General features: G+C 37.9%; 5 protein-coding genes across 9 annotated transcripts; 1 reads left to right on the top strand and 4 right to left on the bottom strand.

Annotated features, from left to right (window-relative positions):
• Window positions 1-36,139: 36,139 nt before the first annotated feature.
• LOC104111895 (kiwellin-like) lies at window positions 36,140-37,033 on the bottom strand. Its single transcript, XM_009621695.4, has one exon. The coding sequence runs from the start codon at window positions 37,026-37,028 to the stop codon at window positions 36,354-36,356; it is 675 nt and encodes a 224-aa protein (XP_009619990.2). The 5' UTR covers window positions 37,029-37,033; the 3' UTR covers window positions 36,140-36,353.
• A 2,274-nt stretch (window positions 37,034-39,307) lies between these two features.
• LOC104111896 (glutaredoxin-C4) lies at window positions 39,308-47,371 on the bottom strand. The gene is made up of 4 exons (XM_009621696.4): window positions 47,116-47,371; window positions 40,643-40,716; window positions 39,859-39,957; window positions 39,308-39,775 (listed from the first exon to the last, which is right to left on the bottom strand). The coding sequence occupies exons 1-4, from the start codon at window positions 47,304-47,306 to the stop codon at window positions 39,702-39,704; spliced, it is 438 nt and encodes a 145-aa protein (XP_009619991.1). The 5' UTR covers window positions 47,307-47,371; the 3' UTR covers window positions 39,308-39,701.
• A 1,696-nt stretch (window positions 47,372-49,067) lies between these two features.
• Window positions 49,068-52,670, bottom strand: LOC104111897 (uncharacterized). 5 transcript variants are annotated; one of them, XM_009621698.4, is made up of 9 exons: window positions 52,375-52,669; window positions 52,103-52,170; window positions 51,518-51,645; window positions 51,211-51,391; window positions 51,013-51,059; window positions 50,829-50,898; window positions 49,959-50,701; window positions 49,822-49,878; window positions 49,068-49,505 (listed from the first exon to the last, which is right to left on the bottom strand). In XM_009621698.4, the coding sequence occupies exons 3-9, from the start codon at window positions 51,629-51,631 to the stop codon at window positions 49,326-49,328; spliced, it is 1,392 nt and encodes a 463-aa protein (XP_009619993.1). In that variant the 5' UTR covers window positions 51,632-51,645; window positions 52,103-52,170; window positions 52,375-52,669; the 3' UTR covers window positions 49,068-49,325. The 5 variants fall into 5 exon arrangements, with proteins under 5 accessions (XP_009619993.1, XP_009619994.1, XP_018631732.1 ...); XM_009621699.4 differs by having other exon boundaries at window positions 52,489-52,669; XM_018776216.3 differs by lacking the exon at window positions 52,103-52,170 and having other exon boundaries at window positions 52,489-52,670.
• A 1,759-nt stretch (window positions 52,671-54,429) lies between these two features.
• On the bottom strand, window positions 54,430-60,369 carry LOC104111899 (uncharacterized). The gene is made up of 10 exons (XM_009621700.4): window positions 60,106-60,369; window positions 59,781-59,831; window positions 59,207-59,323; window positions 57,794-58,276; window positions 56,574-57,025; window positions 55,971-56,070; window positions 55,795-55,860; window positions 55,609-55,698; window positions 55,365-55,484; window positions 54,430-54,923 (listed from the first exon to the last, which is right to left on the bottom strand). Exons 1-10 carry the CDS (start codon window positions 60,151-60,153, stop codon window positions 54,615-54,617), a joined length of 1,836 nt encoding a protein of 611 aa, XP_009619995.1. The 5' UTR covers window positions 60,154-60,369; the 3' UTR covers window positions 54,430-54,614.
• Window positions 60,370-67,879: 7,510 nt separating this feature from the next.
• LOC138902029 (uncharacterized) lies at window positions 67,880-68,248 on the top strand. The gene has a single exon (XM_070189835.1). It carries the CDS (start codon window positions 67,880-67,882, stop codon window positions 68,246-68,248), a length of 369 nt encoding a protein of 122 aa, XP_070045936.1.
• Window positions 68,249-72,089: the final 3,841 nt, after the last annotated feature.

Below are 72,089 nucleotides of genomic sequence, written 5' to 3'. Positions count from 1 at the left end.
AGTGTTAATGCACAAAGGGTGATGTCGTGCCATATTGTGAGTGTTAATGCACGAAGGGTAATGTCGTGCCATGACATGAGAGTAAAAGCATAAAGGGTGATGCCGTGCCGTTTCTATTAATTTTATGGTGAGATTGAGAGTAAAAGCACGAAGGGTGATGCCGTGCATTTTTCCTTACTGTATTCATTATTCCTGTTGATTCATGGTATATTGACTGCTCCGGTAATCATTCTGTTGTAGTTCTTTATCTATATTCCCCTTAGTATGTCTCCCCTCCCGACATTTCCTGTTTAGTTCTTCATTCATGTTATTTGCGTATACACTGTTAAATTGTACAGGTTGGTTGTAGGTGCCTTGCCTTAGCCTCGTCACTACTTCGTCGAGGTTAGGCTTGACACTTACCAGTACATGGGGTCGGTTGTATTGATGCTGCACTCTGCACTTTCTGTGCAGATTTCGATACCGGCTCAGGTTGATCGAGATTTGCTATTGGTCCGCTGTCCGGAGACTCAAGGTAGATTTGTCGGCGTTCACAGACCTTAAAGTCCCCGTCTATCTTTTTATGTCCTACTATTTTCTCTCATTTAGACAGTTGTATTTCTTTCAGACTATTACTTGTAGTAAATTCTAGAATGCTCGTGAATTGTGACTCCAGATCCGGGTGATAGTAATTAATACAGTTTTATGATATTTCACACTTATTATATTTCGTTTTAGTTAATTATTGTTATTTACTGAATGGAAATAAGGAATTGGTTTAATGATTCTCTAACGTTGGCTTGCCTGGCAAGTGGAATGTCAGGCATCATCATGATCCCGTCGATGGGAAATTTTGGGTCGTGACAGTGGCCTAGAATGCAGCTCACATAAAACTCCTCAACGGGTGTGCCTACGCGCCAGGATGATCACCAAGTGAACCTGTCAATTCCTGCACATTTAGTGCAGAAGTGCAGCATGGGTTCGTAAATCAACTCCTAACCCAAAGGAGTAGTGATGAGGGGTCGACATCGACACTTACTATAGGTCAAATAAAGCAATATAATATAACTTAAGCAGATATACAGCGTACGACAATAACCAGATAAATCTGTAAGGTGCATAATCTTCCAATTATTTCTTTTAAAGTATAAGTTTCACAATCTTGTATCCTGCCTTAATAGCTCAGAAATTATCAAATGCCATTATCAAATAAATAAGTAACACCGTATATTATGTCGGACATCAGCAGAAAGATAATCTCATGAATGTTCGGACTACCAGTGATATAACGCATTATTATGCCGAGGTAGTTCGGCCCGATCCAGAATAATGTGTACACTGCCGAGGGTCGAGCGGCATGAACTATAAATGCACCTATATACTACCGAGGCTTTCGGCCCACCCCACAAGAAAAGAAAAGAAAGTTCACCGAATTACAAGACATGTGCTTACAATACAACACATGAGCATAAAATGAATATAATTGTTACCCTTTTCTCAATTTACTTGCCCAAAATTTAAAGTGTCAAGGCTTGGCCTATTATACATATGTTTATTTCTAATTCAAATTTAATTATAACTTTAATTAGTTAAGCCAGCAGAATGAGTTCAGATAATTTAAATATTGCAGGATAAGATCCTAAGCCTACCCGGACATAACATGCTTTAGCTACGTACGGACTCTCGTCACCTCGTACGTACGTAGCACCCACAACTAGTTGCACATAACAATAATTATCACCTACGCGGTAGTTTCCCCCTCACAGAGTTAGACAGGAGACTTACCTCGCTCTGAAGTTCCATAACCAACTCCAACGCCACTCCAATACCTCAAACCGATGCCCGCCGGTCCAAAACTATTCATACAACGTGCAAACCAATCAAAAATATACTCTAATACCTATAGTTAATCAATTTAAACAATTCCCAACTCCGTTCGAAAAATCTAAAAAATCAACCCTCGGGCCCGCGTGCCCCGATTCCTAAAATGTTTCAAAGATAACTTTACCCATAGCACCACGAACTCAAATATAAGATTTATTCCAAATTTCATGTCCAATTTCGTGGTAAAAATCCAAAATACTAATTTCTAGGTTTCTTTCAAAATCTCACAGTTTTTACCAATTTTAATGCTTGAATCCATATAAAAACCATGTATTTAACTCACAATGTGAAGAAATCACTTACCCCATTATAGTTTATGAAGATGGCACTCCAAAAGTGCTCCAAAATCGGCTCCCATGGATGAAATGAGGAGACAATGGGCAAAATCCCTAAAAAACCTTCTGCCCAGGCGATTTTTCGCATCTGCGGTTCACTAGCCGCTTCTGCGGCACCGCTTTTGCGGAGTTCACACTTGTTGACCAACCGCTTCTGCGGTCTCAATCTCGCTTCTGCGGGTGCGCATCTGTGCAAGAGCGTTCGCTTGTGCGGGCCAGCCTCCCCACTCATTTTTGCTTCTGCGCCAAATGCACCGCATCTGCGGAAAGGGTCTCGCACCTGCAACCTCTGCCTGCTTCCTACTTGGCCGCTTCTGCGGTCTCCTTCTCGCTTATGCGGGCTCGCTTATGCGGGCTCGCATCTACGGTGCCCATTCCGCAGGTGCGATTACACCAGCAACTGCCAACTTCAGCAAAATCTTTAAGTTCAAAACTTGATTCGTTAACCACCCGAAATCCACTTGAGGCCTCCAGGACCTCAACCAAACATAACAACCCATCCTATAACACAATACGAACTTAGTCGAACCCTCAAATCACCTCAAACAACATCAAAACACGAATCGGACATAGATTCAAGCCTAATGAACTTTGGAACTTCCAATTTCTACAACCGACACCGAAACCTATCAAATCAAGTCTGATTGACCTCAAATTTTGCACACAGGTCATAATTGACATTACGGACCTACTCCCACTTTCGGAATTAGAATCCGACCCCGATATCAAAAAGTCTCCTCCCGGTTAAACTTTCCAAAAATCCTCCAAATTTCTCACTTTCGCCAATAGACGCAGAAATGACCTATGGACCTCCAAATCAACATCCGGACACGCTCCTAAGATCATAATCACCATAAGGAACTATTTTCAGGCTTGGAATCCCAAATGGATATCAATAACATCAAAAATCCACTCCAACCCCATACTTAGGAAAGTCTTAAACCTTCAAAATTCCAACCTTCCGTAATAAGCACCGAAATATTCCTGATCCACCCGATTCTCGACCCGAACATACCCCCAGGTACGAAATCATCATACGAACCTATTGGAACCTTCAAGTCCTGGTTCCGAGGTCGTTTACTCAAAAGTCACACCTTAGTCAATTCTTCCAACTTAAAGCTTCCGAAATTAGAATTTTCTTTCCAAATCAACTTCGAACTTCCCGAAATTCCATTCTGACCAAACTTACAAGTCATAACACCTAAAGTGAATCTACTCAAGGCCTCAAACCGCTGAACGACATGCTAGAGCTCAAAACGACCGGTCGAGTCATTACATTACCTCTCACTTAAACATACGTTCGTCCTCGAACGTGCTAAGAACTGCTTCGGAGTTGCCCAAAATCACTTTTTAACGCCTCGTGCACCTGCCCGTGCTGCCACAACCCAGTTGAACACATTAGCTCGAGCCAGACTAAAGATTCTCCCATTTTATTTAGTCAATAAGCCTTAAAACCAAATTCCAACCTCCGAATTTCTCTACAATGCCTGATTCTAACATACGGACACCGTATCAATTACTACACACTGCACCCACAGATGATCGTGCACTTGGGTTGGAATCACACCCAACACCGCATAATTCACATGACCAGAATAACATCCTCTGACAACAATAGCTGAAATGCCACGAATCGGATGCCCACAACACACATCATGATGCATATAAGTCATGTTCCAACTCTTGCAATACTTCCACGATGAAAGAGATGTGTAGAAATTCATAACCACCTGCCGATCAACAACCTGACAAGAACCATTACCTCATTCTAAACTAAATAACAATATCTACTCTTTGATATGACCTATATAAATCTGATTGCACTGAATTTCAGGTCCAATAGTCTCGTCTCACCCAGTATAAGCTACACAGGCAATAAGCCACCTCAAACACTGACCAAGATCTCGTATGATGCCAAAAATGCGCCAATAGGCTACAAACTCGAATGCGATAAATAAGGAAAAACAAACTCTGGAAAAGAACTATTCAGCCCGCGTAACGAATAAAACGGCCATCAAACACTATGAGCCCTTCTCAGAGGTAAGAAACAGGACACCCAAAAAAATATAAAGAATCATGCTTAACATCTCCTTGTTGCAGCGTGCAACCCGATACAATGTGACACTATTGCGGCATGTAACCCGATCCACACCACATACCCATGGCGGCGTACCACCCGATCCAAACAATATACCTGTGGCGGCGTGCCACCCGATCCAAACAACATACCTGTGGCGGCATGCCACCCAATCCGCACATAACAACCAAAAGAAGACACACATCAAGCCTTAACGCTTATACTCATGAAACGTCCGAATATCAACCACAAGCAAGCCAAGTGCATAATACAAATCTTGGGGAGACGGATAGCACCATACGCTACGAAACTCAAGCACAACTAAGGTGCGATATATGATCTGCATCTCGAGAGCCATCCTGCTCACATAACACCACATCTACGCGGGACCTCAACACATGTGCGAATAATCAAGTTGTCTCACAACCCACATGGCACAATAGAGTATTATATGAAATAGCTGATGAGGAAAATAACATCCAATGCCCGAAGACTCCTCCATAAGCAATGTTATGCTGAATGAACACACTCGGCCTGGTGTAGGGCACACATCCACATTTAGACCTTCTGACAGACCTCAAGCCAATTCTGATCATACTATACGGGGCTAATAACCTTTCAAGGATCCACAATAATCTCTTTCCATGACATATAAGAACATTCGTCAAATCCGGAACAAACTCACACAGTCCACAACCCAAGGAATAGAACGCCTCTCAGGCATAAACTCTCGCATTTGCGATATTACCATCACCTTCATACTTGGTTTCAATCCTTAACAATCAAGTGACTAACATGTCACACTTATACAAAATCTCCCTGTGGGGTACGCTCCTACAACCTTCCGCTCAGGTAGCAAAGTCCGGACATCCATACCACCAACCGTTCAAATTCTGTAAAGCGAATCAAAATTCGCAAGTCAATACACAAAGCCTCTTCCACAGAACACCATTCTCAGGTGACACTAAAGAAAATGCCAGCTTACTCTAAACATCTGAATTCACCCCTGCTCATCCGAGCTCGTGACATTCTATCAACATCGAACCGCAACCTTGACCTTCAACCTCTAGTTCCCATGCCATTCACTGCACCTATCATGTCGCCATGCGAGAATACCATAATTCATCATAACTCCTGAACTGTTAGTAGAAACAACACTTCATTGGCTAGAAATCCTTTCACTTAGCTCATTTCAGAAGAACCAGTGCAACACGCAGCTAAATTCCCAAACCGCAGAAAATACAAACCTCAAGTCGTGATCTAAACTGCCATGCTCTTCCTGAATCCATTTACACCACAAGGCCATTTGAATTGAATGCCTCCCAGATCAATCAAGTTATGGTGGCTACCAAGCTTGCACATACACCACAAATCACATGTATAACTTCACACGCCGAAGGAACTGATCATTGCCACAATCATGCTGATTCAACCATTACTAACCGAGTCAACTTCTTCCAGTTCACTCTTGACTTGCCTTAGAAATAATAGTAGCTCCATTCAAGAATCATAACGAAACTCAACAACACTCCTCCCGAGGGACCCACTTCACGAGATCCTCCCATCTCACTACCCATGAATCATCTCATACCTCCTTACGCACACAATAGCATCTCCAACTGGTGCACCTATTATGCAAGACCTTCCGCGCAAACGAAGCTATTTCTTTCTTTCCTCTAATACTGCATCTCGCACCCGATGATAACATAGAACACTCCAAGTCCCGTTCGTAATTCACTGCGAAAACTCGATCCTTAACCACATAACGGACCCGAAATCCTTAGGCACTGCACTTTAATTCTTGAACCCACTAGGACCACTATTGAGAGTCACCCACTCTGACTTGGCCCCGAATATAAGCCAAACTCTAGTGCGCTGCTAGCACATGAACACCCTATCAAAGAAGCACCCGACTGAATTCTTTTCCTTGTACATAACCCCCACACCTCCCCCCCACAAAAAGCATAAACTCTGAGTTTTTCCAAAAACCTGAACATGAATCAATAAGGCCAAATATAGCACACATTCCTCAAACCCTTTGCTCGAATTACCACTGATGTTTTCTTTTCTCAGTCATAATAGCCCACCAATACATCGATAACCAGAAAACCACACAAGCAGACAACCACGTGGCCCAATCATAGACGGTGGGGCTCCCCCACTTAGCTTGAAGCTACAATCACATAACCCCGGAACCCACCAAGATTCCTCCTTCCCAATTACCATGATCTCGCATAATTATCCCGCCAAATTTCTTGTAGTTTCTTATTAAACTTTTCATGAACATTCCGAATTATTAGCCATGATCGTCTGTTTGACGTTCCGTTGGATAGTAAGTAGAATTCTTCGTAGAAACTTCATCATCATCACACAACTGTTATCCTGCTCGCAGCAAATAACCCACCTGTGAACTTCCATGTCGACATCTTCCGATGACGCTGCACTGGGTGCAACTACCACGCATTCAGTAAACCTCCTGAGCCCATGCCCATCCACCAGCTCGTTCATTCCCTATTGATGTCAACTGAGAGTTAAACAATATCATCCAAACTCAAGTTCTATTGCATCCGAAACAATAATCAACTATTCACACCCATGTTCATTTCAAGCAAACTCCTTTCTGCCATATTCAATCTTTCTTTGTAGTGTAACTATCATTCCCAAATAAAATACATAGACCAAATCGCCTTCCATCACGATTCCCAAACTATTCTACACTTTTTCAAAGTACGTGGCCATCTTACCACAGAATCCAGGGGCTACTCTACCTCTCCCACTTCGGTCAAATCATCTCCTTTAATCAACTTCTCAACCTCCACTTCCCATACTTGACCTGCTAGTAATTCAACCACCGCAAGGCACCTCCCATATGTCCTTCCTCATTCTTCGTTACACAAATGTTGCATCAAATCAAAATCCATCTCTGTAGCACCTAAGATAATAAATTGCTACCAACTCTAAGCCTCCTGGAAGATCATCTTCCTTGAGCCATCATATTAGAAATACCAACTCGATCCTGAACCGTTGCACCCCTCTATTTCTGACAACCACCCTTTAGGCACCATTTCACAACACCCTGGCCCGAAGGCAAAAATCGAAGAAGATCATAACATCGGTGAACCATAATATGTTCAAACAAGTATGATGACACCACAACACAATAAAAATTCCTGCACACTCGAAAATGCCAAGTCTCGTTACCCCTTCAACCAAAAACCTGAACATCCACAGTCTGATTGTCTTTCCTTTGCTGGAATTAAATGATGAACCTCTAAACCATGCACTGAGAAATCCCCCTTTTGAGCCATTCACTGCCTCAACTCATAACCGAGCACCCTACCTTTACACCAACACTGTGTGATAACAACGCATGAACATCATGGCAATCCGTGCATAGTCTCTAAATCATAGAAAATATAGATACTGAGCTAGAACAAAAGAACATCCTTCTGCTATGCGATGATAATAGCCTGCCCGAACATGCAGGGAAAAGCATCCTGCACCACATCTGCAGTACCAATACAAATCCTCAATGTCTAGTTGACAACGAGCGCTTCGCATAACGTAAGATTGATTAAGAAGGAAATAAAGGCACAAGCCTCAATGGAATCAAAGAGCATGATGAGGAAATCAAGAAGGGAAGTGCTCCTAACAGCCCTGTAGCCTCTCGAACATAAGTACAGACGTCTCTGTACCGATCTGCAAGACTCTACTAGACTTGTTCATGACTCGTGAGACCTAAGTGAATCTAACGCTCTGATACCAAGCTGTCACGGTTCAAAATCCACTATAGGTCATGATGGCGCCTAACGCCACCGTCAGGCAAGCCAATGTTAATTCATCAATTTATTTGCTCATTTATTACTATCGAGATCATAATATCCATTACTTAAACAGTATAAAATAGAATTTGCAGGGGAAAAACAATTATAACTACGTGATCTACAATAATGATCAATCAACAGAAACCCTCAAAACCCGGTGTCATAAGTGCATGAGCAATTAATAAGGAATACAATATTAATACAACATTTGTCCCGAATATAATAAGACAGAATAAAATAAATAGTACAATGGAGACTCGGTGGACTGCGATGCGTGGCCTGGAATGCAACTCACATAAAGTCTCCTCAACGGGTACGCCTACGCGCCACGATGATCACCAAGTGAACCTGTCAGTTCTTGCACATTTAGTGCAGAAGTGCAACATGAGTTCGTGAATCAATGCGTACCCAATAAGTATCTAGCCTAACCCCAGAGGAGTAGTGACGAGGGGTCGACATCGACACTTACTATATGTCAAATAAAGCAAAATAATAAAACATAAGCAGATATACAGCGTACGGCAATAACCAGATAAATCTGTAAGGTGCATAATCTTCTAATTATTTCTTTTAAAGTATTAGTTTCTCAATCTTGTATCCTGCCATAATAGCTCAGAAGTTATCAAGTGCCATTATCAAATAAATAAGGAACACCGTATATTATGTTGGGCATCAGAAGAAAGATAATTTCGTGAATGTTCGGACTACCAGCGATATAACGCACGATTATGCTGAGGTCGCTCGGCCCGATCCAGAATAATGTGTACACTGCCGAGGGTCAAGCGGCACGAGCCATAGAACTTATATACTACCGAGGCATTCGGCCTGCTCCACAAGAAAAGGAAGGAAGTTCACCGAATTACGAGACATATGTTTACAATACAACACATGAGCATAAAATGAATATAATTGTTACCCTTTTCTCAATTTACTTTCCCAAAATTCAAAGTGTCAAGGCTTGGCCTATTATACATACATTTATTTCTAATTCAAATTCAATTATAACTTTAATTAGTTAAGCCAACAAAATGAGTTCAGATAATTTAAGTATCGCAGGATAAGATCTTAAGTCTATCCGAACATAACATACTTTAGCTACGTACGGACTCTCGTCACCTCGTACGTACGTAGCACCCACAACTAGTTGCACATAATAATAATTATCACCTAGGGGTAGTTTTCCCCGAGCAGAGTTAGACAAGAGACTTACCTCGCTTCGAAGTTCCATAACCGGCTCCAACGCCACTCTAATACCTCAAACATATGCCCGTCGGTCCAAAATTATTCAAACAACGTGCAAACCAATCAAAAATATACTCTAATACCCATAGTTAATCAATTTAAACAATTCCCAACTCCGCTCGAAAAATCTATAAAATCAACCCTCAGGCCCACGTGCCCGGATTCTGAAATATTTTTGAAGATAACTTTATCCATAGCACCACGAACTCAAATATAAAATTTATTCCAAAACCATGTCCAATTTCGTGGTAAAAATACAAAAATACCAATTTCTAGGTTTCTTTCAAAATCTCACAATTTCTACCAATTTTCATGCTTGAATCCATATAAAAACCATATATTTAACTCACAATATGAAGAAATCACTTAGCCCATTATAGTTGATGAAGATGGCACTCCAAAAGTGCTCCAAAATCGGCTCTCATGGACAAAATGAGAAGGAAATGGGCCAAATCCCGTTTTTAAAAGAACCTTCTGCCCAGACAATGTTTTGCATTTGCGGTTCACTAGCCGCTTCTACGCTACCGCTTCTTCTGAGTTCACACTTGACGACCAACTGTTTCTGTGGTTTCAACCTCGCTTCTGCGGGTGTGCATCTGCGCAAGAGCGTCTGCTTCTACGGACCAGCCTCCCCACTCATTCCCGCTTCTGCGCCAAATGCACCGCATCTGCGAATACGCAGGTGTGGAAAGGGCCTCGCACCTGGAACCTTTGCATGCTTCCTACTTGTCCGCCTCTGCGGGCTCGCATCTGCAGTTCCCACTCCGCAGGTGCGATTACACTAGCAGCTTCCAACTTCAGCAAATTCTTTAAGTTCAAAACTTGGTCCGTTAACCACCCGAAATCCACCCGAGGCCTCCGGGACCTCAACCGAACATACCAACCTTTACTATAACCCAATTCGAACTTAGTTGAACCCTCAAATCATCTCAAACAACATCAAAACACAAATCGCACGTAGATTCAAGCCAAATGAACTTTAGAACTTCCAATTTCTACAACCGACGCCGAAACCTATCAAATCAAGTCTGATTGACCTCAAATTTTGCACAGAGGTCATAATTGACATTACAGACCTATTCCCACTTTTGGAATCGGAATCCGATCTCGATATCAAAAAGTCTCTTCCCGGTCAAACTTCCCAAAAATCCACCAAATTTCTCACTTTCGCCAATAGATGCTGAAATGACCTATGGACCTCCAAATCAATATCCGGACATGCTCCCAAGATCAGAATCACCATACGGAACTATTCCCAGGCTCGAAATTCCTAACAGACATCGATAACATCAAAAATTCACTCCAACCCCATACTTAGGAAATTCTTAAACCTTTAAAATGCCAACCTTCCGTAATAAGCACTGAAATATTCTCGAGCCACTCGATTCTCGACCCGAACATACGGCTAAGTCCAAAATTATCATACGAACCTATTGGAACCTTCAAATCCCGGTTCTGAGGTCGTTTACTCAAAAGTCACACCTTAGTCATTTCTTCCAACGTAAAGCTTCCAAAATTAGAATTTTTATTCCAAATTAACTCTGAACTGAACGACGCACTAGATCTCAAAATGACCGGTCGGGTCGTTACATCTATACATATATAAATTAAATCAATATAATCTAATTTTATATTTCTTCATTAGTAGGTAAAACTCATAAAATATTTGTTTAGATGTTTCGAATAGGTGGAGTTACAACAACTAAATTTCAACAAAAAATTATAAAGATATATTATAGGTTGTGATGGTGCCCAACGTCGTCGCTAGGCAAGACAACGGTGAACTAGCCATGTATTTATTCTATTTAATAATTACAAAGTACTTGATTTTTATTTATGAAGTAAATGAGAAGTGGAAATTTTAATAAAGTAAAGCGTAAACTAATAAAAGAGCAAATATGATGAAATAAATACTCAAAAACCATAAAGTGTCTACTAGCATGTTCCCAAGACCTGGTGTCACAAGTATATAAGCAACTAGTAGAATATACAAAACACATATGCTACTGTCTGAAATAGGATAGACAGAAAGTAAATACAAAAGAGAGACGGTGGGTGCTGCAGAACGGACTCAGAGAGAAGCTCACCACTATACCTCAAGATAACGGGGGTGCACGCCTGAATGGACACCAGATGCACCTACCTCAAATCCTATACAATTAATGTAGAAGTGTAGCGTGAGTACATAAATGACATGTACCTCGTAAGTATCCAGTATAACTTCAAAAAAAAGTGACGAGGGTCAACATCGACATTTACTACGGGGCAATAATAAAATATAGAAATAGGCATGGAGTACAAGAATAATAATAACAACACAATAACTAGCAATGAATAATTGGTTCTTTAAATAATAGTAAATTTAAAAGTCTCCATTTGACACATGCTAACTCCAACAATTTCAGGCTATTAAATAAATTGTAACCTCTCAAGTCGTAAAATAATATAAAGTGAAATCAGACTCCGAGTTTTATCAAGCACGATTTATGCCAAGGTCGTACGGCCCGACCCACAATACTGTGTACACTGCTGAGGGTCGAACGGCACTAACCATAGATGCATCTATTATACTGCTGAGGCGAACGGCCTGCTCCCATGAGAGTAGAGAAGTTTACCTCGCTCGCGTATGTACTTGCGACGCAAGAGGACATGGGTTTCTCAAAATTATTATGTATTTCTTCAATTCTTCCCAAAATTAAGAAATCTAAATTGAAAATTTGAAACTTTAAAATCCCTAGTCTTAGCTCTATTCAAGGCAATTAATATGCACAATGAACACAATAGTACCATTAAAGCATGATGTGGATCTAAGACTACCCGGACATATCATGAAATATAGCAACACACGGACTCTCATCACCTAGTGTGTACGTAGCTCCACACACAAGTAATGCACAACAAGCTACACCTAAGGGGATGAGTTCCCTCTTACAAGATTATGCAAGAGACTTACCTCGTTCTCAAGCTCACTTCCTGTAACGACCCGACTGGTCGTTTTGCTTTCTAGATTCTCGTTCCCCTAAATAAAACTCTTCGTTTGTGCTTTTACTATTTTATGACTTGCAGGGATGGTTAGTTCGGGTTTGGAAGGGTTCGGGTTGAAATCGGAACACTTAGTTCCTTAATATTGGCTTAAAAGGGGTTAGTTTGACTTGAGTCAACATTTTGAGTAAATGACCCCGGAATCAAGATTTGAAGGTTCCAATAGATTCGTATGATGATTTTGGACTTGGGAGTACGTTCAGATCGGGTTTTAGATGACCCAGGAGTGTTTCGGCTCTTAATATTGAAAGTTGTCACATTGAATGATTTTCAAGTTCTTTAAATTTGGTTTGGAGTAGGTTTTGGTGTTATCGAGGTCCATTTGGGAGTTTGATCCCTGGAATAGTTTCGTAAGGTGATTTAAGACTTGCACGCAAAATTTGGTGTCATTCAAAATAGTTTAAGTATGATTCGGTGCGTTCGGAGCAAGTTTGAAGAACTTGAAGTTCATAAGTTGATTTGATTTGATTTGGAGTGTAATCCTTAGTTTTGATGCTATTTCACGTGTTCTGAGGGTTCGAGCGAGTCTGTTTTATGATTTGAACTAGTTGGTATGTTTGGACGAGGCCTCGGGGGGCTCGGATGCCATCTGGACGATGCGCGGATCTCGTTTGGACTTGGAAGATATTCTGAAGCAGCAGGGCTTCAGATGCGTTCACACATGCGAAGAAATGTTTGCAGGTGCAGCACCATAGAAGCGGCTGATTAGCCGTAGGTGCGGATCCAGTCTGCATGGGCTGAGTCCACAGGTGCGGACAAGGGGGCGCAGGTGCGCGACCGCAGAAGCGGCCTTGATCTAGAGGGGATGTGTCATAGGTGCGAGGGCTTGACCGCATCTACGAGCCCAGAGATACAAAAAGGGCACCGCAGAAGTGGAAGTAGGCTGGCTGGGAAGGGGCCTCATCTACGATGCATATGCCGCAGATGCGGAGCCGCAGAAGCGGAAATCGCTGGAGGTAGAAGGGTTCATTTAAGTTGGGACTTAGGCCATTTTTGACTCATTTCTTTCATCTCTTGGGATTTTTTTAAGCTTCTTGGAGAGGGGTTTTCACCTAGCTATTGAAAGTAAGTAATTTCTATCCAATGTAAGTTAAATACATAGATTATAGGTAGAGTTTAATATGTAAAATTGTGAAAATTATGGGTTTAGTTGAAAAACCTAGGTTTTGATAAAAATGGGATTTAACCATGAAAATGATTATGCAATTGGGTGAAATTGATATATTTTAGTTCGCGAGGTCATGGGTAACAATTATCTTAAAAATAATTCTGAAATTCGGGCACGTGGGCCCGGGGCGAGAATTTTAGGAATCTTCCAAATTGGGTTGGGTAATTACTCCAATAGTTAAATTATGAACTTTTGAGTATATATTGATTTATTTATATAATATTTGACTAGTTTCGGGTTGTTTGGCACCAAGTTGAGGACTTAGAGCGTATTTATCGACCGGAAGTGAGATTAAGAACGAGGTAAGTCTCTTGCCTAACCTTGTAAGAGGGATCTCATCCCTTTAGAGATAAACTAAACATGAATTAGGGACTAAGTGATTTGAGAATGGTCGATATCATAAGAATTTCAGATTTTATTCCGGAGATAATAGAATGGACAACAGAAGAAGATTCATGAGAAATTCAGAGAATGGTCATTCAGGAAGACGCTTCCCTAAAGCAAGCAATGTGAGCAAAGTTAAGCTTAAGGGACTGTATGTGCCAGTTATATTAAGTGTCACCCTTGCGAGTAAGGAAATTTGTTATCCTTGGTACAGAAGGATTACCGCGAGGCGAGTAAGGATCATCGATGATATGAAAAGACGCCAAAGATGAAGAGGTAAAACATCTATACGTAGATCATCGTAGCACTAAATCTTAGTGCTCCCCTAAGGGGGGAATATGGTGTGATGTGGCATTAAGTCAGAATTAAGTGGTTCTAGTAACTATGGAATGGTAAAGGAAGAATGCGATAAAAATGAGAAAGGAATGATATTGCACTTATCCAAATCCTACAAATATGCTACGATTCCAGAATATTATACAAGCATGAAGGAAGTAAGGGTTCCTTCCTGGGATGTTATTGATAAATAAAGAGCCAGTGCGAGAGGTAAGTTAAGACATAGGAAATAACCCAAAAAAGATTACATGGAATATTGATATGAGAAAGGGCCAACGAGTAGCTAGTAGTTGATCCAGGAAGAGCCCAGTTATGGCTAAACAAGAGGACACAGACAAATCAATAGATTGTGCAAGATGAACATAATGAACCCCAACATGGGGAATTTAGTCTCACAGATATGACATCGTGAATCCTTGAGAAATATTCAGATAGGATTTGGGGTAGTTAAAGGTACCGTATGAGTATTACGGAAATAAAATAATGCCATCGTGAAGACTGTCAAAATATCAAGTTTATAAGCAACCCTACAAGCATAAAGGCGTGGAAGTAAGTAACCACTGACAATTATAGGCAAGGAAGGACATCAAAAGGTCCGTCGAATATACAATGTAATAAGCTCACAGCTTTACAAGAGTCAGAGTATCCTCCCTAAGTACTACGATGAAAGACTAGCTGAGGAAATAAGGAAGAAGGCTTCAACCTAAGCACGGTGACCTAAAGAGGAAATGATCTTGTAACAACAGTCTCACAACAACATTGTATGCACCCCATAAGAAAAGGGCACCTATCGTGGCTAATGAAGGGGAAAAATTAAATCAAAAGGTGATATTCAAGATCATATGGGTTGTATGGAATTCCAATATATGTGGGCACTAAGATAAGCCAAGTATTCATGCAACAAGTGGCAGAACGACCATGAAAAGTAATTGCTTACATTTAAAGAAAGTTGAGAAGGAACGAAAGGAAATATTTGATCAATGATCCAGAGTTAGTTACGTTATGAATGCACTTAAGATTTTGGAGTATTATCCATGCATCATATCTATTAACAATCATACAGCCGTAAAAGACTCCGGTGTAAGTTAAAAGAAAGAATTGAGCTCAGGTCATAAACAAATGATTGAATTGTTAGAAGATTATGTCATGGATATTCCATAGCGTCCATGAAAGGCTATAGTAATAACAAACACCATGAGCCGTAGATCGGAAGATAGCTTAAGCCTACACAAAGGCTGGTCAGAAGGAAGAGGAAAGTAAAGAGTTACATCAACGAAGCAAATCAGGAGTCTGATTATTGGACCCAGAAAATTTTAGACATCATGATTAAGAGCATTGAAGAATCACTCTTAATATCAGAGGTACAAGAGAGATAGTACAACAACCATATTCTATAATGGCTCTACGACAAAGCCAGTTAGAAGAGTACCGGCCTCATAAAAAGTCAGTATGAAGCTCTCACCGGATTGTGTATGCACCAAAGGTACAAGTATTATAATAGAGCTTCAAGCTGTGGATGTGAATTATACTTGTGTGGAAGGGAGGTAGAGATGTAATGCGAGATTTTAAGGTAAGTAAGGTAAAGGTGAACAACATACGAGATACTCAAAGTAGAAGGTTGTGAATAGTCCGTACTTCAGATAGAAGGCCAGAAACGCTGAGACTCAGTATCCAGAAATAATAACGGCATCGTCAATGGCATATTTTCTGGCCTATAGTTTCTATGTATCAAGAGGTCTATTTAAAAGAATAAAGAAGAGTTAGAAATGATGTGATATCTCGCTTGATGTTCCAGGATGACATAAGGAAATCTACGATGCAAGTAAGTTGAAGGAAGGTTGCGAGTAGTATAAATAGATATGTGTAGGTCGCAAGCTAAAGTATGGTAAAGCGACAAGGTTTTAGGAAGACAAGAGTAAGGATAAGAAAGGGCGAGTGAGAAGGTGACGAGAATGGATAAGTCCTCGGGATTAAGCCCATGAAAACAAGAGAGCTGATGGTTTCTCTAAGTTATAGAAAGCTCAGTATAGCCTGAATAAACTCAAAAGAGTAATAAGGGTGAAATTGTGATAGATAAAGGATAACGTTTGGACCTTCGATTGAGTAATGATTTGAAGAAAAAAAAGGGGATTTCACGGATGGCACATGATTAAAATACCCACGTAAGGTGAATCACATTGGGATGCTTTGAAATATGGTTATGGATGTATGGTATCGCCCCAAGGTGGATCAGAAAAATCGCTTCAAATATTCCTCGATGCAACGTAAGCCCTAGTGGCAATGTATTACGTAAGAGGTTTCAAGTTATCAGTAGTAGATTGTAGATCAACATTGAGGTGAATGAACAATAGATAGATAAAAGTTACAAAGTATGAGATGAGATTAGACCATCATTCTTACGATGAATGGAAACGAGAGTAACCTGGAGTTTGGTAGCAGACCTCAGTAACGATAAATCAAAGTAAGAGTTATGGTAGTAAAGTCATGCGGATAGATAAACGGATCTATGAAATAAGATAGAGCAATATTTGTAAGTTCAACAAAGTATCGAGCAAAGAACTTCAGTATACCTATAGATCCCAGAGAGACATCTTATCAAGCTCTGTATATGCTTACGGTAGCCTCTCCGGCTCAGTTATCTATGATAGTATGATACCAAAAGATACGTTATGTTGGTACTCAGTTGAGTAAGGTATCGGGTGCCCGTCACGTCCCATCGGTTTGGGTCGTGAGATTCTCCCTCCTCGTCTTTATCTCGTAGTGTTTGGACTAAATCGGCAGACAGAACGGTGGGATCAGTGTTCGACTTTTGAGCCCTGTTTTGCCTGGGCTTTGGGGTATCTGGAGGCGAGGCCCTTCTCCTTTTTTTTGTCTTTGGTCGGCTTCGGGACCTCCCCTTCCCCGTGGGGAGGTGGCCTCATGACGACATTATCTCCAAGACCTGTATGAGAAGAAATCAAGTTAAAAAGAAGTATTTCACAGGAAAGTATCAAACACGGACAGGGGAACTTACCATGATTTTTGGCCTCCCATCGACCCTTGGCCAAATCGCGCCACGAGCGCTCAGTATACGATGAGGTTAAAACCAGTTGTCGAACCCAACCTGCAAGGTCCAGGACTGCACCAGGAAACCAGGGGGAAGTTGTACCATAAAGAATAATATAGATGAGAAGAGGTAAAGGAAACATAACAAGTAATCAAACGTTATCGTTGAGGTTCTACTTACTCTTCATGTTCCATTCTTCGGGGAATGGCATCTTCTCGGCGGGGATTAAGTCGGAGGTCTTGACTCGGACAAACCGGCCCATCCATCCTTGGTCCTTGTCCTCATCTATGCTCGAGAACAACACCTTCGTGGCCCGGCGCTGAAGCCTTATCAGTCCGCCCCGATAAAGACGGGGGTTATATAGCCTAATGAGATGATCGAGGGTGAAAGACACCCCCTTGACCTTGTTCGAGAAGAATCTGAGCAAAATGACAATGCGCCAAAAAGAGGGGTAGATTTGGCCTAGGGTTACCCGGTATTAGCGGCAGAAGTCGATTATGACAGGATCGACGGAACCCAGTGTGAAACGGTAAGTATACACACTTAAGAACCCTTTCACATGAGTGGTGATGTCCTCTTCGGGGGTAGGAATCACCACCTCTTTATTCTCCCAATGGCAGTCTTTTTTCACCTGATCGAGATTGCCTTCGGATATCGAACAGATGTATCTAGACATGGGCTCGCATCGGCCAGGAATCGAAGATGGCTTTTCGACTTTAAAGTCGGAAGTAAGTTCACATGGCCAAGGGATGCACTCTTCGATACGTGGCTCCACCGGTGTTTTGTCACCGGCCGGCCGTGATGAGGAAGCATTTTCCTCTTGAGGAACGGTCTTTGATGTTTTTGCTATTGCTATATGAGGTTTAAGGAAGAAGACGGCGGAATTTGTATTTTAATAAGAGATTCGCAAAACGGAAACCGGCAAAGTTGATGAACTTGAAAAGAATAGAAGAGCTTTTGAAGATTAGAAGAAGTTTGAAAGTAAAGTTTGAGAAGATTATGAAGGTGGTCTATTTATAATAGCCACTTTGATGGTTTGAAAGTACCGGTGGCCGACCATCAACTGGCGTAAATTAATGATCTTGGGAACTGTACAGACATGACACTTCAATCGCTTTTGTCGCTTACGTCACGATGTTGACGTCATAATTGATCAAGGTATTAAATCGAAGTCTCAAATTCGTTTTTTCTCGTTACACTCCAAAAAATGAAAGGACTATCTGTATACGGTCGAAATCGGACATACCCGATTTCGTTGGTAGGGGAGTTGCCCCGAGGGTAACCTCATAATAGATCGGGCTCGAACTCGAAGATAGAACATCAAACTTGGAGATCGAAGTGTTCATTGAGATCAAGGCCAACAACAATCGAGATCAAGTATGACTGACGTCGAGTAAGGCGTAATAACGAAATGGCGAGATATCAGTAACCGGTCGAAGATCACGACGAAAATCCCGGAACAGATCAAATTAAAGCGGTTATTAGTGCCAATCATGGGATCTACTTCCATTATTAGAGTTTTACCTTATTTAGGATTCCTCTATTATATAAACAGGGATCCCATTCACTTGTAGAAAGAAAACAATCATCATTCACTGATAAGAATATACATATACGTTGTTTTCTTTTATTTGCTTACTGTTCATCATTGTTCATCGCTGTTTGTTCCATCCTCTATTGTTCTTATTAACTAACCTCGAGACTATCTCGAATCAAGGTCGAGACATTATTTGCAGACCAGTTTGATTTATTTTATTGTCCAATTTATCTATTTAATTCGTTGTTTATCAATTGGTACTGGGTTAAATTATATATCCTTAAAACCACAATATAAGTTTAATTGTTACTCAATTTTTAGGGTAAACAGTTTTATTAGTTACAAATTCTTTTGCGCTATTTATTAATTCCACTTTACCCCTTAACCTTTAAGAGTTGATACCTCGTGCACTTTTTTGAATTGGAACGGTAAACTCCTTAGAGTTAGGAAACAATACTTCCTTCACATTTTGAGAGGGAATGAATCCCCTTTGACCCAAAAGTCAACCAAAAAAAAACTCTTACCTGAATTTACAAATGTCATTATTATCCCTTGACGAAGAGAAACTTTAAATATTACAACAATATGATTAATTTCTTCCTTCAAAGAGAAGCATCTTCAAAGAATTCTCATTTTACACTAATAGCATAAACTTGGAATACACTAATACTTAGTACAAAGAATTATAACAAAATAATTATTTTTTCATCCAAAAATAAATATCTTTAAGAATATGAATTATTACACTAATAACTATTACATGGTTGTCCAGGTTAAACTTTCTTTAAAATCTAGTTTTCATTCAAGAATATTTTCCTTTGGCTTTTGCTCCCTGAAGGTAAACAAATCTATTTGTGCTCTTTATGAGTATATTCATATTTCATATGGATATTATTTGATTTTATGGTATTTTGTTAGGATATGAGAAGAAGTGGTAACGATGGCAACGCATTATACAATGCCCACAAATCGTACAGGCAGGGGAAAATGAATAGGTAAAGAAATACTTAAATCTAGGTTGTGGTAGAGAAGCAACTAGCATGAATGTGTTGCAAATAATAGAGGAAGGCAGAGCAACTACTGTGATTATTACTAATGATATACTTTTTGAGTAGAAGTAATAGAAACTTAATTTAGTGTCGAATCCTCGGGCACACTAAAATGAATGTTAGTCGTGTTATCAAACCATTAACTTCAATTAGAGTTTCTCCATTAATCAAAATGGGATAAGATATTTAACCCTTAATATCCCTCTCACGTAGTACGAAACTTTCACCACCATTCTCTCGCTGCAGGTTAGAGGTCGCATAATACAACAACGTGCTGCAGTTCTAAATGTGAGGATTAGTGATGAAGACTCTGCTAATGGAGATATATATATGGGGAGAAATTGTAGGAAAAGTAATTTCTATATATGTACTGGGATTTTATTTTTGTTAGTCGTGATTTTCGGTTAATGGTGTTTTTGGTACAAAGGAAAATATTTTTCAATTTTTTCATGTTTGGTTGACTTAAATATTTTGAAAAATATTTTTCTCCTGAACTCATTTTCCTCCAATTAGAGAAAAATATTTTCCCTATCATGAAAAGAAGTGAAAATATTTTCCAAACTCTTTTTCAACCTTTTCCGTCCTATTCTCTATCTCCACCAACCCAACCCACCCCGAAAACACCCCTACCCCCACCCCAAACTCGCCCACCATCCACCCTAAATAGAATTATTATTAAGGGTGTATTTGGTATAACGAAAAATATTTTTCGTGGAAAATATTTTCTTGTAAAACAAGTAGTAATCTTACTCATTTTTCGGTGTTTGGTACGCAAATTAAGGAAAATAACTTCTAAAGAGTATTCATAAATTATAATTTAGATACAATAAACATGAAGTCATAAACTTTCGAACCAACAACTTTTCGAACCCACAAATTTCATAAACTTCTTAACCGCTAAACTTTCGAACTCGTAAACTCTATAATTTCTAAACCCGCAAACTTTCAAACACATAAACCTCTGAACTCATAACTTTAGACTCGTAAAATTTTAAACCTGTAAACTGAAAAATAAAAAAATCAGAACTAAAAATATAAAAAATAAAAAAAAATAATGGGGGGGGGGGGGGGTCAGAAAAACGAAAAAAAAACAGGAAATTAAAAATACAAAAAAATAATTTTTTTGGGTCGGTGGTGGCGTAGAAAAACGAAAAAAAATAGAAAATTAAAATTGGAGGGGGTTGGGGTTAGATGTGAAGGTTGGTGGAGTTTTTGGAAAATATTTTCGTAACTTTTTTTAGGGAAATCATTTTCCTCCAAACACACCCTAAGAGTACATTCTTTTCATGTTGCAATTAGAATACTTTTTTTTTCCAACAAAATAAATATATTCTTTTCATGATGTATAAAAATTATTTTCTTTCATTTTAACAAAATGAGTACTTTTTTTATGATATAGAAAAAATATTTTCTTTCATTTAACAAACTAAGTATTTTCTTTTCCTGAAATAGAAAAAGTATTTTTTTCCCCAACAAAACGAGTACTTTCTTTTCATGATGTAAAAAATATATTTTCTTTTATTTAAACAAAATGAATACTTTCTTTTCATGATGTAGAAAAAGTATTTTCTTTCATTTTAACAAACTAAGTATTTTCTTTTCATGATATAGAAAAAATATGTTCTTCCATTCAACAAAACGAGTAATTTCTTTTCGCGTTGTAGAAAGAATACTTTCTTTTTCAACAAAATAAAGTATTTTCGTTTCAGTTATCAAGCTCAAATTTCAACGATGTTTGTCACGACCCAAAATCCATTAAGGTCGTGATGGCGCCGGACACCGCTGTCAGGCAAGCCAACAATACAAACTTCACTTAATTGCACATTTTAGTATTTTTGAAATCAAAATTTCTTCAATGAAATAATAAAGATAAAACTCATAGGGTAAATGATAAATATTTTTAGCAACACAATTCACAACTATTACCAAAACCCGGTGTCACAAGTGCATTGAGCATTTACTAGAGAATTAAAAATAAAATACAACATCTGTCCAGAATACAAATTAGACAGGAAAATATAATAACTCTGAAGGAAACTCTGTTAGTTGCGGATCGTAATATAGAATACAGCTCACTTATGTCCCCACAATTATTAACCACACCTCTGCGCCACAAGGCCGTTATACATATATGTACATGCACAATAAAATGTGCAGCAAGTGCAGTATGAGTACGAAAACAACGTGTACCCAGTAAGTATCAAGCCTAATCTTGAAGTGGTAGAGATGAGATGGCCGACTTTGACACTCACTATGGGTCAATAATAATAATTGAAATACAACTAGGATATTTAAATCAGCATGATTTACAGAATTTAAAATAATTTATTTAATCAGCGAAAATAATCAAATTCCTTCAAATGCAACAATTCTCTATATATTAATTAAATTCCTTCAATTCAAATAAATTTTCCAATTTATCAATTAAATATCATTTACAGGAATAACAAGTAATTCTTTAACAAGCAAGAATAATAATTCATTAAATTCTAAGGATTTTTTAATTAAATATTATTTACAGGAATAACAATTAATTCTTTAACAAGCAAGAATAATAATTCATTAAATTCTATGGATTTTTCAATTTATCAATTAGCTTCACAAGGTGAAATAAACTATTAAGGTATCGTGTAATTATTATTATTAAGCACGATTTTTGCCGAGGACGTACGGCCCGATCTAGAGTGTCGTGTACACTGCCGAGGGACGTGCGGCGCGATCCATAAATGTATCTATCCTGCCGAGGCGTTCGGCCCGTTCCACAAGAAAGGAGGACATTTTTTTATGTGCCTCCGGAAGGAGAGTATATTTATTATAAGATAAATTCGAGAGGAAGAATAATTTCTTTTAATAATTAATTAATTTAAACAGAAAATCAAACATATGAGATTTCCATCCTTTAATATCTTTATCTAACAATTCACAATATATTCATACATATAAATTAATATTAATTAAACAAAAAATTATAATTTACACAAGTAGTTCATGCTTTGAGTCCTAAACTACCCGGACTTTAGCATTAATAGTAGCTACGCACGGACTCTCTTCACCTCGTGCGTACGTAGCCCCCTCAATTAGCAACAATTATTCAATTTAATCCCTATGAGGTAATTTTCTCCTCACAAGATTAGACAAGAGACTTACCTCGTCTCAAAGTCCACTTTCCGATTACCACGTCGCGTTGATTTCTCGATTCAACGCCAAAAATCCAAAACTATCCAAATATTATACAAAATAATTAATATATGCAAAATGATTCAAAATTTATCTATTAAATAAATTACCTTATCCAAAATGGTAAAATTCCTAAAATTCATCCCGGGCCCACATGCTCGGATTCTAAAAATATTTGGATAAAAACGTTACCCATAATCTCAAGAACTTAAATATATAATTTTTACCCCATTCCATAACTATTTTCGTGGTTAAAATCTCATTTTTATAAAAATCTAGGTTTTTCATATAAATCTTTGATTTTTAAGATTTACTACTTATAATAAACCTATAATCTATGTATTTAACTCAAGGTGTGTATAATTAACTTACCTCCAAGTTGTTAGTTGAACTCCCATCTCAAAAGCTCTGAAATCGCTCGAAAATGGAGGAAAAATAGGCTCAAAATGTTTGAGCCCCGATTTTTAACCATTCTGCCAAGCAGTGGTTTCGCACCTGCGGAAGGGGTACTGCACCTACGGCTTTCGTACCTGCTGAAAAGCCTCACAGGTGCGAGTTTTTCCTCGCCTGCCAAGCCTCGCATCTGCGAAAAATGCTCGCGCCCGAGATTCCGCACCTGCGATGGCAGACCTCCCCTTCTCTTTCGCTTCTGCGCATAAACCTCGCATCTGCGGCTATCCAAACGTAGGTGCGAACGTACCAGAAGTAGAAGGCTTGAGCTCTTCTTCAAAATTCCAAAAATTGATCTGAGCCTCATCCGATTAACACTCAGGGCCCCGGGGCCCGCCCGAATATACCAACAGGTTTGAAATCATAAAACGGACTCGATCGAACTTACGGAACGTGTAAAACAACATCAAATCTAAGAATTAACCAAATTAATTCAAACTTAAAATTTTCAAGTTCTTTAATTTACTTCCAATGCACCGAAATATACTTAAACTACTCGGAATGACACGAAATTTTGCGTGCAAGTCTTAAATCACTATACTGAACTATTCCAAACTCGGAATTCCAAACGGACTTCAATTACACAAAAACCTACTCCAAACCAATTTTAAAGAACTTTAAACCTTCAAATAGTTGATTTTCACTATTAAGCGCCAAAACGCTCCCGGGTTATCCAAAACCGGATTCGAACATACGCCCAAGTCCGAAATCATCATACGAACCTATTGGAACTGTTAAATCCCGATTCCGAGGTCTTTTTCTCAAAATATTGACCGAAGTCAAACTTGGCCTTTTAAGGTTAACTTAAGGAACCAAGTGTTCCGATTTCAACCCAAACACATCCAAATCCCGAACCAACTGTCCTCGCAAGTCATAAATCATTAAAAAGACATTCGGGGAGTTTTATTTAAGGGAACGGGGTTCTAAAAGTCGAAACGACCGGTTAAGTCATTACATTCTCTCCCACTTAAATATACGTTCGTCCTCGAACATGCTAAGGAGTGTTCCGGAGTTATCCAAAATTACTGTTTAACACCTCGTGCACCTACCCGTGCTACCACACCCAGTTGAGCACATTAACTCGAGCAAATCTAAAAATTCTCCCCTTTATTTAGGCAAATAAACCTTAGAGCCCAATTCTAACATCTAGAATTCTCCACCATGCCTGTTTCCAACCTATGAATGTCGTATCAATCACTACACGATACACCAATACAGGATTGCATACCTTTGTTGAATTTAGACCATGCACCGCATCATTCACATGATTATAATAACATCCTCCGATAACGATAGCCAAAATTCCACGAATCTAATGTTCACAACATACCTCATGATACCTATAATTCCTGTTCCAACTCTTGAACTGCTTCCACGATGGAAGAAATGTGTAGAAATTCATAACCAACTGCTGAGTCAACAAATTATTATGTTTCTCCTTCTGACAAGAACCATTGCCTCATTATGGACCAAATAATGGTATTTGCTCTTTATTATACTTCATATAATCCGATCGTACTGATCCCGGATCTAATAACCTCATCTCACTTAGTATAAGCTGCTCAAGCAATAAGCCACCTCAGATATGACAAAAAATCTCATATGACGCCACAATGATCCAATAAGCTACGGACTCGATTGTGATACATAAGGAAAACAAACTATGGAAAGGATTACTCAACCCACGTGACTAATTAAATAACTGAAAAGGTGTCATGAACTTTTCTCAGAAAATAGGACACAAAAAACACAAAATAGAATATAGGGAACTGTACTCAACATTACACTGTTGCAGCGTGCAACCCGATCCGCACAAAAAGAATCTATAAAAAAAAAAACTTATCGAGCTAGAATGCTCATTACTTACAAAATATCGGAACATCGGACATAAGCACGCTAAGTGCATAATACCATCCTTAGAAGGACCGACAGCGCCATACGCTACAAAACTCAAGCACAACTAAGGTGCGATATATGATCTGAATCTCGAGAGCCATCCTGCTCACATAACACCATCGCTATATGGAAACTCAACACATAAGAAATTTATCAAGCTGTTTCGCAACTCACATGGCATAATATAGTATTACATAAAATAACCGACGACGAAACGACATCCAACGTCTGAATACTCCTCCATAGGGAGCGGTTATGCTGAAATGAACACATCCGGCCTGATATGGAGCCCATATTCATATTCAAATCCATCCACAGACCTCAAGCCGATTCTGATTGCATCGTACTAGGATAATAACCTTTTCAAGTATCCATAATAACCCTTTTTCCCATATTATAAAAGAATAGCCATCATAACCGGAACAATACTTCCACAGTCGACAACCAAATGAACCAAGCGCCCTCCAGGCATAAATTCTCGAATCAGCGATATTACCACAATCTTTATAATTGGTTTCAATCTTCACTCAATCAAGTGACTACATGTCACTCTTACACAATCTTTCCGTGAGACACGCTCCCACGACCTTCCGCACCAGGTAACAAGTCTGCACATCTATGCTACCAGTTACACTAATATTGTAAAGCATATCAAGAATCCACAAATCAATACACAAGGTCTCTTACACCTGACATCGACTTTAGATGATGCCAAAAATAATACCATCTTACTTTAAACATCTAAATCCCTTTCCTGCTCATCCGAGCTCATGACAACCTTGTCAACACCGAACCGAAATCTTAAATCCTCAACTTTCGAATCCCATGCTACTTAGTGCACTTAACCACGCCAATGCGCAGGAGTACAAGAATTCCATCATAACTCCCGAACTACTAATAGGGTAAACACTTCATCATATAGAAACCTTCTTCTTAACTCATTTCAAGAGAACCATTACAGCACGTGACTGAATTCCCATATCCGTAGAAAATACCGGCCTCAAGTAGTGGTCTAAACCACCATAACTCTTCTGGGATCCCTCTACACATAACATATAATAATACTTGAATTACTCCAAATAAAATCAATTACGGCGGCCGTCAAACCTCGCATGTACCGCCACAAATCACATGCATAATTCAATGCGCTGAAGGAACTGATCATTGCCACCATCGTGCCGATTCAACCATTGTTAGCCGATCCGTCTTTTCTCAATTTACTCTCAACTTGTCTTAGAAATAATAATAGCTCCATTCATTACATCATGAACTTAAATCCGCACTCATCCCAAGTGACCTTATTTCACGAGACCGCGCTATTTCAGAACCCACTAATTATCTCATATCCCTTCTTGTGCGCACTTTTTCATCTTCAATTGGTACACCCATTCTGATACTTCTTTTATGAATCCGAAGTTATTTTCTTCTGTTTCTCTAATGCTACACCACAACCTGAAGATAACGCAGAGTACTCCAAGCCCCGTTTCATAATCTGCTGCAAAAGCTCGATACTCAACCATACTATAGACTCGAGATCCTTAGACACCACACTTTAAATTTTTGAATCCACTAGGACCGTTATTGAGAGTCACTTGCTCTGACTTGTTCCCAAACATGATCAATTCCAAGGCCCTGCTAGCACATGGACACTTTATCAAGGAAACATCCGACTATTTCACTTTCCTGTGCATTATATCTACACAAAGCATAAACTCTGATTCTTCCAAAAACCTGAATATGAATTAATGAGGCCAAATATGGCACACATTCCTTAAATACTTTGCTCAAATTACCACTGATGTTTTCTTTCCTTAGTTGCAATGACCCACCAATACACCGATAACTAGAAACCGCACAAGTTGACACTATGCAATCTAATCATAGATGGTGGAGCTCTCCCACTTAGCTTGAAGCTACAATTACAAAATTTTGGAATCCACCGAGATTCTTTCTTCATCATTGACATGATCCTGTACACGCAACTTGCCAAATTTTCTCGAAATCCTTCTATTAACCTTTAATAAACACTCTGAACCACTAGCCATGTTTACATATTAAATCTCTTACCGGGTAGCCAGTAGAATTCTTCGCAGAAGCTTCGTCAACACCACGCGACCGCTAACCTGCTTACAGGAGATAAACCCACATGTGGAAATTACATGCTGACATATTCCAACGTTGCTGCACTGGGTGCAATTACTACGAAATCAGTAGATCATCCTGAGTCCGAGCTCATTCACCAGCTGCACCAGTCCGTTCACTCCTCATGGACATCAGCTAAAGGTGCGACAATACATTCCAATCCAAAGTCATGTTGTATCCTTCTTCATATCAAGCAACTCCCTCCTGTTGTATCTAATCTTCCTCAATGTAGCGGCTAATATTACAACTTAAGTCCGTAGACCTAGTCATTGTCCATTCTACATCGCAAATCACTCCAAACGTTTCCTCAAGACGTGTAATCATCCTACCACGTAACCCATATGCTACTTTGCCACTCTCCCACTTTGGTCAAACCCTTCTCCTTCAAGCAACTACTCGACTTCTGTTTTCTTACACTTGGCCTTTTCGGAACCTAACCACCGCAAGGCACCTTCCACATGTCCTTCCTCATCCTTCTCTGCCCAGTTGTTGCCTTAACTCAAAATCAGTCTCTGTAGCACTCGAACCAATAACTCATTACCAGTTTTAAACCTTTCTGACGATCATCCTTCTCGAGACATCAATACTAGAAATGTTGCTTCGATCCTGAATCACTGCACACCGTGATATCTAACGACTGCTTCCCCTATACCAATTCCTAACACCCCGTCGTGAAAGCGAGTTGAACAAAACCATAACACTGACGAACCTTAACGCATTTTACAAGGCGACGACACCACATCAAAATTGAGAACTCTACCATAATCGAAAAATATCAAGCTTCGTTACTCCATCAACCCCAAACCTGAACATTCATAGTCCGATTGCCTTTTCTCCGCTGAAATTAAAACATGGAACCTATGAATCATGTACTGAGAAAATCTTCTTTCAAGTCGTTTACTGCTCTGTCACATAGACGGGCATTTTACCATTTCATAAACACTGTGCGATAACAACGCACGAATCATCGTAACAATCAATGCCAAATTTCAAAACCTTAGGTAGTACTGATACTTAACTTGAAACGACAGAGCGTCCTTCCGCAAGGCGACGACAATAGCCCAATTAATTACACAGGGAGAAGCATCTTGCACTACATCTGTAGTACCATTAAAAATTTCCTCGATCCTCAATGTATAACAAGCGCTTCACGTCGCATAAGATTGAATTTGAAGGAAATGTAGGCATAAGCCTCAAAGGAATCGAATCGCACGATGAGGAATCAAGAAGGGAAGTATTCTTAACAGCCTTGTAGCCTCTCGAAGATAAGCACAGACGTCTCCGTACCGATCCGCAAGACTCTACTAGACTTGCTCATGACTTGTGAGACCTAAGTGAACCTAGTGCTCTGATACCATGTTGTCACGACCCAAAATCCATTAAGGTCGTGATGGCGCCGGACACCGCTGTCAGGCAAGCCAACAATACAAACTTCACTTAATTACCCATTTTAGCATTTTTGAAATTAAAATTTCTTCAATGAAATAATAAAGATAAAACTCATAGGGTAAATGATAAATATTTTTAGCAATACAATTCACAACCATTCCCAAAACCCGGTGTCACAAGTGCATGAACATTTACTAGAAAATTAAAAATAAAATACAGCATCTGTCCAGAATACAAATTAGATAGGAAAATATAATAACTCTGAAGGAGACTCTGTTAGCTGCGGATCGTAATATAGAATGCAACTCACCTATGTCCCCACAATTATTAACCACACCTCTGCGCCCACAAGGCCGCTATACATATATGTACCTGCACAATAAAATGTGCAGGAAGTGCAGTATGAGTACGAAAATACTGTGTACCCAGTAAGTATCAAGCCTAATCTCGAAGTGGTAGAGACGAGATGGCCGACTTTGACATTCACTATGGGTCAATAATAATAATTGAAATACAACTAGGATATTTAAATCAGCATGATTTACAGAATTTAAAATAATTTATTTAATCAGCGGAAATAATCAAATTCCTTTCAAATGCAATAATTCTCTATATATTAATTAAATTCCTTCAATTCAAATAAAATTTCCAATTTATCAATTAAATATCATTTACAGGAATAACAATTAATTCTTTAACAAGCAAGAATAATAATTCATTAAATTCTAAGGATTTTCCAATTTATCAATTAAATATCATTTACAGGAATAACAATTAATTCTTTAACAAGCAAGAATAATAATTCATTAAATTATAAGGATTTTCCAATTTATCAATTAAATATTATTTACAGGAATAACAATTAATTCTTTAACAAGCAAGAATAATAATTCTTTAAATTCTAAGGATTTTTTAATTTATCAATTAGCTTCGCAAGCTGAAATAAACTATTAAGGTATCGTGTAATTATTATTATTAAGCACGATTTCTGCCGAGGACGTACGACCCGATCCAGAGTGTCATGTACACTGCCGAGGGACGTGCGGTGCGATCCATAGATGCATCTATCCTGCCGAGGCATTCGGCCCGCTCCACAAGAAAGGAAGACATTTTTTTATGTACCTCCGGAAGGAGAGTATATTTATTATAAGATAAATTCGGGAGGAAGAATAATTTCTTTTAACAATTAATTAATTTAAACAGAAAATCAAACATATGAGATTTCCATCCTTTAATATCTTTATCTAACAATTCACAATATATTCATACATATCAATTAATATTAATTAAACAAAGAATACAATTTACACAAGTAGTTCATGCTTTGAGTCCTAAACTACCCAGACTTTAGCATTAATAGTAGCTACGCACAGACTCTCGTCTCCTCGTGTGTACGTAGCCCCCGCAATAAGCAACAATTATTCAATTTAATCCCTATGGGGTAATTTTTCCCTCACAAGATTAGACAAGAGACTTACCTCGTCTCAAAGTCCACTTTCCGATTACCACGCCGCGTTGAATTCTCGATTCGACGCCAAAAATCCAAAACTATTCAAATATTATACAAAATAATTAATATATGCTAAATGATTCAAAAATTATCAATTAAATAAATTACCTTATCCAAAATGGTAAAATTCCTAAAATTCACCCCGGGCCCACGTGCTCGGATTCTGGAAATTTTTGGATGAAAACATTACCCATAATCTCAAAAACTTAAATATATAATTTATACCCCATTCCATAACTATTTTCGTGGTTAAAATTTTATTTTTATAAAAATCTAGGTTTTTCATCTAAATCTTTGATTTCTAAGATTTACTAGTTATAATCTACCTATAATCTATGTATTTAACTCAAGGTGTGTAGAATTAACTTACCTCCAAGTTGTTAGTTAAGCTCCTATCTCAAAAGCTCTGAAATCGCTCGAAAATGGAGGGAAAATGGGCTCAAAATGTCTGAGCCCCGATTTTTAACTATTCTGCCAAGCAGTGGTTTCGCACCTACGGAAGGGGTACCGCACCTGCGGAAAAGCCTTGCAGGTGCTCGTTTTCCCTCGCCTGCCAAGCCTCGCATCTGCGAAAAATGCTCGCACCTGCGCATTCGCAGGTGCACCCGAGATTCCGCACCTGCAATGGCAGACCTCCCCTTCTCTTTCGCTTCTGCGCATAAACCTCGCATCTGCGAGAGTCGCACCTGCGGCTGTCCAAGCACAGGTGCAAACGTACCAGAAGCAGAAGGCTTCAGTTCTTCTTCAAAATTACAAAAATTGATCCGAGCCTCGTCCGGTTAACACTCGGGGACCCCAGGGCCCCGCCCGAACATACCAACAGGTTTGAAATCATAAAACGGACTCGCTCAAATTCACGAAACGTGTAAAACAACATCAAATCTAAGAATCATACCCCAAACCAAATTAATTCAAACTTAAAATTTTCAAGTTCTTTAATTTACTTCCAATGCGCCGAAATATACTTAAACTACTCGGAATGACATGAAATTTTGCGTGCAAGTCTTAAATCACTATACGAAACTATTCCCAAACTCGGAATTCCAAACGGACTTCAATTACTCAAAAACCTACTCCAAACCAATATTAAAGAACTTTAAACCTTCAAATAGTTGATTTTCACTATTAAACGCCAAAATGCTACCGGGTTATCCAAAACCCGATTCGAACATACGCTCAAGTCCAAAATTATCATACGAACCTATTGGAACCATCAAATCCCGATTCCGAGGTCGTTTTCTCGAAAATGTTGACCGAAGTCAAACTTGGCCTTTTAAGGTTAACTTAAGGAACCAAGTGTTCCGATTTCAACCCAAACACATCCAAATCCCGAACCAACTATCCCTGCAAGTCATAAATCATTAAAAAGACATTCGAGGAGTTTTATTTAAGGGAACGGGGTTCTAAAAGTCAAAACGACCGGTTGGGTCATTACATTGTTCTTGTGTGAAAAAGTAAAGTAGCACATTAGTTCTTCTAGGTTGGTGTGAATTTTAAAAAAAATAATTAAATTTTTGATGAAAATAGAGCCGGGGGGAGGGGGGAGAGGTGTGATGACCCAAAATATTATCTTTGTATTTAATAATTAATTATGTATTCTAAGACTTCGAAAAATACTATTTATCATTCCTCGACTTGCGTGTGCAGTCCGTAAAATTTTTTGGGAAGTTTTTATGTGAAAATGGATTAAAATGTGAATTAGAGCATTAAAACTCAATTGAGTTGACTTTGATCAATATTTTGAGTAAACAGACTCGGATTAGTGTTTTGACGGTTCCGATAGGTCCGTATCGTGATTTGGGACTTGGGCGTATGCCCGGAATCAAATTCCGAGGTCCCTAGCCCGAGATATGGAATTTTGATGAAAAATTAAAAGTTTAAGTTTAAATAGTGATCGGATGCCGAATTATGTGCAAACGACCTCGGAATAGAATTGTGATGGTTCCAACAGCTCCGTATGGTGATTTTGGACTTAGGAGCGTGATCGGAATTTTATTTGGAAGTCCATTGTGAAATTAGGCTTGAAATGGCTAAAACAAGAATTTAAGTTTGAAAGTTTGACCGGGGAATTGACTTTTTGATATCGGGGTCGGAATCTAGTTCCTAAAATTTTTATAGCTCCGTTATATCATTTATGTCTTGTGTGTAAAATTTGACGTCAATTGGACTTGATTTGATAAGTTTCGACATCGAATGTAGAAGTTGGAAATTCTAAGTTTCATTAAGCTTGAATTGGAACATAATTCGTGGTTTTAGCGTCGTTTTAGGTGATTTGAGGTTTTAAATAAGTTCGTATGATATTTTAGGACTTGTGAGCATATTTGGTTGAGGTCCCGAGGGCCTCGGGTGAGTTTCGGATGGTTAACGGATCAAAAGTTGGACTTAAAAAGCTGCTGCAATTTTTCCTCTTCTGTTGGACATTCTGGGCTGTGATCGAGCCCAGGTATCGAGCCAAGATATCGAGCCCAGGGTTGAAGAGGCTCAGGCTCGAGCTTGTGTATCGAAGCCATGATCGAAGGTCCAGCTCGAGGGCCATGATCGAAGGCAATGCTCGAGGGTCATGATCGAGACCCAAGATCGAGGGTCACAATCGAAGGCTCAGGCTCGATGCCATGATCAAGGCTATGATTGAAGGACCAGGCTTGATGCCATAATCGAGGCCATGACCGAGGTCCAGGCTCGAGCCTGTAATCGAAGCCACGATCGAGGCCTAGGCTCGAGGGCCATGATCGAAGCCACGATCGAGGCCCAGTTCGAGGCCCAAATTCCGAAGGCTGCCTAGGCAGTTTTATAAAAAGAAGGCATCCATCCCATTCGCCATTTTTAACAAATTGGAGCTTGAGCAGAGGCGATTTTGGATAGATTTTCAAGGAAAGACATTGGGGTAAGTGATTCTAACTCGAATTTAGTCTATATACACAAATATATCATTGGTTTCACCATTTAATTAGTGTTTTGAGATTGAAATTTGGAAAAAAATTTAAAATCTCATAAAAACGAATTTTTGAGATTTCGGTATCTATCGGAGTCGAATTTGAGTGAAACTGGTATGGTTGGACTCGTAATTGAATGGGTTGTCGGATTTCATAACTTTCGCTGGATTTTGAGACGTGGGCCCCATGGACGAATTTTAAATTAATTTCGGGATTTTATTGAAAATGTAGTATTTTCTTATAGAATTGATTCCTATAAATTTTAATGATCGTATCGAATTATTTTGGCTAGATTCGAGCCAGACAGAGTTGGATAATCGAGGAAAGGGTCTACTAGTTGATTAAATTGGAGCAAGACGATGTAAGTCTCTTGTCTAGTCTTGTGAGGGGGAAATTACCTCATAGGTGATTAAAATTAAACAATTGTTGCTAATTGTGGGGGCTATGTATGCACGAGGTGACGAGAGTCCGTGCATAGCTACTATTAATGCTAAAGTCCGGGTAGTTTAGGACTCAAAACATGAATTACTTGTGTAAATTGTATTCTTTGTTTAATTAATATTATTTGATATATATATATATATATATATATATATATATATATATATATATATATATATATATATATATATATATATATATATTTATATTGTGAATTGTTAGATAAAATTATTAAAGGATGGAAATCTCTTATACTTGATTTTTCTGTTTAAATTAACTAATTGTTAAGAGAGATTGTTTTTCCTCCTGAATTTATCTTATAATAAATATACTCTCATTCCGGAGGTACATAAGAAAATGTCCTCCTTTCTTGTGGAGCGGGCCGAACACCTCGGCAGGATAGATGCATCTATGGATCATGCCGCACGTCCCTCGGCAGTGTACACGAAACTCTGGATCGGGCCGTACGACCTCGGCAGAAATCGTGCTTGATAATAATAATAATTACACGATTTTTGGACAATTGAATTGTAGCTTGTAACGTTATTTAATAAATTAAAAATTTATTGAAATTGAATTGCAGATTGTATAGCTATTTGATAAATTGAAATTTTTATTGAAATTGAAGGATTTAATTAATAGATTGAAAATTGTTGCATTTGAAGGATTTTTATTATTTCTGCTAAATGAATAAAATTACTGTTAACTCTGTGAATCATGTTGATTTGAATAATTATAATTTATTCCATTTATTATTGTTGACCCTTAGTGAGTGTCAAAGTCGGCCATCTCGTCTCTACCACTTCGAGATTAGGCTTGATACTTACTGGGTACACGTTGTTTACGTACTCATGCTACACTTGATGCACTTTTTGTGCAGGATCTGAGACAAATACTAGTGGAGGACCTATCATAGCACATCCTCGTAATCTAGGGGCGTAGTAGTGAGCTACCTTTCTGAGCCGTCCTGCAGGTATCAGTGCCTCTTCTTGTATTTTTAATTCTGTCTATTTTCATTTCAGACAGTATTTGGATTTTTGTATAATTTATTAGATGCTCATACACTTGTGACACCAGGTCTTGGCACACACATTGGTAGAATTTGGTGTCTTATGATTTTTTCTTGGATTTAAATTTTATTGATATATGTTTAATTTATTAGTTGGCTTGCCTAGCTATAGTGTTGGGCGTAATCATGACCTATATGTGAAATTGGGTCGTGACAGGAGGAGTACAAGAAACATGGGAATTTTGGAAAAGGTGGGTCGGGGAGAGTAGCATAAAAAAGTATTTTATACTCTCTAACTAAACACTAAAAAATATTTTTCACTCACCAACCAAACAAGGAAAAATAAGTGATAAAACATTTTCATGGAAAATATTTTCCTTCATACCAAACACACCCTTAATCCCCATTTTTTGATTGAAAAAAAAACGATATTTCACCAGGTTGGTTGTATCTAGTCCATTACGTTCTACAACAGTCCATGTGAAAATTCAATTGTTAAATAGATACTTGTGACTAATAGATTTGGGAACTTTGACTATTTTCTAACATTTAATTTAAATAAGCCCACAGCTATTGGAATCATATTAGTGAGATCAAAATGACTGCGAGATTATTATAAATATGTATTTTAAACTTCGTTGCATATATGGGTTCTTTTGAATCTGCATTTAACATATGAATAGAAATGGTGTGATTTTCTATATACGTTTTCAAAATGCAGTGTTTATAACGTACGAATAGATAAACACACCATTTCTTAAGATTTCTAAACAGTTAACACGTGCTTGAAAGTTACTACAAATAATGGGCGCTGAAATTCATACATTGATTGTCCACTAATAGTCGCAAGTAGGCTAAATACAGTTTGCTTTGTCATTAATTTTCAAACTCCGATTCCTGTTTAAGCTACCTTTTATTTTCTGTACAATATGTGCCATGTTTCACTAAGATACCTTGAAAATTAGTGTTTCTTTCTCTTTTGCCCTTCTCTCAGTTTTTGAAAACGAAAAAACAAATCGTAAAAGAATATATAGCATCCTCGAACTATTTGAGGAAACCTTTGACTGATAGTATATCATTGACGAGGATATTCGGGGATATTTGAAGTACCTCTGATCAACAAGGTCCGGAACGTTCCCTATAAATATCTTTTAAATAACCCCATAACATAAAAAAAAAATATACCGACAATGTATATAACTTAAACATAATAATATAACACATTCAAGCCAGAAACTAAAGAGAGATCACGAATAAGTAGCTAATGCAGATCAGTGGCTCTTTCAATATCAACAATACAAGTAAAAACTAGGATATTGCTTTGCTTAATTAATCTCCAAAAGTATTAATTCTTGGAAATAACGTGCACATAATTAATTAGGAATAATATTTCATAGCTAATTCTTGAGCTCTTGTCCATCTTATTACATATAAGATGACAACCTTATTCAAATTTTACAAGTACAAACCAGACACAGACCAAACAAACCTAATAATAATATTCTAGGCCATGGACCAAGTGATGGGAACTCTTCCCTTATCAGTATCTAAACCCAAAGCTCTCCACACAGCAATGGAACCATCAACTACATTATTTGCACAACCATCATTAATAGAGTCACATTGATCCACAACTTTAGCCGTTACACTCTTCCCATTATTTGCCATAATACGTATCATTTTACCACATTTTGAACCTTTAGCATACCATCTAGTGGACAAAGCTACTACTCTTTCACTATTATCATGATATTTCTCATCACATTCTGATGGACCGCCACCGTCTCCGCCTTTACTGAAATCGTTGAGGGTAAGTTGGGCAGGCGTTGAATCTGTAGGTGACGAAGGAACAGAAGGAGAGTTTCTGCCTTTGCAAGTATTGGTTCCAACATCAGGGTCATCGTTACATTTTCCCCTTATGCAAATTAATTGACCGTCACAATCGTTCAAGGAATTATACGGGCCGTTGCATGAGGAAATGGCGTTTCCTGGCCAAGAAGAAGAGATGAAAATTGCTAAAATGTAAAGAAAAAGGAAGACAAGCTTGACCATGGTGGCTATATTTGTAAAAATATGAAGCTTAATGAATATTAGTACAAAATATTGATGAGTGAAGAAGACTATATGCAAATAGGCAGGTATATATAGGCAAGATATTGAATTGAATGAGAAGAACATTGACTTGATTTTTCTCCAGTCGTGATTTTCGGCTAATAGTCGGGGCGGACCTTACATAAAGCAATTAAAGCAATTGTTTTAGGTCCAAATATGGAGACCATTTTTACAATTAATAGGTTATGTATAAGTTTGAAAAATGTTATGTGAAGTGAAAAAAATTGATTTCTTTCTTTAACAAGTATAGAGAAGAAGGATTTGTAACTGCTATGATTTCAGTCACGAAAATTGCACTTGAAATGAATATCGAACCCGAATTTCATATGAAACATATTATATATAGGAAGTAACAATTTAATGAGAATGTTGATAATAAAATCTTAAAATCTTTTTCAAATCTTCAACTTTCGCTAATTAGTGCCAAAACCTTCTAAAAAATCTAAATGCAAATCCGGGCATACATCCAAATCCAAAATCACCGCCCGGATCTAACGGAACCATAAAAACTCCGGTCCGGGGTCAAATACATAAAAGCCAAACTTGGTCAACTCTTCTAACTTAAAGCTTCAATCATGAAATTTATTCTTTCAAATCGATTCCGATTAACCTGAAAACCAAAACCGACGATTCACACAAGTCATAATACATCATATGGAGCTACTTGTACCCCCAAACTACCGAGCGAAGAGTCCTTTGGAGTTGATTACTATATACATAGTAGACAAGGCTATGTTTTTCAATTCAAAATAGATTTGAATAATTCGAAGCATATGAAAATATTTTTTGTTTTCTATTTAGCGGTAAAAATTAAGATCGCTAAAGCATAATAATCAATTCGATATTGATGATTTAGATTTATTTTCGGAATTAAAAATATTTTTAAAAAATAGTATAATTAGAATATAACAGTTTAATTGATGCACTCGGTCAACTAAAAAGATTTGATTCTTTTTTCAATGCCTATATTACTTATGGACTAATGTTAATAAATCTTGTTACCGCTGCTTCAGCAGAAAGAAATTTTCAAAATTAAATTGATAAAATTTTACCTAAGGTCAACAATATCTCAAGAAAGGTTAAATGGATTAGCTATATTGTCAATTAAGAAAGACTTATTAGGAGTTATTGATTATAAAAAAAATTATTAATAACTTTGTATCTAAGAAACGCTATAAAAATAGACTTCAAATAAATAAATATTTTATTTTTTAAAAAAAAGTTAAGGCCCCTCATTAAATTTGGCTTTAGGCCACAGAACTCGTCGGGTTGCACCTGCTAATAGTGTACAATTTTCATTACGAAACCTTACCAAAACATTAGGCTTTTCTGTCTAATGAAAGAAGTGTGTTTCGGTCCCATGCTTGTAAAGTGAACCTGGCTTTGATGATCGGAACTTTTCTTTTCATCTCATGATCATTAATTTTTCTCCCATTTGATGTGTAAGTTCGTTCATACACATAAGAATAGACATATTTCATGTCAAATTTGATTTTTACTTCCCTTTTTTTAATTTTTTTTTATTCAAACGGGTCCCACAAATTACATTCCTTTTACTTTTGCTTTTGCTTTTCCTTTTCTATTTTCTCTTCCTTTTCTTTATTCCTTTTTATTTAAATAGTCCCGCACTTCTTTCCCACGAAAAAGGAAAAGGTCATATGGACAAATCTTGAGAAATGTCTCTTGAATTAAGTAATTTTTATTGTCTATATAAATCGTTAGTCAACGAGAATTTCTTTCCTTTATATTTGTGAACAAAACTAAGAATATTTTCAAGTAGCTAGCAGAAAATAGTCTCAGGTTTCGAAATTCCAAGAACAATATAAGAGCTTAGAAAACGATGATACAACTGCATAGGTTGTTTTTATTATTCATTTCTTTGACAATCCATGTGCCTTTCTCTAACTTTCAACTTTCATAGTTAGCTTTGAAAACCTGTTAATCGTACTTAGAATTTAGATTTGACTGTCTCATAGCATCCAAAAAGGGATACCTTACATAATTTGGATCTAATTTGATACACTAACCAAGCACAATTGGGTTTAAATCTTTAATTCATGATTGTGTTGTAGTTTTCCATGTCTCAGAATTATATTTTGAATCTCCAGTTCATCTGATAATAACAACTTATGAATCCAAATTCATGAATATATCTCATGATTTGAAAGAACATAATTCTAAAAAGGAGTTTATGTTCTTTGCACTGGGAGTATATAAATTTTTTACACCACCAAGTTTTAACCTACAATATAATAACATGCAAGTCCTTTATCCTAATACTGTATGCAAATATCTCTATTGAAGCTTTTTATGTTAAGCAGATCCTCCTGCATGATAGAATCCTCTTAACAAGAAATATTTTATTAAAACAAGGCTCATGCTTGCCAATTTTAGAAGGGAAAAAAAGGGCAGCTGCACGAAGTATCCCGCGTTCACGTAGGGTCCGGGGAAGAGATGTAGGCAGCCTACCCTGATGCAAGCATGAGTGGCTTATTCCACGGCTCGAACCCGTGGCCAACAGGTCACACGAAGACAACTTTACCGTTGCTCCAAAGCTTCCCAATTTTAGGAAATACAAAAAGGAGAGAACCTAAACTTGAATAAGAAAGAGTACCATATTACAATCACCAGTTTCTCCAACCTCTACACACCAAAAAGGGACTAAAGGCTGCAAAAACTTATGGTGAGCATCTCATATTACAGTCACTGAATTTGAAACCACCATGTAACAAATTCAGCTTAAAGATCATCTTTCTTTGCAGAAAGACCAAGAAGTTTAGCTAGCTCCCCGTTTTCATAGGCCTCGACGGTATCTGTGTACAGATATTAACGTCATAAGCACAGGATTATGATTATCCATAGGCACCAAAGCATAGATATGTTTTCAGTAGCTTACCATCTGATCCTCCGATATGCTTTCCGTTAATGAAAACTTGTGGCACAGTACGTCTGCCAACGATTTCACTAAGGGCATCCTGAATACTCCAGCCATCATCTGACAAAAGGAGAAGCAGAATATTTTTAAAGATAAAGATCAAAGGCATGACGTGATGACCTAAAACCATCTTTTTCACCATTTACATTGAATTCAAACAGTTGTCCCCCTTAAGAAGATCCAAACAAAGGGAAAATTCTCTGCCAGTTCTGCTGCTAACACACCCACATGGCATTCGACAAATTGGAATCATCAGATGTATGAAACAGGGAGGTGGATTATATTGGATAATAAAATTATACCAGAGGTTCAAGGGCTCAGGTTGCTAGATGTAAATACTAAGTGAAGTGTACAACTTTCTAGAGTGAAGAAGTACAGACCTAAAAGTTAGCTCAGCCATCATGGGGGCGGAAGATCCATCAATTTAAAGCAACAAAAGAAAAAGAAGAGAAAAATCACATGGACATAAGAGATGTATGAAACTGGTTTTTTCCCTTCAAATTGGACAAGCCTAATTGACTGAAAATGTTCCAACCCTTGTAAAGAAATAGTAGAAAAATGTTATTGGTTAATAGCAAGATAATGAGATGTAATCCGACGTATGTTACAATTTCAATTAGCTACTGAAATCCGGTGTGAACAGTCGACAAAACCTTAGAAGGTTGGCAGCTGCAGCCTTATCTTACAACATGTGGGGATTGAGAAAAAGAAATTTGGGGGTGAGGGTGGAGGCAATCAAGGATACCTCTTTCATCAAGCTCAACAACATAAGGTTTTTGCTTCAACTCTTTAAACACAGCCTTTGCTTTCTTACAGTATCTGCAAAGCAATAAAATTAAGCAAACAGTTAACATTACATACAATCAACATAAATAAATATTGCTTTGCAGAACTGCAAAGCAATAAAATTATGCAAACAGTTAACATTACATACAATCAACATAAATAAATAACATTTGCATTTCAGGACATTATATACATATACTTTTAAGAAGTTGAATATGTAAAAGTAGGCTTCCAATAGGAAAATTAACGAGTCTATAAGCCATATTAGTTGCCAATGATTTTGATCTTTGGATCTCAAACATTCTTTTAAGTGTTGAGGCATGGGTTTCACTGGCTAACATGATACCTGTTGCATTGCCTCAAAAATATTGTGCGTCTTGTTTTTATAAGCACATGAACTAAACAGATTTTGCATGATAACTACAGAATTGAAAAAAAGCTCAGGATGGGCACTTTGGGAAAAAAGGCTCCTTTAGTTGCCCTTTTAGTGATGAAATATAAGCCTTTCATCCATTGAATGATGCATTCAGAAGGTAAAAAGACTTTCTGTGACATGTCCTCGGAATTAAGAAGAGAGCATATTGCGCATAACATAGATTGAATACAGTTCTCCCCAACCTCGCTAACGTCATCTCCATCCCTCTCTCTAGATGCATGAGTCTGCATTATAATTTATGTAGAACAACAATGGAACCATAAACCAGAGCAATTCAAAACTCTACTATTATGTTTATCATACCATTTTATTCAAAGACTTGAGCACCCTCACTCCAATTCAATTATTGTAACCGTGGGGAGTATGATAACTTCTCCTCCGAGTCAAACCTACCCTCCTTGTTAGTTGTTACTCAAGCCTGGATATGGATAGTCTTTACTTATGAAAAGCTTGGTATTTCTTTGAATTTTGTTATCCATGTTCCTATAAAGGCAAAATATATTTCCTAGAGCTAAATACAGCTAAAAGAAACAGAAAACGAAATAGAAGAAAATCCACTCGTCAAAAGTATTAATTTCTCTATTTGGCGGTCTAGTTGACCAAAACTTTTCTGAAAGGTCTTTGATCTAAAAATGGAAGGAAAAGTAAGGATTAAGTCCATTAAAACCATAGATTTGTGATAGTAGAGCATTTGAAATAGGAATTAACCGTCCCCTGCCTCCTCATTCCCATCCTCTTTTGAGGTAATTTCCTCATGTCTAATTAAACAAGCTATGATTGAATATCCTCCTTTCATCTATTTGCTCGCACATGACTTTAAGGGAAATGATAGCTCCTTCGGCTCTTCAATTAGACATCATATGAGGGCAAGGTAAACGGCCAATTAATTCCAATTATAAGTAGTTATGATTTAGTATAATTATTTGTTGACATTTGTCTGGTGGTTTGAAATAGTAGAGCATTTGAAATAGGAATTAACCGTCCCCTGCCTCCTCATTCCCATCCTCTTTTGAGGTAATTTCCTCATGTCTAATTAAACAAGCTATGATTGAATATCCTCCTTTCATCTATTTGCTCGCACATGACTTTAAGGGAAATGATAGCTCCTTCGGCTCTTCAATTAGACATCATATGAGGGCAAGGTAAACGGCCAATTAATTCCAATTATAAGTAGTTATGATTTAGTATAATTATTTGTTGACATTTGTCTGGTGGTTTGTAAAAGCATTCTGTTTTCGACCGTTACCACCTAAGTTGCTCGGACTCGAGTGCGGGTGTCCGATACGGGTGCAGATCTAGAGGTCAGATCCTTCATTATCTAAATTTAAAGATTCGGGGGTACGGATCCAAGTACGGATAAGGGTGCGGGGATTCGGCTAAAAATAATTCAATTATTTAAAAATAGAGTTATAAAAATATGTATAAATTATGAGACATGTGAAAAACTTATAAGGTATTCCGAGAAGGAGAAAATATTGAACAAGAGTAGAATTTTAGAAGGAGATAAAAGGAAAATGACTGACATAGAAATTTATATATACAAGGTATTCCATTTTCTTCCATATCACCCTAGCTTTTGATTTGTTTTCAAAAATCATAGTATCTGTCCCAAATTTCTCCGTTGATTTTGGTCAAAGTACCCAAAATCGGTTGACCAGATCCGACACGGATCCCACACCCATACCCACGTCGTGTCGACACGGGTGCGGCACTGAAAGTGAAGAGTCCGAGTAACTTAGGTTACCACTGTCTCGTCTTTCTTACCCCGTCACTGTTTTCGACCGTTACTTCAGCGCCGGCTCCGGCGTGACGGGCAGTCCAGGTAATCCCTCCCACACTCCCCTCGCCCCACACCCCTCTCTCTCCTCCACCTCCTCCTCTATTATCACTCCCCCAACCCCCTCTCTTTCTTCCCCTTTCCTCTTATCCCCCCATTCTTAACACAACAGATTTTCGGCGAGCGACGAGCAGTCCAACAACCACCCCACGCCGACGCCGTTCCTTTTGTCTTCTCTTCTTTATACCTTTCTCTGTCCGCTGCGTCTCTGCTTTGAGTTCAATTGGGCCACCTGTGGTGAGGGTGACAACCCTACCATCATCTATTTTTCTTGGTTCTGTGGTGTGTTGTGAGTGCTGCAGGTACCATTTTGTGGTTGTTTGGTGACGGGAGGGAGGCGCACGCGCAAAAGCAGCAAAGCAGGTCGGTTGGCAGGAACAAGGACAAAACATTGGGTTCTACAGCATCGGGAGTATACCAAATCGAAAGTCCCACCTCTTGTTTCTCTCTCTCATGTCTTAGTTGATTTGTTGTTGTAGTAGTACGTAATTAGTTTAGTCAATTTAGTAGTGGACCTATATTCCCATTTATAACATAGACTTCCGTAGGTATAACGACTGTGGTTTGTAATGGCAATGTAAGGTCATGTCCTCGGGGTGGGCTGGTGGCGGGGCGGGGATTAGGGCAAGGGTCGGGGGGTGGGACACCAGAGTAAAGTGGAAGCAAAGAAAGCGGCTTACCTTAAGTTAGTGGAGAGTACCGACGATGAGCATATGAGAGCGTATAGAGAAAGGTATAAGGAAGCTAGGAGGGAGGCGAAAGTAACGGTCACGGAGGCTAAGATGGCTACGTTTGGGCGGCTGTATGAGGAATTGGGGGGTAAAGAGGAAGGCTCGTGATCTGGAGCAAGTGAGGTGTACCAAATACGAGGAAGGTCGTGTATTGATGGAAGAAGCCCAAATTAAGCAGAGATGGCAGCCGTATTTTCATAGACTTCTGAATGAAGAGGGAGACAGAAACATCGAGTTAGGGGAATTGGGGCACTCCGAGAGTCACCAAGACTTTAGGTACTGTGAGCGTATTGAGGTGGAGGAGGTCGTGGGAGCAATGCGTAAGATGAGCCAGGGAAAAGCGACTGGATCAGACGAGATTCAAGTGAAATTTTGGAGGTATGTGGGTAGAGCAGGTTTGGAGTGGATGACTGAGTTGTTTAATGTTATTTTCAGGACGAAAAGGATGCCAGATGAGTGGAGGTGGTGTACGATGATCCCGTTGTACAAGAACAAAGGGGATATCCAGAATTGTAACAACTATAGGGGTATTAAATTACTAAGTCATACCATGAAAGTTTGGGAAAATGTAGTGGAAGGGAGGGTAAGGAAGGCAGTGTCAATATCAGATAACCAGTTCGGGTTCATACCAGGTCGTTCTACAACGAAAGCTATCCACCTTATCAGGAGGTTGATGGAACAGTACAGAGATAAGAAGAGGGATTTGCACATGGTATTTATTGATCTAGAGAAGGCGTATGACAAGGTCCCTAGGGACGTTCTTTGGAGATGCCTGGAGGTGAAAGGTGTGCCGGTAGCTTATATTAGTGCAATAAACGATTTGTATGATGGAGCTAAGATTCGGGTAAGGACTGTGGGAGGGGACTCAGAGCCTTTTCCGGTGGTTATGGGGTTACACCAAGGATCTGCGCTCAGCCCGTTCTTATTTGCTCTGGTGATGGACGCATTGACACACCATATTCAAGGGGAGGTGCCATGGTGTATGTTGTTCGTTGATGATATAGTTTTGATTGATGAGACGAAAGGCGGCGTGAATGAGAGACTGGAGGTATGGAGGCAGGCCCTGGAGTCTAAAGGTTTCAAGTTGAGTAGGACCAAGACAAAATATTTGGAGTGTCAGTTCAGCGAGGGGTCGGGGGAAGCGGGCGTGGAGGTGACGCTTGACTAAGAGAGAGAGTTTCAAGTATCTAGGGTCAATTATCCAGGGAAACGGGGAGATCGACGGGGATGTCACGCACCGTATCGGGGGGTGGATGAAATGGAGGTTAGCGTCTGGAGTCCTGTGCGACAAGAAGGTGCCACTGAAACTTAAAGGTAAGTTCTATAGAGCGGTGGTTAGACTATAGAGCTGGAGTCTAAGTTCTATGTTGTATGGAGCTGAGTGTTGGCCAGTCAAGAATTCTCATATCCAGAAGATGAAAGTAGCCGAAATGAGGATGCTGAGATGGATGTGTGGGCACACTAGGCTGGATAAAATTAGGAATGAAGTTATTCGGGAGAGGGTGGGCGTGGCTCCCATGGACGTCAAGATGCGGGAAGCGACCCTTAGATGGTTCGGGCACGTGCGGAGGAGGAGCCTAGAGGCCCCGGTTAGGAGGTGTGAACGGTTGACTTTGACAGGTACGAGAAGAGGTAGAGGACGACCTAAGAAGTATTGGGGCGGGGTGATCAGGCAAGACATGGCGCAACTTCAGATTTCCGAGGACATGATCCTGGATAGGGAGGTGTGGAGGTCGAGCATTACGGTTGTAGGTTAGGGGGTAGTCGAGCATTTTTCCAGCTAGTCTGATAGAGTTTGGTCTAGGTCTGCTAGCGGTTGTTGTTCATCACACGATTTTTATTTCCATAATTTATTTATTTTTCAATTTTATTATTGACATACTTATTGCCCTTCCAAGTATTTGTTGTCTCTTACGGTGCTGATTCTATTTGTCTGCTTTCTGTGTTGTTACAGATCTTTTGTTTATGAGCCGGGGGTCTCCCGGAAACAACCTCTCTACCCCCGGGTAGGGGTAAGGTTTGCGTACACTCTAACCTCCCCAGACCCCACTAGTGGGATTACTACTGGGTTGATGTTGTTGTTTGTTTGTATGAGGGCAAGGTAAACTAAATTTCTGTTTATAATTTGATGTAATGAACTATTCAATTATCAATTGACACACCTCAAAGTTAGCAAGTCCAAACAACTTCAGTAAAAAAAGAGACAACACTTTTACTTTCTCTACTTTTGATTTCCACAGCTTAAGATTCAATTGCAACCTAGCAGAATAGTCAAAATGTATCCACTACCATAATAAAGACCCATAAACAGAAATTTTTTAATTAACCAAGTATAGCAATATGTACATACCCATATTCATTACAATTAATAAGCCAAAGACAGCTAAATAGAAAAACGTATGCTGCCAAAGTGGGTCAAGAAAAGAGCTAAATCACCTAACAGAAGAAAATGTTCCCACATTTTACATATATCCATCCAATAATTAACTTGATTATGGAATCCAAAATCATGATCTATCTGCAAAGTATCCTAGACAAAAATGTACTACAACGGCAACCGTCGGTCTCAAATTTAACATTTCTCAGAATGAAAACTTCTTTAAGATTCTTTGTGGATAACCGAGAAAGCCCCAAGCAGTGGCGTACGCAGGAGCTTTTGTAAGCGGTATCACCATTTTAATCGTGAACAAATAACCTGTAAGAGGTTAGGGGTTCAAACCCCTCTGGGCACGTATATTTTTTAGATGAGGCACAAAAGTATTAAAACATAAAATGAAGTTACGCTGGTTCGAACCGACGGCCCCGCATAGAAAACTTCACAGTATGACCAGATAAGCTACACAGCTCAACGTGACAAGTGGTGTTAACTTTGTTCTATTTTACCCTTTTTTGTTTCTACATTTGAATTATATATAATTAATTAGTAAAGATTTTCGACGAAGCGGTGTGGTGTCACGTGACACCGGTTGGGATAAGGTGGATCCGCCCCTGGCCCCAAGGGTCTAGATGCACAATTCTACAATTAATGGATAATGGCCCCACCCCTCTATCCTTCTCCACTTAAATATGTGGCATGATTCCGACCTGTGACGTGCTTCTAACTCAGCACATCATGCATTGCATTTTCACCACTAGATCAAAGCCCGGGGGCTATGTTTCAGTATCTTTTTTGTACAATGTAACTTACATTTATTCCTAAAGTTGTTACACATTCATCAAAGACAAAAACTTCATGCTCTCTTTTGGAAGAGTAGCTCTAACCTAAAAAGGGTCTTCCAATTTGCAATTTATCATATCAATTTGAGAAAGATCAATCAGAAACACAATCAAAGACCATAAAAATGCAACAACACACAGAAAACATAATCAAATAAGCTAAAAAATCACCAAAAAGGGCAAAAAGGAGCTTAAAGGGATAGAAAACTAACGGGCAATAGGATTTGGAGAAGATAACAATGGAGTGAGAAGAAATTGTTTTCTTGGCAAAGGCAGAGGCATCTCCTTCTCCAGCTTCAGCAAATGTTGATGTGTACAACAACACAGTTAAAGATACTACGAATAAGAAGATGGGTATTGAGGAGAATGATTTAGTATTGGAATAGGCAGCTGATTTCGCCATTTTCGAGATATGTGAAAGAGCTGAATACTTGCTATTGCTTCTTTGGTCTTTCAAGATCTCATCGGATTCAATATATGAGAAAGAAAAGGTACTATATATTCATATGATAATTGGGCTTTGGCCTTTTTAGTTCTTGGGCCTAAGAAACTGACTCTTACATCGACGGACCAAAACCTATTGGGCTCAGTGAAATTACAGATTAATTTGTAAAAATAGCCTTTATTTGGCCCTATTTTTTAAAATAGCTACTTTCCTAGTTTCAAATGTCCGGTGTTTCAGTTGTGGAATTTGAAACTCCAGAATAATTGACATTTTTCAACACAAGGGCTAAAAATTGACTATTTGTATATTTTTTCTCCATTTAATTGGAGATCAGGAAATTTGGGCCCATTAAGTAAGTCGTGGAGAGGAATTAGACTACCTAGGGGTAGTGCACGGTTAGCCATTAATTAGAGATGTCTTTACACTTTAGCCACTGTTTAAAATATATTTACTCTTTAGCCAGTGCTTAATAAATTTTACCTGTCCGGACGAAAATACCCTTGTGCTCTAGACATGGGTGTTGTGTAAATATTAAGGACACGATATCCTTACCTTCATGAATGTTGTGTAAATCTTAAGGACAAAGTGTCATGTATTTGCACCTTCCGTTGTTAAACTTTAGGATATCATGTCCTTAATTTCATATGTGTAGTGTAAATGTTAAGGACATGGCGTCCTTAACTTCATGTGTGCAGTGTAAATGTTAAGGACATAATGTCCTTAACTTATATTTGCACCTTCTGTTGTTAAACTTTAGGACCTCATGTCCTTAACTTCATATGTGTAGTGTAAATGTTAAGGACATGGTAACATGGTGTCCTTAACTTCATGCGTGCAGTGTAAATGTTAAGGACATAGTGTCCTTAACTTTATGAGTGTTGTGTAAATATTAAGGACATGGTGTCCTTAACTTCATGAATACTGTGTAAATATTAAGGACAAAGTGTCTTGTTTTTGCACCTTCCGATGTTAAACTTTAAGACATCATGTCCTTAACTTCATATGTGTAATGTAAATGTTAAGGACATGTCCTCCTTAACTTCATGTGTGCAGTGTAAATGTTAAGGACACCATGTCCTTAATATTTACACAACACTCATGAAGAAAGGGTAAAAACGTCTTTTTGTATTAATTTTAATAAAGTAAGTGGCTATTTTTGCTCAGCATTAAAAATATTGGATAAAAACTAAATACCATATTAAAAAGTGACTATCCCATGCCATTTCCTCAGTACGTAGTCGTCCACCCAAAAATATAACCGGCAAATGTGTATTTACGTTTTTAGCCATGCATAATTAGTGCATAATTTATGTATACCAACTAAGGGCTGTTAATATTTTTGGCCGAGCGGCTAAATGTGTAACTTCCCCTAAGAATTATGGATCATTCAGTGTTCAAGAGCGTTGTGTTTGGCCAAGGTGCCAGGATCTGTCATCTCTCCTGGAACTTACCATGAGGTGTTCTAATCAACCTTTTCGTTAAGCATTTTAAGTATGCAAAAGAATATCTATTAAGCCATAAGACCACTGTACATTTCTTGGAAATCATGCATTCTTGCCATACTTTTGTCTACATCATATTGGCGCTTTTGTATTGTTATCTGAACAGTCTTACATAATATTGGACATAATGAGTTTTAAAATGAAAAAGAAAAAACGTGAATGGGAAAAGGGTTACTAATGAAATTATGTAGAAACACTCGCAGTTATACATGAATCAACAAAGATAACTGCAACCACTTTCTTCAGTCCTGGAAATGTTGATAAGCATTCTGACAAAACGATTTTAAACTAGAACAAAATTAACTACAATCTGTAAGCTCTGTCTCTAGCTTGAACTTGTATCAGCTCCAAATTAGTAACTTACAAAAATATTAGGAATATTTCTTTCAAATGTATGTAATCTTTTTGCATAGGTATAATCCTTCGTGTATAGTATATCTTGGTATCTAATGGAGTATGCGATCTTCAATGCATTCTACGCGTTCAAAGAGAAGCACCGGTTATCAGACTCTGTTGAAGAAGAGGCAACAAATACTGTTGGCAAAACTCTTGCTCTAAGTTTCCTCGGATTTGGATAGATGACAGCAAGCTCCTGAACACGATTCAACACATGGTGAGGAATTGAGGACCAACCATGATTCTGCTTTGCCGCGACCTGCAAATCTCATAGTTTTTGAATAAAAAAAGCCACTGAAAAAGCTAAGCAATCGAGTAAGAGCTGATCAAGAAAAAAGGAAATTCAGAATAGCAAATGCCTTAAATATTGCCATAAAATCTCTCCTATTTATTAAAGGGAGCAGTAGCTCCAAAAATAATACCATGACACACTCGTAAGGAAAAGGATGTGGCTTTGCAACATGATATTCATATTAATTGTGTGCAAAGAATCATAAAAGTGAATGACTTTGAATTAAAATTGAAATGAAAAGGGACAGATTAGAGAGTTTCAACTGATAGGAGGAATACCATACCCCTCTCCGGCTCTTCAAACATTGGCGGCTAGCCCTCAGAAGATTCCGCCATTTGTCCTGTCAGAAACAAGGGACTAAAATCATATCAAAAATTTATGGAAAGCAGCAAATTACTATATGATACTACAGTTGCATACCTTCAGATCAGGTGGGCTACGATGCGCAGATGATTGGAAATATAACCTCTTTATGTCAGTCCATCTGCCTACACCATACTTAGATACACCATCCACCAACTTTAGGACCTCAGGTGTTGACCAATAGTTATGTTTTCTGTTTTGGTTAGTGCCTGGGGTCTCAGTCCCTATAGTCCAATCATCTTCAGATGTAGTATTATCATTCGACTGGTCAGAAAGAATGCCAGAAGAATCAACTTGTGCCTCAGATAAGCATTTGAAGGAATTCCATTGGATATGTTCTCTCCTTTTCACATGTTGAACCCTTGGCTTTTTTCGGAAATTGAATACACTTGCAAAGGCAGTAGATGCTTTAAGGAGCTCTTCACGACTTTCTGGTGGGAGGACTTTAGCCCCTTCAATTTCACTCGAAACTAGAGAACATTTCATGTCCTGGTTTTGCAAACCAAATGTTATGTGGTGCTTCAGCCATTGCTTATCCGTGACAGAAGTTTGATGTCCAAACATCTTCCTGAACACCTCGAGTAGTTTATCGGATGACATGTCATCAAATTGCAGACAATTGCGATTGTCTAACAGCAGAGAATCATAATCAGATGAGTTTCTTGCATCAGACAACTTTAACACATCAATGCCACAATTTTTTCCATCTGAACCAGCAAACTGGTTTTCCAAATTCACATCTTCAATATAGGATATATCGACATCATGGAGAGTGGGAGTCTCTTCCTCAACTTCAATATCTGATAAATCGAGGATAGCAGGACTAAAATTAAGTTATCAGCTAAAAGATATTTAATTAGGACAGAAACAAAGTAGGAAAAGGAAAGAGTAGACAAGCATGATATGGGAAATGCAACAACTGTTTACCCAAAAGGTAATCTTCACATGAAATGGAGCAATAATTTTCGTCATATCCGTTTGAAAATCCATCAAGAAGCTGCAAAATCAGGTATGTTCAAATAATCAGTGACAATGAAAAGGCTATGGAACGACATAAAAACAGAAAACAAATTGGACTTAACAATTATGCCTTGCTCACAAGGACACATACCTTCTCCCTCGTTTCATCCACTTCGGTAAGAGTTGTGGGAAGTGCATCTAGGTGAAAGACCAGAGACCAAAATATAGTATTAGTTATGGAAAAACTAAGAAAGATAAATAGAAATCAGCAGTCAATGAACCACTCTAAGTAGCCATTTACTCTCATCTGATTCGCATAGCTCAAGTTCATAAGACTAATTAGTAGTACCATGATCAACAGACTCTAGAGCTGAAAAATCCTTAAAGTAGCTCTCTGGAACACTGAATGTACATGTCTTAAGATCTAGAAGAGTATCAACTATATCATCATACTCAGGTTCTGCTAATAGATGTTCCACACCTATGGCTTCCTCCTCTGATGCAAAATAATCAGAGGCACCGCCTACGACCTAAAAGAACATAAAAATTTAAACAAAATAAAATAAAAAAGATTATTGATCAGAATGTGCAACATATTCTTGAACAGCCGAATGAAGTGAAATCTAAACTAGTTGTCCACCAGAATGTTTAGGTACCTGTTCTGGCTCCTGTCGAAAGATGCTTGCACTCGCATTCGGTGTCTTTGAGCTGTATTGCAATGAATCTAGAGCACTCTGCATTTTACACTTTTGTCCAACTTTTCCTAACATTTTCTTGAGAATGACTACCAGAAACAGAACAAAATAAAACATTGCAGCCTTAGCATGGTATACTAGTAAAGGAAATGATGTGCATTTGCAGTGTTGCAAAAAGAACCAATAATATGTACATATGAAGTAATAACTAATCAGTAACAAGTAACAGTGTATTTCATCCATTTGGAAATACCAATTAAATAACATCCTTTAGGCAGATACATATATACCTTGTATTCCAGAAATATGGAGCCAAAAAGATTAATAATAACAATAACTGATGTAGTCATACTTCAAACATGAACTAGAAACTCCAAAGATTGCAAAAATGACCATAAAGAAAGATCATAACATTTTATTGGAATTGTTCAGGTCCAAGAGCAAGAAGCATAAGAAAATGCATAATCAACTAAATGAAATCATTTAATCCACAAGTTATGGAACAAAACTTTGACTAAAAAAGCTTCAGAGTCTCACAATATATACCTTTATAAAAAATTAGAGATTCGATACCAACAGGCCATATGAAGAACTAAAACATCAGCAACGTGAACCTAAAACAAAACAATCTTGTGTTAAAACATCACATGTTTTCTTATGCAGTCAATTTTGGGTACTATATAAAAAGGTACTAAAAGATTAACGGGGACAAGTAATGATTCAAGAATTATGAGAAAATGCATGCAAATGAGAAAAACATATACAAATATGAGACGGCCTGAAGACAGAAACCGCAAAAGAAAAGGGAGAAAACAAACCTTGCATAAACAAGAACAAAAGGCTCTGATCATACTATTTTTTCAAACATAAATTAAGAACCATACTGTGAAACAAAAACCAAAAACTAAAGAAATCTCAGAAAAGTTTTATACATTTAATGCATGTAGCAGAGTTTCGTATCAGAAAAGGACACGTGGAAAAGCAAAAAACCAAAAGGAATGAAGCAGCTAGCTGTAGTCTGTAGCTGCCTCTGTTTCAGTAGTGGGAGCTGATTTTGTCTTTTCACAGAGAGAGTGGAGACGGACGTGAAGTTACATGCAGAAGCGAATTGGAATTATGGTGTTGGTGTCCGGAAAAGGTGATACGTGGAGGCGTGTTATTTGGCTATCTTATTGTACGTATGAAACGGTACAACCTTAAAAAAGAATTTGGAAATATTCAGTTTTAATATCCAATTTTTGTCATCATTCTAATGACAGAAATTTATATTCTACCTATAATAATCCGAATATTCTCAATTTTGTATTAGATTCTACCTTATTCATTTTTATTTTAACGGCAAAAGGCTAAATATACACTTCTACTTTTGAAAATGGTCTAAAAATACCTCTCGTTATACTATTGAGTTATCTATACCCCAGTCATACTTTGGGTTCAAATATACCCCTCATGTAAACGGAGGGACACGTGTCATCGTCCTGTTGGTCAATTCTAAATATCTCCTAATTAATTAAAAAGACTCATTATCCATACACAAAAAATATTTTTTTTTTTTTTGTAAAAACTGGAAAAAACTGAAATTATTTTTACTAAAAACTGAAAAAAACGAAAATATTTTTTTTTCCGGTTTTTACAAAAAAACTGCATAGAAAAAACTGAAAAATATTTTATAAAATAATATTTTTGTAAAAACTAAAAAAAAGGCTGAAAATCAATTTTCTAAAGCAATATTTTTGTAAAACTGAAATATTTTTTACTAAAAACTGAAAAAAACAAAAAAAAAAATTCTTCCAGTTTTTACAAAAACACTGCTTTTAAAAAAAGCTGAAAAATATTTTCCAAAATAATCTTTTTTGTAAAAATTGAAAAAAAAACTAAAAAGTAATTTTTTAAAGCAATGTTTTTGTAAAAACTGAAAAAACAAATATTGTTTTGTTTTTTTCAGTTTTTAATAAAAAATATTTCAGTTTTTTTCTAGTTTATACAAAAAAAATTGCTTTAGAAAATTGATTTTCAGCCCTTTTTTTTTAGTTTTTACAAAAATATTGTTTTAGAAAATATTTTTCAGTTTTTTCTAAGGCAGTTTTTTTGTAAAAACTGGAAAAAAAAATATTTTCGTTTTTTCAGTTTTTAGTAAAAATAATTTTAGTTTTTTCCAGTTTTTAGACAAAAAAAAATATATTTTTCGTGTATGAGTAATGTTTCTTTTTAATTAATTAGGAGATATTTAGAATTGACCAACATGACGATGAGACGTGTCCCTCCGTTTAAATGAGGGGTATATTTGAACCCAAAGTATGACTGCATGGGTATAGATAACCCAATAGTATAAAGAGGGATATTCTTAGACCATTTTCAAAAGTAGAGAGATATATTTAGCCCTTTGCCATTATTTTAAATATAGTTTATACTCCACTTGTCCCAAAAGAAAAAAGGATCAGAGGACGATTGAAAGATTATTTAATTTTAAATTGAAAAAAAAAAAGAGTAAGTGACCATTGCTGTTCAAATGAAAATAAAAAAAATTATCTACACCTAGTATTTCCATCAAATTAACAAATATACATGACATTTTGTCACTATTCATCACATAAATATCTTTTTATTGAATTATGCATGGTTAATTAATAAGTACTACAGTCAAACCTCTCTATAACATCCTTGTTTGTTCAGACATTTTTTTGTTGTTATAGTGAAGTAGAACATATATGGTAACATAATATAAAAAATTGGTTTCAAAGAAAGCTTGCCCGTTATAGTGAAGGGCTATTATAAAGAATGACTATTACATAGTGGTTTAACCGTATGCACTATTGCCTCGATTTATCATTTGATTATGATAAACTAGCACAATTTGATGCAAACATAGAGGATATGTAAATATTTTCCAATCAAGAAAGGGTCTTCCAAAACAACCCTATAAAGCAGCAAGTGATCACCTTTCTTTTCACCACTTATTGTAATTCCTTCACATATACACGTAATAGAAAAGGTTCCTCTAAATACAAATGACGACTAATTATGAAACAAAAACTGCATTAAAAAATGCAAATCAATTTTATACAGATAACAGATATTGAAACTCGAAATCATAAGGTATCTTCTCAACAATGGTGGACACTTTGCCTCCATTAACACCTCTGAAACAATCAACAATGGATTTCCTCAATGAACCTGATGTAGGTAATTGCTGGCAAATCCACTCTATTAATGAGTCCAAATCTTGAGCAAAGTCATTCATATTTCTTAGCAGAAGCTCTGGTATAGCTATTTTCTTTGTGCTTGTTACAATTAGTGAAGCTTGTAAATATTCTAACTTTGATTTTTCTAACTCAGCTGTAACCCCGTCACTTGTATATATCTTCACCTGCACATTCATTTTCATTAGAGCTTAACTTCAGTGCAAATTGTCACTTAAAAGGTAAGTACAAGTTTTAGTTGCCTGAAAATAACCTGCTATAACATGTAAAAATATACTAAATTAAATCCTTCCAATATAATTAACAAGTTAACATTCAATTAAGGAAAGGAAAATGTATCGTGCAACTGATTTTCGTAATTTATATTGTCGCACTAGACCCAAATTATTGTCCACTTAATACTTTCTGAAGTCACCAATCAGACCAACTTTCAGAATATATAATGGGGTGAAGATAAAAAAAATTCTTGAAATAATATTAAATATCTAGACTATAACGAATTGAAAGACTCTAAATGCATAAAAAATATTTGCTTCAAACAAACTTTACTTTCGAAAAGTGCAATTCCATATAATAAGCAATTATGTTATGGTAATATATTGACTTACTGCTGGAGAAGAACGTGTGCCACAACATAAGGCAAACATGATATTTGGATCGAATGATTCAAGTCCATGTAATCCACGAACTAAAGTTTCTTTATCCTCTTTTTCACCTTTTCGATTTACCTATTTAAATATCATATCGATATTGTAAGATATAACATACATTACATGCAAAAATACAAGCAAACAATAACTAATTATAAGCCTCAGTCTCAAAACAAGTTGGTACAAGTTAAAGGTAATTTACCTCTTTTGCAGGTGAATTTACTGGTTTTCTCAAGATAAAATGCTCGATTGCATGTGCATTTATCGTATTGCCACCAATGTTTAAAGTTGCCTGAAAATCAATCAATTCTTACGTAAATTCCTACTTAATATATGAAAATACGAAAATACGAAAATTTTATCAAGAAAATACGAAAGTATTAATCACCTTGTTCATAAGTGACAGAAACTTTTCAGGATTAGAACTGGAAGGAACTCCATGTTGAAGAAACCCCTGGAATAAGAATTCAAAAAAGATATATGTACTTTAATTTATAACTGGATTAAACTAGTTATATTAATATTTAGAAAAAAATGAAAAGAATAAAGCTTAATCTAGTGTACATGCATGATACAAGCGTTGTACATGTTGATCCAAAATGCTAGCTTCTGTTGGTAACTCAGCAGTCTTAAATCTACATTCTGTAGACTGTTCATCATAAGCCTGAAATTATAAAAAATACAAGAAAAATATTACTCCATTTAGAAGAGAAACCATATGTTGCAAACAGAAAAATAAAAGAATTTAACTTATATGCGGTGAGAATGTAAAGAATTTTTTAGGCTATCAGTATAATTTAACTTGTTATACAACATCACTATATATAACAATCATTCACTATAAAAACTAAATTTTTTATAGAATCATTTTTCGTGCTATGATAATATATGTTCTCTATAACACATTTCACTTTATATCCAAAAAAATTCCGAAAAAATAAGATTGTTATAAAGAAGTTTGATTGTGATTGCAGATAACATGCTTTTTTATTTTCATATAATTATTTTATTTATTCTGACAGTTACTTGTAGTTATCTTTTAGATGACATGATATGATAATGTAAAAGTTCTTTACATTGTTGTGTTCAGAAGTTAAACTCATAAGTAATTAATTTGCATGTAGGAAAAAATATATAAAAATAAAATTTCTAAAGGTTTTGACATACTTGAGCTTTTGAAATAGAGGGATGGAATTAGAACTCGAGATGCATTTTGCCTCCATAGAACTTTTTGCAAATCTAACCAAATTCTTGTAAGGGCCAATATCTCTTGGAATAGACTCTTCTGAATCAAAAATACCATATGGATCTTGTTGTCTTGAATCTTTCTGAATCAAAAGGCTTGTTTTCGAGTTCAAATTTGGTTCAGCTCTGAAACTTAAAGAGAAATTGCTTGACCTACCAATAGGACCTGATTTTTCTAACTCCATTGCTCTTGACGTTCTAAGCAACCTTATAAAAATAAATATCAAACATTTCATAATGTTTTCAGATAATTTATTTGGTGGCCATCTATGAATTGTGTCTTCTTCTGTGTGAAGTGGACTTGGCATTACTTTTGGCTGAAGTTCGTGTATTGGAGTAGACATAAACTTTGGGATTTCTGCGTTACGTTCTCTCTGAAAGATCAAAAATAGATCGAATCAAGAAAATTATACAAAATTTGGAGTTAGTTTCACGAATTAAAGGTCTGTTGCAACAAAGTAAACTAAATTATTAACAAAAAAATATTCGTCAAGTAATCTAATATTTCGCCTAAAATAAAAATAGTTGAAAATTCATGACCACAATGCTAGAAATCACAATTAAGCTGGCATATCAAATAATTATCGAATAAGCACTGTCAAATCATCAGAAAGAAAAATTAAAATCGTTCTTTCCAGCAGTATCGCTGCAGTCTTTTTTACGCTTTTATTATTGCCGGAACTATGTGATATGGTTCAACAGCTATCCTGATTGAATTATTTGGGCTCACTCGTTATCAATGGGATCTGGGGTACTTCCAGCAAGAAATATATCGAAGAGTTAGTGTTGGGCTAGTTAAAAATCAAAGTTTATCATAAATCTGGTCTAAAATTCTTAAAAACTAAGCTCTTTATGAATACATTGGCAATAATCTGGCACATAAAATAAAATTACCAAATATACATCTAACAACCATAAAAAAATATCTGATATTGTTCCTAATTTCAATTGATTTTGATGATGTGGCGGTGCTTATTTCGCATTTTGCATTTTACAGGAAATTTAAGGATAATAGATGTAATTTTTTGTATAAAAAGTTTAACTTTATGGCTTTACTACAATTAATCCGTCGTGAAATTAACCCATAAAAAATCTTGAAATACTATTACTAAGAATCAGAATATTAATAATAAAGAACTTACTCTTGGAGTTGGATTTCTTGGTTCTCTTAAAGGAGAGGGAGTTTTAATCATCCCACTTTTCCTTGAAATTCTTTCACCAAATGTTCGAACTTCTTGATGTAATTGATTTTCCTCCTGATCAGTAATATTGACTTTTGACTTCATCATTATTTTCTCATTGATTCTGAAATCATTAAGACCATAATCACCTTTTATAGCTTTGCTAATGAAATGCAAAGCCTTAGTCTCAAATGGCAACTTCTGATCATTTAACCCTTTGAATTTGTTTGGATTTGGTGGAAGTGATGAAATATTATGAGAGCTGTTGATAATTCCATGTTGTTGCGATTGTTTCAGCTTTGGTACAAATTGTTTGGACTTGGCTTTTTCAGTAATGTTGATTTCCTTCTCCTTATTCACATCACATTGTAGTTGACTGATTTGGCTTTCCAACTTAGCTATCTCATTTTCAACCATGGCAAGCTCTGCTAACAGCTCCTTCATCTACAAAATTTGCAATTTAGTCAGTACCAATTAGGTTCGAGTTTCAGAGGCAGAGCTAGGATTTCAAGTTTATGGGTTTGGGATTCTGATCGTTTTAAGTTATTGAGTTCTAAATTAATAATTTATACATATTTAATGGATATTTTAAGACAAATACAGGGTTCGAACCAAAGCTACTAGGTTCTGTCGAACCCGCTCCCGACACTCTAGCTCCACCCCTGCAGAGTTTAAGATTAAGTTTGACGGACTAACGATATAAATATATATAATCACGTTACTTATAAGGTAATAATTACAAGTAAAATTCTACGATAAATATTGCTTGATTTACTACATATATGACTTAATACAAATGATAATCGGCAATCTACATCGATAGTAAACAAAATCTTTACACGATCAATATACATATATAACTTAAATCCATTAGTATATATGGAGAAGAAACTAATGATTTTGGGATTATAACCCAAAAAAAAAAAATCATGTTCATATCCAGAACAACAATGGCTTGCTATGGATCCAATTTCGTACAAAATCTTTAAGAAAAGAAATTTAAAAAAAATAGTTTGTAGCTTTAGTAGGTACATAGGGATGGTTGGTTGAATCAAGCTTAGGTAGAAAGTAAACGTCAGATCCTTTGATGACAAAAGGTAGTTTCTTCATATTCAAAAAAAGTTCCCATTCTTACCGTGTAAATTTAGAGGCTATGATTTGCATTTTAGTGATATTTTTTCCAAAAAATAAATACACAATTCCACGTGTAACTAAATCATTGAAGAAAATCTAACTTTTCTTCTAAGCTTGTGTTAATCATGAAATCTTAGGAAGAAGAGAAGATCATTCCATCAAAAGTTGGATACACACAGAAAATTGAAGGCACAATACAAAATTAAATTTATAAAACATTTCACTAAGAAATTAAATTACCTTAGGAGGAAGGTAATTTGGAATACTGAAAGATGAACCATCCTTTCGCTGATACACTTTCTCCAGAAATTCATGTACTTTTTGTTCATGATTCAACATTTTCTTAAGCTCAGCAACCTAAAAAGAAATAAACGGTTCTTTTATTTCTGGGAATATATCAATGATTTCTAGGTCAGCTATATATATGTAAAGCCGGAATGGAATCTGTAAGAAAGAATAGGACGAGCAATAATATGGGATCTAAATCCTTGAAATCTCCATTGAATTAGACTTTGTGCCCATAAGATTGTCTGATATTTAAAATCTTTATGGTAATAATGGTGGAAATTCCTTCTTATTGCTTTACTTATATAGACTTTGTAATCCTAAGAAAATAAAGAGCATATCTTTGGATTCCAATTGCAAATTTAGCAACATTCATACGTATGACTAACCTACTAAAAGAGCATAGGCCAAAGGTACATGACCATCACCTATATATGCCAAGTACTTCTAAATAATTGGTCATATTTTTAATAATACGTACCATGCAAAAGAAGTCAAAGAAGAAAAGAACACAGAATCACACCCATACCTCTTTTTCTAGTTCCTCTTTCTTTTGTTGTCCACCAGTTTTCTTCTTTCTCTGAAAAACATAAACCAACAACATCTCAACACAAAAACAAAAAAGAAATGGAGGATCCAGAATGGGAACCTATTGCGTCTTTACGTGTGTGAGAGAAAAAAGAAATAAAAATATCTACATATAAAGAACAGATTGTGCTGATTCTAAATTCTGAATCTGCCGCCACTGAGAAAAAGTGTATACCATAAATGTCCAAGAACGAAACAAGATGACAAAACCCTAATAGAATTTTGAAATCCCATGTAAGACACTAAAAAATATAAGGCAAACTCACAATAATCTGGGCTGGAAAATGAACTGCCAAATCTTGTTGATTTGCCATGAGCTAGAAAAACTTAAAAGACTTTGTTGTTCCAAAGGAAATGGTACTCATGAGGTATTGATTAGTAAAACTGTTGTGTTACTATTATTATTGAGATGAATATTGAGTATAACTTTAATTAACTTGGGCTAGAAGCAATGGTATGGTATGGTAGGGTTTTTGTGGTGGTTGTGATTGTTGAAGTTGTTGACATATCTAGTTTTAATATATATATATATATATATATATATATATATATATATATATATATATATATATATATATATATATAAATGAAGTATGTGTAGTAACTTTGATGAGAAGATGATGAAAGGGAGCTATCAATATGATATAGTATAGTTGTAGAAATAGGAGAGGGAGATCATACAAAGAGAGGGGAGAGTCGTCAAATTTTATTTTCATATAAAAACTTTGGCGTAGCTTGCACTTGTAGAATTTATAGGCCTTAAAGATTACGTATTTGTTCTTTTTTGGTATAATAGTTTGGCTTTTGTTGCCTTAGTAGAAAAAAAGATTGCGTATTTTGCAGTATTAAGACGTGTAAATTAAGGAGTAAGTAATGATCATCACGTTGAACAAAAAAAGGAGAGATGCGATCAAAAGTAAAAAATGAAAAGTAGTTATGAGTATTGAAAGGTTGCCTAACTTTTGGTTCATTTAAGCAAAAACTGAAAACAGGAAGAACAAAATTCAGATGAGGATATAGGTTTCTTTTGGCTCGATCAAATATCGTTAGAGATATCTATAAATCACTGTATATATACGGCATTTTTCTAGTTGCTGGATTCGACTCTTCTCTATTTTTCATACTCTCCATTTTCTCAAGTTTCTATACAAATAGGAGACACATAGCTCAGATTTAGTTAATTCAAAACAAGATCCTAATCATGGTTAAGATATATAATAGATATTCCATATATTCTCTTCCAGAAATTTGGATAATCCTACAATTCTAGCTACACATTATCTCATCCATAAAAGCTCCTCTCTTTCTTACACGTATTTTTTTGTGTATGCACACGTCGTTCTCTGTTTTTCTAGTTTATTCACGCTCTCATCAATCATCGATCATCTATCTTAGGATCAAAATAATTAAGTGTCATGAAGAAGCTAACAAAGCATATAGCAAAAGAGAAATATACTAAAAGAGACACAAACATTTAACGTGATTCGATCAATTGACCTAACTCCACAAGCGAAGGTGAGCAATCCACTATATAAAAGAGAGCACAAAATACCGATAGAACAATCTCATAAAAAGGCTCACACAAGTGGCAGGCTAACACTTATCAAAATAATTCTCCCCCTAAACAAGACTCGCAAAACCCCTTAAGGACTCGCAATATATATATATATATATATATATATATATATATATATATATATATATAAAATTGGCATCGTGGATAAGCCAAGTGGCAAGCTAATAAAAGCCACTTGGCAATCTTTAGGATAAAATATAAAAAATATATAGAGAGTGTAACGACCCGACCGGTCGTTTTGCTTTCTAGATCCCCGCTTCCCTAATTAAGACTCCCTGTATGTGCTTTTACTGTTTTATGACTTGCAGGAATGGTTAGTTCGGGTTTGGAAGGGTTCAGGTTGAAATCGGAACACTTAGCTCCTTAATATTGGCTTAAAATGGTTAAGTTTGACTTGAATCAATATTTTGAGTAAACGACCTCGGAACTGGAATTTGATGGTCTCAATAGGTTCGTATGATGATTTTGGACTTGGGCGTATGTTCGGATCAGGTTTCGGATGACCCGGGAGCGTTTCAACGCTTAATATTGAAAATTGGCGTATTGAATATTTTTTCAAGTTCTTTAAGTTTGGTTTGGAGTAGATTTTGGTGTTATCAAGGTCTGTTTGGGATGTCGAGATAGAGAATAGTTCTGTATGGTGGTTTATGACTTGTATGCAAAATTTGACGTCATTCCGAATTGATTTGATTGGAATAGGACGCGTGGAAGTGTTTTTAGAATTGCTTGAGTTTTATTATTTAATTCATGGATTTTGGCATCCGATTCATGATTCTAGATGTTATTTCGGTAATTTAATCATGCGAGCGAGTTCGTACAGTATTTTTAGACTTGTGTGGACGTTTGGTGTGGAGCCCCGAGGGCTCGGGTGAGTTTCGGACGCGTTCGGAGGGGTGGAAGGACTTCAGTTTTTCTTATTTTTTTGCTGGTGCCTCAGGTATCGCAAATGCGAGGTTTTGTTCGCATTTGCGAACCTCGCATTTCCGAGGTGGGCTTCGCAATTGCGATGAAGCCTGGGCGAGGCAGGACTCGCATTTGCGAGCTTTTCCTTCGCTTTTGCGATCAGCACCTCTTCGCATTAGCAAAGTTTTTGGTCGAACTTGCGACCATGTCAGAGATGGCCAGCCTTCGCATTTGTGATGGTTTTGTCGCAATTGCGAACAAGATATCGCAAATGCGACATCTGCGACTGGTGCAAGAGCTTTTATTACGGGACATAGCTTTATTTCCCTCACTTCCCACTTGGTCTTAGGCGATTTTGAGAGCATTTTGTGTAGGGATTTCATCTACATCAAGAGGTAAGTGATCCCTATCAATTTTTTAGCTAAATACACGAATCATAGGTAGATTTAACATGGAAAAATGATGAAATTAATGAGATTTTGAGAAAAATCTAGAATTTTGATAAAAATGAGATTTGACCACGAAATTGGTCATGGAATTAAGTAAAAATTATATATTTGATTTCGTGAGGCTATGGGTAATATTTATCTTAAAAAATTTTCAGAATCCGGGTACGTGGGCCCGATGGTGAATTTTAGAAATCTTCCAATTTGGGTTGGGTAATTTATCTTATAGCTAAATTATGAACTTGTGAGTATATATTGATTAATTTATATAATATTTGGCTAGTTTCGGGTTGTTTGGCACCAAGTTAAGGATTTAGAGCGGATTTGTGGGCCGAAAGTGAGCTTGAGAACGAGGTAAGTCTCTTGCCTAACCTTGTAAAAGGGAACTCATCCCCTTAGGTGTATCTTGTTGTGTATTACTTGTGTGGGGAGCTACGTACGCACTAGATGACGAGAGTCCGTACGTAGCTATATTCCATGATATGTCCGGGTAGTCTTAGATCCAAATCATGCTTTAATAGTACTATTGTGTTCATTGTTCATATTAATTGACTTGAATAGAGCTGAGACTAGGAATTTTAAAGTTTCAAATTTTCAATTTAGATTTCTTAATTTTGGGAAGAATTGAGAAAATACATAATAACTCTGAGAAACCCATGTCCTCTCGCGTCGCAAGTACTTCCGCGAGCGATGTAAACTTCTCTACTCTCATGGGAGCGGGTCGTTCGCCTCGGAAGTATAATAGATGCATCTATGGTTCGTGCCGTTCGACCCTCGGTAGTGCACACAGTATTGTAGATCGGGTTGTACGACCTCAACATAAAATTGTGCATGATAAAACTCGGAGTCCGATTTCACTTGATATTATTTTACGGCTTGAGAGGTTATAATTTATTTAATGGCCTGAAATTGTTGGAGTTAGCACGTATCAAATGGAGACTTCTAAGTTTACTATTAGTTAAAGAACTATTTATTCATTGTTGGTTATTGTGTTGTTATTATTATTCTTGTACGCAATGCCTATTTCTTTATTTTATTATTGGCCCGTAGTAAGTGTCTATGTCGACCCCTCATCGCTACTTCTTCGAGGTTAGACTGGATACTTACTAGGTACATGTCGTTTATGTACAGACGCTACAGTTCTGCACTAATCGTGCAGGATCTGAGGTAGGTACATCTGGTGTCCATCCAGGCGCAAACCCCCGTTATCCTAAGGCATAATGGTGAGCTGCTCTCTGAGTCCGTTTTGCAGCACCCGCGGTCTCTCTTTTGTATTTACTTTCTGTCTATCCTATTTCAGACAATAACATAGCTGTTTTGTATATTCTGCTAGTAGCTCATACACTTGTGACACAGGGTCTTGGGAACATGCTAGTAGACACTTTATGGTTTTTGAGTATTTATTTCATCATATTTGCTCTTTTATTAGTTTACACTTTACTTTATTAAATTTTTCACTTCTCATTTACTTCATAAATAAAAATCAACTACTTTAAAATTATTAAAAAGAATAAATACATGGCTAGTTCACCGCTGGCTTGCCTAGCGACGACGTTGGGTGCCATCACAGCCTATAGGAGAAATTGGGTCGTGACAACATTGTATCATAGCACTAGGTTCACGTTTGTCTCAAAAGTCATGAGCAGGCCTCTCAGAGTCTTACGGATTGGTGCAGAGACGTCCGTATTTATCTTCGAGAGGCTATTGGGTGCTAGGAAACTACTCTTTCTTCATCTCCTATCGTGAATTTGATGTTGTGCGAAGTATCTTTCTTTTATTCTCTCACAGATGGTGAGAACACGCGCGACAAATGTCCCCGGCCGTGGAGGAGCTGCTCCCACTGTTGCTAGAGGCAGAGGCCGAGGGACGTCTCCAGCTCGTGGTAGAGGACAAGGACGTCCTAGAGTTGCTCCCGTTATGCCACTAGTGGATCCAGTGGGGGATCCTGTTATTGAGGAGCATGGTGAGATGCCTGTAACGGAGTCATCCCCAGTGGATTCATGTCCGCACCAGAATTCCAGGAGGTCATGGGCTGTATGCTGCGGTTCATGGATTCTATGATGCAAGTTGGTTTATTTCCAGCAGACTCATCCACATCTCAGGTGGGAGGGGGAGCACAGACCCCTATCGCTCAGGCTCCAGGGCACGCAGCTGTCGTATATCAGACCCCGGGCACACTACCCGCGGGCGGAGCTCAGCCAGTTGCAGCAGCTATACTTGAGCCCAGACCAGCTACGGCCGATGAGCCGCAGAAGCTATTAGATAGATGGACCAGGCTACATCCTCCTGTCTTTGGAGGTGAGCAACATGAGGACCCCCAGGACTTTATTGATTGTTGTAGGGACAAACTGCACAACATGAGGGTATTGGAGTCCTACGGGGTGGACTTTACCACCTTTCAGCTGGAGGGTAGGGCCCGTAGATGGTGGTAGTCCTATCTTCTCGACAGACCAGTAGGTTCTCCTCCCTTGACTTGTGACCAGTTCACACGTCTCTTTCTAGATAGATATATTCCACTCTATCAGAGAAAGAGTTGCGATTTCAGTTCGAGCAGCTCCAACAGGGTCAGATGTCGGTGACCGACTATGAGGCGAGATTCTCCGAGTTGTCTCTCCATGCACTTATGATACTCCTCATCGATGCAAAGAGAGTGCAGAGGTTTGTTGTAGGTTTTCACTCTGGTATCCAGGCCACTACGGCCCGAGAGGTTAAGATAGGGACTTCTTACGAGCTGGTTATGGAAATAGCTCGGAGGATCGAGGGTGTTCGTCAGTGGAGCTGAGAGAAGATGCCGAGGGACAAGAGGTTTCGATATTCTGAAGGGTTCAGTGGTGCTCCGTCTGGGGGCAGAGGTCAGTTTGTGAGGGGTAAGTCTAGCAGGCCCACATATCCAGCACCATCGCCTTCTTGGGGTGCTCTGGTGCAGCCCTATTTCTATGCCATTCTAGAGAGCTTCTACTGCCCGCCAACTATTCAGGGTTCCTCAAGTGGGTATCCAGGCCATCAGGGTCAGACTTCAGGTCAGAAATCTACTATTCCGAGGGATTATTTTGAGTGCGGGGATCTTGGCCACATGAAGAGGTTTTGTCCCAGACTTGGGGGCAAGGCAGTACATCAGGGTCATCAGCCTATGATTATCGCACCAGCTACCGCACAAGCCATCCGGCCGCCCAAAGGTGGAGGGCAGGTGGGTAGGGGTTGCCCTAGAGGTGGATTCCAGTCAGGTGGCGCTCCAGCTAGATTCTATGATTTTCCAGCCAGACCAGATGCAGTGGCCTCAGATGCCGTGATCACATGTATTATTTCTGTTCTTGGTAGGGATGCTTCTGTACTATTTGACCTAGGGTTTACATATTCATATGTTTCATCTCTGTTTTCTCATTTTCTAGGTATTCCTCGCGAGTCCTTGGGTACTCCTATATATGTGTCCATGCCAGTTGGGTGATTCTGTTTTTGTGGATCGGATTTACCAGTCTTGTATCGTGACTTTTTGCGATTATGAGACTAGAGCTGATCTTCTATTGCTCGATATGACCGACTTTGAGGTTATCCTAGGCATAGATTGGTTGTCTCCATATCATGTCATCATTGATTTTCATGTCAAGACTGTTACCTTGGCGATGCTAGAGTTGCCTAGATTGGAGTGGAAGGGTTCGTCTGTTAGTGCATCTAATCGGGTTATCTCTTTCCTGAAAGCTCGACACATGGTCGAGAAGGGTTATTTGGCTTATCTAGCTTATGTTCGAGATATGGCTGCAAAGACTCCGGTGATTGATTCAGTGTCCATGGTCCGGGAGTTCTTCGATGTGTTTCCTTCTGATCTTCTATGCATGCCACCAGATCGTGATATTAATTTTTGTATTGATTTGGCTCCAAGTACCTAGCCTATCTCTATTCCACCGTACCGCATGGCTCCGAAAGAGTTGAAGTAGTTGAAAGAACATCTTGAGGAGTTGCTAGCAAAGGGGTTCGTCAGACCGAGTGTTTCGCCTTTGGGTTCATCGGTGTTGTTCGTGAAGACGAAAGATGGGACTATGCGAATGTGCATTGATTACCGCCAGTTGAACAAAGTTACCATTGAGTACAAGTACTCGTTGCCGCATATTGATGATTCGTTTGACCAGTTGAAGGGTGACAGGGTGTTCTCTAAGATCGACTTGAGATCGAGGTATCATCAGTTGAAGATTCATGATTCGGATGTTCCGAAGACGGCTTTCCGGACTAGATATGGCCACTATGAGTTTCTAGTGATATCCTTCGGTTTGACTAATGCCTCGGTGGCGTTTATGGATTTGATGAACCGGGTGTTCAGGACATATATTGATTTGTTTGTCATTATCTTCATTGATGTCAATTTAATCTACTCGTGTAGCATGAAGGAGCACGAGCAGCATTTGAGAATGGTGCTTCAGACCTTACGGGAATAAAAGCTATATAATAAGTTCTCCAAGTTTGAGTTTTGGTTAGATTTTGTGGCATTCTTGGGGCATGTTGTATCAGGCGAGGATATTAAGGTAGATCCCAAGAAGATCTAGGCAGTTCAGAGATGGCCTCATCTTACCACACTGACCGAGATCAGGAGCTTCTTGGGGTTAGTAGGTTATTATCGTCAGTTTGTGGAGGGCTTCACACCTTTGACAAAATTGACACAGAAGGGTGCTCCGTTTTGATGGTCCGACGATTACGAGGCGAACTTTCAGAAGCTCAAGACCGTCTTGACTTCAACACCGGTGTTAGTGTTTCCTTCCGGTTCGGGGATGTACACTATGTATTGCGATGCTTCATGTGTTGGCCTGGGTTGCGTATTGATACAAGGGGGTGAGTTATTGCATATGCTTTACATTAGCTGAAGCCCCACGAGAAGAATTACCCCGTACACGATTTGGAGTTGGCCACGATAGTTCATGCTCTCAAGATCTGGAGGCATTATCTTTATGGGGTGTCCTATGAGGTTTACATCGATCATTGCAGCTTGCAGCATTTGTTCAAGCAGAGGGACCTCAACTTGAGGCAACACAGGTGTCTTGAGTTACTAAAGATTATGATATTACCATCATTTATCATCCGGGTAAAGCGAATGTGGTTGCGGATGCATTGAGAAGAAAGACTGATAGTATGGGTAGTTTAGCATTCATTTCAGCAGAGGAGAGGCCATTAGCTTTGGACATTCAGTCCTTGGCCAACATACTTGTGAGGTTGGATATTTCAGAGCCCAGCCGAGTTCTTGCATGCGTCGTCGCTCAGCCTTCATTATTCGAGCAGATTAAGGCTCGTCTTTTCGATGATCCGCACTTATTGGTTCTCAGAGAGATGGTCCTACAGGGTGGTGCCAAGGAGGTTGTTATCATTGAGGATGGTGTTATATGGCTCCAGGGCCGCCTATGTGTTCCTAATGTTGATGGCTTGAGGGAGAAGATTCTAGAAGAGGCACATAGTTCCCGGTATTCTATTCATGCAGGGCTACCAAGGTGTATCGTGACCTGAGGAAATATTATTGGTGGCGGCGGATGAAGAAGGACATAGTTGTGTATGTAGCGAGGTGCCTAAATTGCCATCAGGTTAAGTATAAGCATCAGAAGCCAGTTGGCCTACTCTAGCAGATGGTAATACCTGAGTAAAAATGGGAGCACATCACTAGGGACTTCGTAGTTGGGCTGCTGCGGACTTTGAGGAAGTTCAATATGGTTTGGGTCATTGTCAACATGTTGACCAAGTCGGTACACTTCATTCCGATTATGACTACGTATTCTTTAGAGAGATTGGCCCAGATTTTCATTTAGGAGATTGTTCGATTGCATGGTGTGCCTGTTTCCATCATATAAAATAGAGGCCCTCAGTTTACTTCGTATTTTTGGAGGGCAGTACAGAGTGAGTTGGGGACTCGGGTAGATCTCAGCACAACCTTTTATCCACAGATCGATGGGCAGTCGGAGCAGACGAATCCAATCTTGGAGGATATGGTCAGTGTATGTGTGATTGACTTCGGAGGGCAGTGGGATCGATTCTTACCTTTGGCCGAGTTTGCTTATAATAACAGTTATCAATCCAGCATCGAGATGGCTCCATTTGAGGCTTTGTATGATCGGCGATATCATCGCCCATCAGTTGGTTTGAGCCCGACGAGGCTAAGTTATATGGTACTGATTTAATGAAGGATGCCTTGGAGAAAGTAAAGTTGATTCAGGAGCGACTTTGTACAACACAGTCTAGACGGAAGAGTTACGCCGATCGAAGGTGCGTGATTTATCATTTAAGGTGGGCGAGAAGGTTCTCTTGAAAGTCTCGCCGATGAAGGGAATCATGAGGTTCGGGAAGAAGGGCAAGTTTGAGCCCAAGGTTTGTAGGCCCATTTGAGGTGTTGAGACGAGTTGGGGAGGTTGCTTATGAGTTTGCTTTACGTCCTAGTCTATCGGGAGTTCATTCGGTTTTTCACGTGTCTATGCTCTAGAAGTATCATGCTGACAGGTCGCATGTGTTAGACTACAACACGGTTCAGCTAGATGAGAGCCTGGGTTATGAGGAGGAGCCAGTTGCCATTGTTGACATGTAGGTTCGCCAGTTGAGGTCCAAGAAGATTTCTACGATAAAGGTTTAGTGGAGGGTTCAACCAGTCGAGGAGGTTACTCGGGAGACCGATGAGGACATTCGGAGTAGATACCCACACATATTCGGCACTCCAGGTATGATCCTAGACCCGTTTGAGGACGAATATTTGTTTAAGAGGTGGAGAATGTAACGACCCGACCGGACGTTTTGCTTTCTAGATCCATGTTCCTCTAATTAAGACTCCCTGTATGTTCTTTTACTATTTTATGAATTACGGGGATGGTTAGTTCGGGTTTGGAAGGGTTCGGGTTGAAATCGGAATACTTAGTTCCTTAATATTTGCTTAAAATGGTTAAGTTTGACTTGAGTCAATATTTTAAGTAAACGACCTCGGAACTGGAATTTGACGGTCCCAATAGGTTCGTATGATGATTTTGGACTTGGGCGTATGTTCGGATCAGGTTTCGGATGACCCGAGAGCATTTTGGCGCTTAATATTGAAAGTTGGCGCATTGAAGGTTTTTTCAAGTTCTTTAAGTTTGGTTTGGAGTAGATTTTAGTATTATTGAGGTCCGTTTGGGATTTTGATCCTTAGAATAGTTCCGTATGGTGATTTATAACTTGTATGCAAATTTTGGCGCCATTCCAAGTTGATTTTATAGGAATCAGACGCGCGGAAGTATTTTTAGAAGTTCTTGAGTTTCATGATTTAATTCATGGATTTTGGCGTCCGATTCGTGATTCTAGATATTATTTCGGTGATTTGATCGCTCGAGTGAGTTCATACGATATTTTTTGACTTGTGTGGATGTTTGATGTGGAACCTTGAGGGCTCGGGAGAGTTTCGGACGCGTTCAGAGGGGTGGAAGAACTTTAATTTTTCTAGTTTTTTAACTGGTGCCTCAGGTATCGCAAATGCGAGGTGGGCTTCGCAATTGCGATGAAGCCTGGGCGAGACAGGACTCGCATTTGTGAGCTTTTCCTTCGCTTTTGAGATCAGCACCTCATCGCATTTGCGACTATGTCAGAGATGGCCAGCCTTCGCATTTGCGATGGTTTTGTCACAATTGCGAACAAGATGTCGTGAATGTGACATCTGCGCCTGGTGCAAGAGCTTTTATTATGGGACTTAGCTTTATTTCCCTCATTTCCCACTTGGTTTAAGGCGATTTTGAGAGCATTTTGTGGAGGGATTTCATCAACATCAAGAGGTAAGTTATCCCTATCAATTCTTTAGCTAAATAAGCGAATCATAGGTATATTTAACAGGGAAAAATGGTGAAATTAATACGATTTTGAGAAAAACCTAGGGTTTTGGTAAAAATGAGATTTGACCACGAAATTGGTTATGAAATTATGTAAAAATTATATATTTGAGTTCGTGAGGCTATGGGTAATATTTATCTTAAAAAATTTTTAGAATCCGAGTACGTGGGCCCGGGGGTGAATTTTAGGAATCTTCTAATTTGAGTTGGGTTATTTCTCTAATAGTTAAATTATGAACTTGTGAGTGTATATTGATTAATTAATAAAATATTTGGCCACTTTCGGGTTTTTTGGCCCCAAGTTGAGGCTTTAGAGCGGATTTGTGGACCGGAAGTGTCACGACCCATTTTTCCCTCTAGGCCGTGATAACGCCCAACGTTGCCGCTAGGTAAGCCTACAGTGAACTAGCCTTGTATTTATTCTTTTTAATAAATTTCGAAATAGTTGATATTTATTTATTAAGTAAATAAGATAGTGAAAAATTTAATAAAACAAAGTGTAAACAAATATAATAACAAGTGTGGTGAAATAAATACTCAAAAGCCATCAAATATCTACTACCATATTGCCAAGACCTGGTGTCACAAGTATATGAGCTACTAGTAGGATATACAAAACACTAAACTATTATCTGGAATAGAGTAGACACAAAGTAAATGCAAAAGAGAGACTCCAGGTTCTGCAGAACGGACTCGAAAAGCAGCTCACCACTAAGCCTCGGGGTATCAGGAGTGCGCGTCGGGATGACCACCAGATGCACCTGCCTCAGATCCTGCACGATTAGTGCAGAAGTATAGCGTGAGTACATAAACAACATATACCTAGTAAATATCTGGTCTAACCTCGAAGAAGTAGTGACGAGGGGTTGACATCGACACTTACTATGTGCCAATAATAAACTGCAGAAATTCTAAACAAGTATGGAACATGTAAATAATAATAATAACACAACAACAAGCAATGAATAGGTGATTCCTTAACTGATAACAAATTCCAAAATTTCCATCTAACACATACTAGTTCCCACTCACTTTCGATCGTTTAATAAATTATACCCCTCAAGCCATAACAAAACATTAAGTGTAATTGGATTTCGAGTATTATCACGCACGATTTATGTCAAGGTCGTACGACCCAATCCAAAAATACTGTGTGCACTGCCATGGGTCGAACTACATAAACCATAGATACATCTATTATACTGCCGAGGCGAACGACCCACTCCCATGAGAAGAGAGAAGTTTACCTCGCTCGCGGAAGTACTTACGACGCGAGAGCACATGGATTTCTCAAAGTTATTAAGTATTCTTCAATTCTTTCCCCAAAATAATAAATTTAACTTGGAAGTTTTCAACTATAAATCTCTAGTCTCAGCTCTATTTAAGATAATTAATATGCACAAGAAACATGACAGTACAATTAAAGCATGATGTAGATCTAAGACTACCCGGACATCTTATGGAAAATATAGCTATGCACGGACCCTCATCACCTACTGCGTACGTAGCTCTCC

This window comes from Nicotiana tomentosiformis, chromosome 11 (assembly GCF_000390325.3).
Source record: "Nicotiana tomentosiformis chromosome 11, ASM39032v3, whole genome shotgun sequence".
In the NCBI taxonomy this organism is placed as follows: Eukaryota; Viridiplantae; Streptophyta; class Magnoliopsida; order Solanales; family Solanaceae; genus Nicotiana; species Nicotiana tomentosiformis.
Note: the sequence above shows the minus strand (reverse complement) of the source record. Positions and strands in the feature narration are given on the sequence as shown.

Excerpts from the sequence above, each read along its gene's own strand:
- LOC104111895 (XM_009621695.4), bottom strand. The coding sequence starts at position 37,028 with ATGTTCTTCTCATTCAATTCAATATCTTGCCTATATATACCTGCCTAT.
- LOC104111899 (XM_009621700.4), bottom strand. The coding sequence starts at position 60,153 with ATGGCAAATCAACAAGATTTGGCAGTTCATTTTCCAGCCCAGATTATT. Across the intron at positions 59,324-59,780 it reads AAGAGGAACTAGAAAAAGAG|GTTGCTGAGCTTAAGAAAAT; the intron begins GTATGGGTGTGA and ends ATTTCTTTTTAG. Across the intron at positions 58,277-59,206 it reads CAAATTACCTTCCTCCTAAG|ATGAAGGAGCTGTTAGCAGA; the intron begins GTAATTTAATTT and ends CAAATTTTGTAG.
- LOC138902029 (XM_070189835.1), top strand. The coding sequence starts at position 67,880 with ATGGGTAGTTTAGCATTCATTTCAGCAGAGGAGAGGCCATTAGCTTTG.
- LOC104111897 (XM_018776215.2), bottom strand. The coding sequence starts at position 51,823 with ATGTTATTTAATTGGTATTTCCAAATGGATGAAATACACTGTTACTTG. Across the intron at positions 51,060-51,210 it reads TCTAGAGTCTGTTGATCATG|ATGCACTTCCCACAACTCTT; the intron begins GTACTACTAATT and ends TCTTTCACCTAG. Across the intron at positions 49,879-49,958 it reads GTAGCCCACCTGATCTGAAG|GACAAATGGCGGAATCTTCT; the intron begins GTATGCAACTGT and ends TGTTTCTGACAG.
- LOC104111896 (XM_009621696.4), bottom strand. The coding sequence starts at position 47,306 with ATGGCGAAATCAGCTGCCTATTCCAATACTAAATCATTCTCCTCAATA. Across the intron at positions 40,717-47,115 it reads TTCTCCAAATCCTATTGCCC|ATACTGTAAGAAAGCAAAGG; the intron begins GTTAGTTTTCTA and ends ATTGCTTTGCAG. Across the intron at positions 39,958-40,642 it reads TGTTGAGCTTGATGAAAGAG|ATGATGGCTGGAGTATTCAG; the intron begins GTATCCTTGATT and ends TCCTTTTGTCAG.